Here is a 52,080-nt window from a genome sequence, read left to right as displayed (position 1 = left end):
TTTCCTGGAACTGCAGAACTTCCGTAATTGTGCATTCATGTCCTGTGATAAATCGTTTCATTACGATGCTTGGAAGGAGTCTCGTTTGGGTTTTAGAATTTGCGTGCGTGCGTGCGTGCAGTCACATTTGCATGCATGTACAGGTCAGAGAACAAGTCTTCAAAGCCAATCTCTTCAGCTGTAGGACTTGGGGATTAAACCCAAGTCTTCAGGCTTAAGCAGAAATGTTTCCACCCTCTGAGCCACCTCACTCAGTCAAGTTTGGAAACTTTTTCTTCAATGATTACAAAAAGGGCGGGAGAGATGGCTCAGCAGTTAAGAGCCCTGGATGCTCTTCTAGAGGACCTGGTTTCGGTTCCTTGAACCCACATGGTATAACATACAATCCTTTGTTAGCTCCAGTTCCAGGGAATCTGATGCCCTCTTCTGGCCTCTCCATTACTCCGTATACATATGGGGCATATGCATGCGTTCAGAGAAACACGTATACACATAAGACAAAAATAAAATACATCTTAAAGGTAAATAAAACCTTAATAAAATCTTTTTTTTTAATCTGTGGGAATTGACTCTGTACACCCATCTGAGTAACACTGACCAAGCTAATGGATCTTAGCATTAAAAGTGAATTCTGAAGCTTTGGGGGACTGTTCCTATTCTGTAGCGGCTCCCTGGCACAAATATCTGCCTGCCTGCTCTGAATCTGCGGTTGGGCACCGGATTCGGTTCTGCTTTGTCGGGCAGGCTCACTTCCCACAGAGCAGAGAGAATTCTGTGTCCAGGAGCAATTTTGGAGACAGTGGGAAAACTGTATCTCACCTAAGCCTGCAAGGCTTGCTCAATCAAACACCGAGAGAACAGAACAACAGCCTGCTGGGGATGCGGTCTCCGGAAAACTTCTGAACACACAAAGAGAGAAACCAACTAACCAAAGCCACGCCTGGAGGAGGAGGGGAGAGCAGAAGGTGCAGTTACCATCACAACAGGTTAACACTGGAAAAACTCATAAGAAATAACCAACAAACCAAGAAGTATAATTGATACAGGAGAAAAAAAAATTCCCAAGGAATTCTTTGGGAGTATGTGCATGGATGGGGCTGAGACATAGATTTAGTAAGAGTGAACTTCCTACCACTTATTATAAATGCATTCGAAAAAAGTAATAGAAAGGACATTGTTGGTATTCTAAGCTCCACCCCCACAGCTACCTGGGAACAGCCAGCTATGCTCCGCCCCGCAGTTGCCTGGCAACTGTGCCTGACTATAATGGGGGCTGCTTGCCCTCTCCTCTCCCTCTTGCTCTGCTCTTCCCTTCTCTGCTCTCTTGCCCTCTCCCCCTGTCCCTTCCCCTGACCCCCTTCCCTCCACATGCCCATGACCAGCCTTTCCTCTCCTCTTCTTCTCTCATTAAACCCCTCCACATGGAACCATGTTGTCTTGGTGTGCTCTGCCCGTGTGGGAGCCAAGATTTAAACTCTTAACAGACATACCATGATGGCGAATCATAAAGTAAGGGGGGTTATGGTTATGACTCATAAAATAGATGCTGTTGGGGCTGGAGAGATAGTTTAGCTCTCAAGAAGACATACTTCCAGAGGATCTGAGTTCAGTTCCCAGCAACCATACTGGGCAACTCACAACCACCTGTAACTCCAGCTCCAAGGGATCCAATGCCTTCTCCTGGCCTCCACAGAAAGTTCTACATCTGCTCAGGGTAGTACCCCCAAATATTTGGTTACATGGCGAAGGGTAGGGGGACCATGGCAATGGGATGGGACATGGAACGGTGATTGTCACACCCCATAGACTTCATTCATATCATAAGACCCTTCAGGGCCCATGAAGCAACCCTGATAATACTGGTTATTACTTAGGTAAATTCCGTCAGGAAATATGAAATTCTCCTTGGGGACGTGGGCGATGCCTTCGGTATCTTGTTCATTTGCACGAAGAGAACACAACCATGATTAATACCTCCCTGGTGGTATAAATTCCACTCTGGCTCCTGTTGCTGTGTCTTAATCTATATGCAATTGAGACCTTGTTTATGCGTCACTGGTATGACTTCATTAAGAGTGTAATTGAAATGGATACTGTAATTAGGAAGGAAGATATACTTGTAAACAGGATGATAAATCCATATTTTAATGGATTTCGAGCACTTCAACAGAGTTGGGTCCTCATTTTGCCAAAACAATGTTAATTATTGTTAGCTATAAGAAAATAAGCACTGAGTGATGATACTGAATACAGCAGAAAACAAAACCCTCGGACCGGAGTGAGTCCCCAGTCTCAAGGACGCAGGCTTCATTCATGTGTGGGATACTTAATCTCGGTTGTAGCCCTGCGGTAAAGCTATGCGTCATGCCGTCATCACTATGACACAGTTGAGGACTTGGGGCAGAGATACAATGGATGGCCTGCCCTGAGGCACGCCAGCCGTGAACAGAGGGACTTAAATGTTAACCCAAGACCTTGAGCCAGGGCTCCTCTTTAGTCAACCCATGTGTGTCTCTCGTGACAAATGAGGGGACAATATGAGTATCCACATTTGGTCAGATATTTCAGTGCTATGTAAGTGAAGACAGAAGCTCAGAAAGGGCTGGGCTCCTGAGAGTTCCAGTTCCCATTGCTCTACCCCCCTCCCTTGACTTTGTACCCAGACTGGCCTCCTATTCACATTTATTATCTGCATAGACAGGCCTACTGTGCACGCACTATCACACCTCCAGATGGGTGGTGTGGAAGTTGGTAGTTCCAAAAGGAAGGAGAACCCTTTACTTTGGCATCAAGCTTCCCATTGGTTTCAATCTTTATTGTTTCTTCTTTAAGGAAAAAAATGGATCTTGATTCCCATAATATTAGATTTCAAGAAAAGTTACACAAACATTGCTGACAATTCCCATAGACGGTTGGCCCAACAGTTCCTAATGGCAAACTCTCTCTAATAATACAGAAACAGAATTAGTGCTGGTGTAACACTGTCACCAAAACCTCAGAGCTGACATAGGCTCCTCCATGTTTCCCACCATGCTCACTGCACTGCTGTTCTGGGCCAGAACCTCCTCCAGGAGGCCCTCTGACTTTGGTGCCATGTTTCAGAGGTAAGGACAACTCAGTCTTTCCTTCCTTCTGGATCGGATTCAGCTTTGGGAAACACCATTTAGATGTGTTGTAGATGTCAGCATTTGGTTTTACTTAATGAGTAGACTGAGCTTATGGGGTGAAGAGCTCCCTAGCAGGCTGAAGCATGGTAAACACCTTGTCAACAGGTTTTGCCCTTTACCCTTCTCAGCCTTGCTAAGAACCGTTAGATTATATTCCTAAGGTTAGTCTCCAAACTCCAGTCGATTATTTGACCACTGATTCATTCCTGAGACAAAAATACCAAGGTCCAATAACCAAAATAATTATTTGGCTAACATGTCTAATCAGGATTTAGCACAGACTTACAGCGTGACTTTCTTGGTCTGCCAGCTTTCCAATAACGACACAGAGACTTTTTATTACTTAAGAATTCTTAAGGCCTTTGCTTACTCTTGTTCCTAACTAGCTCTTATAGCTTAATTAACCTATTTATATTAATCTGTGTTCTGCCATGTGGCTCGTTACCTCTCCTCAGTTTCATAAATCTGTTAAGACTTCCTCCGTGGCTAGCTGGCGAATCTCTCTCTTCCCTGTCTCTCTTCCCTGCCCCTCAGACTTTTTCCCAGGGTACCCATCTCTGCCTGAAAGTCCCGCCTATCCTTTCCTGCTTTGCTATAGGCTGTTGGGTCTTTAAGTAAGCCAATCAGAAGGAGATGGAGAAGATACTTACAAAACACTGAGGCAGTTGATGCTTCCCACTGACAAGCTTTGCACAGTGCACAAGAGACTAACCCAGCACAGACACCCCCTCTTTCCTCTTTAAAAACCCACTCCAACAAGACAGAAAAAGAAACAAACAACAAAAATGCTTGCTGCTTATTGCTTGCTTGAGAAATTGATGTCTTGGTGTGCTCACTCTGGCGGCTATCCCTTGACATTTTTTTTTCTTTGATAAATTACATAGGTGACGCTATCATTTCAACATGACTTGCCACTGAGGTGTTTAAATGGACTTCATGATTAAGACTGATTCTACCAGATCTTTCCACATTGGGCATCGCTTGAGCATGTATGACGTCAACCCCTCTACACAACAAGGCCACGCCTACACCTGTACAAGTAACTTTTATTCTCCTGTTGTAATTGTTGTCTGGGAGGCTTCCTGTCTCTATCTGCTAACCTAGGTCTAGTCGTGGAAGCTTCTAGCTGTGCTTCTAATCTAGGCCTGTTTTCAGCCTCTGAGACTTGCCGCTGAATAAGCTCACCCTTTCCTGTTCTTTTGGATCTCTACCTGACTGGTTCGGCTCAGCTGTTCTGACTCAAACTCCTCTCCCAGCTGACTTATTTGATCTAGCTTTCCTCTCAGCCTCTGAATTGCTAATTGCTGTGCTTTGCTTCAGACTAACTCTAGCAATCTTTTCTAATCTTCTGGCTCCTTCTCATTCTCTTGGTCATTCTGTCTTTACCTGTATCTAGCTTGTGAAGCGTCTCTCTTCAATCTCTCTCTGTAAAACTCTCCTGGTGAGACTGTCTCCTCCCTCTCTGTACGGCTCTACTCTCCCTCTCAACTCTACTGTACTGCTCTCTATGTATTACTGTACTGTACTGTACACTCTTTCTCCTGTACTGTCTGTATCTTCCCTTTCCTCTCTCCTCTTGTGAGGGTTGGACAACATACATATCCTATTCTGTCAGATCTCTGATTCATCACTTTTTCTGCCACTCAACTAGATGTCACTTTCAAACAAGGGTGCTTCCTTCTACAAACTAACTTTACCTTCATGGTTTAGGATTAAAGTGATTATTAAAGACACGTCTGTATTCCAGCCAGAGGGATTAAAGGTGTCTGTCTGCTAGGGGCTAAGCCACACCACAACTAGAAACATGTTCAAATATTCCATAACATACTCCAACAAGGCCACAAGTCCTAATAGTGCCACTCCCTATGGATCAAGCATTCAAACACATGAGTCTATGGGGGCCATTCCTCTTGAAACCATGACACTTGGGTGTAGGCTTGCTAAATATCAGATGGTAGAGTTTAAGTCACCAAACCATGTCTTATCAATGAACACTGGGCTAAGGACACACACTCACTGGCACCTGCTGAACTCATTCATACTTCCTATGTTCTCCTTTTGGTCTTCAGAGTGATTAACACCTTCTTATCGACCTTCTTCATGTATTCTAGGCAAGTGCTCTATTGAGTTACACCCTCAGTTTTCCAAAAGACTTTAATTTGAAATCTTGCTTGGTTCTTTTGAAAATAAAAGGACTCTTTAAGTTTGTCTTCCTTTAAACTAAAATTAAGAGAAATTTGGTGGGACTCAAAATTTCTTTACTATCACAATATTATTACTATCAAAAGTGTTATTACTGTTGAAAATAGTTTCAGTAGACAGAATTCCAGTGTTAACTTGCTGTCCTTTGCAGAGATAAGTTTCTGTGGTAATGACTAGTTTTAATGCACTGAACGGCCACTAGTGGATTTGTTAATGAACAATTGAAGGCAAGGTCTATCACAACATCCACATTCTTCACATTTTCAAATAAGAGAGAGTTGTAAGATCACAGGACCCCTCTCTGTGCCAGACTGGCCACCTCCCCACAAGACTCTCACCCCACAGTTGTCCTCTGCCTCTAATGTGTCAGGTTGAAGGAGGGAGGTAAGGTCATAGACAATGGGTACTAGGATCATACAGCCTCTTTACTGCCCATGAAGCACAGCTAGCCCACACAGGATCTCTATTCTTTGAAGTAGCTCCATCTTGTTCTAGAAAGTTTACGTGGGTGGACTTACTCAATGAAAGACTCAAATTGAGAATGTGAGGATGCTGTAACAGGTTTAGAGTACAAACGTCCAGCAGAGTCATTATAGCGAACAATTTACCTACCTATGTTTCTATAGCCCCTATCCCCAGAGCAAAACAGAAAGGAAGGAAGAAGGCAAGGCAAAGGAAAAGAAAAATATTTAGCATAATCCTCAACATTCTATCCATTTCTATATGCTGACTCAAAACACTGCTCTCTGGCGTGCTGACACCACTCATATACCAAATGGCATCTTGTCATGTATACTTTCCCTGTTATCAGATGTCCTGAAACAAAAGGTAGGCATGGCCAGAGGGGCAGCACAGGCATAAGTGACTGTCCCCTGGGAGGACCATACTTTGATCTATGGACATCCGTGTCTGAGGATCTAGAAATCCTAAGATGGGCAGAGTTGGCCAGTCCATCGTGTCCATCATGCTCTGAGAAAACAGCTGCCAGCATGTAGAGAAGAGGCGTCTGTACTTGTGGGGCTATGGGAATGCAGTGGTCCTTTTCCTGAAGGAGAGATAGGAAGACTGTGTGTGGATAGGGTTGCTCTACTACAATAGGGAGCTGTGGTGGAAGATGAGGCTTCTGATGGCCAGGGAGCAGAGATTTCATGGACTGTGTGTATCTTCACAGGATCCTTGAATACCTACTGTGGGAGGGAGAGGGGAGCTAAGATCATAGAAGTCCAAAAATGGCTGTGTATTCTAGAAACCAACTTGTCCTGCAAAAACAGAGACAAGATTTGGTTATTTTGGGGGGCTCACTGAGAAGGAAGGAGGTTTTAGGCATGTTTATCTTAGTGACATTGACTTTCACATCTTATTGTACTGTTTTGATGCTCCTAATTCCTAGCTCTAATATATAGCCAAGATGACTGGGAGGAGGGGGAAATAGGTCAAAAGGTTCATGGATTCATTATCTTAAGCTCTGCCACCCTAAAAGTTTCATCCCTTTTTTAAAAAGTTATATGTCCTATAGTAAGACTCTCTTAGCAGAGAGTTCCCATGAGTCACTCATGTCTGATGTGCAGCGAAAGTCTGAAGATGCTGTTGTTTACAACAGCAAGCATGACAAGCAGTTGAGAGTCAGGAGCACAGGAGAATGCCGCAGGAGTGAGATGACCATGGAAGGACACAGATGGAGACCACAGAACATAAACTGAGTTGGGAATATGGTTCACCCTGCTCTGGATAGAACTGGGTAGAATCTGGAACACCTATGTATTCCCCTTAATGTCCAGAGACCTGGGAAGGCTGGGATGGCTCAGGTATACCTGCATACCTCTATACCTCTATAACTACCAAGCTGGAGCATCCATTGAAAAGGTCTTACCTCTGTTCCTCTGAGCCCTGCCGAAAGTCAGCCAACTTTCCTTTCTTTGCTAATGGCCTATCCATCAGCAGGGAAAAGCTTGGAACCATTCCATTATTCCAGTTCCTTTTGTGTCTTTAGGGCACATCGGCAGGCAGCCATCGATTGTTGCATGCAGTTACTTCTTACCGCCCTCCTTCTCTATTTGGTTCTTTGAGGACATCTTAACTCTATCCATTAAGATCCTTTTCGGCCTCCACAGCTACCAACGGCTGGGCAAGTCTTTGTTTCATTGTACTGTGTACCACCAACCCTACTGGCTTCCTCTGCGTTTAAAAGATCATTGCAATTAAACTGGCTCAGCCCACACATCTAGGATAAAATAATTCTCGATTAGCTGGTTTACAAATTTAATTCCATGTTCAGCAATTGATAATAATCGTTCTCAGGTTTTTGAGCTATAATGTGTCATCTCTGGAGGCTTCATTCTGACAGAGTATAGAAACCCACTGAATATCACCTTTAGTGAGGAGGCATGAGCTACACAGTTTGCCTTCCCAAGGACACCAAGAGTCGGGTCCTCCAGACACTTGACCCATTCTATCTTTGGGACGGTATTTATGGGATGTCAGGCTCTGTACAAATGGAATCTCACCATGAACCACCTGGTCAGCGTGAAGGTTGGAGCAGTCTGCTTACTCCCACCTTTGGAGAGGTTAATCAACGCCAAAGGGAGCCTTTCCCAAGAGCTGATGGATGAAACAAAAGTGTACCCACCAGTGTCCCCTTGAGGATAAAGCGAAAGACAGCTACTCATAGTATTGGGTCTGATCCCTTCATCTGAAGTGTGTTCTTCATAAGTAACATGAACATGAGAGCTGTCGTCTGAAAAACCTCAGATACACCATGAGACTCTACTCACTTAGAATCCTGGGTTGGGGGGTCGGGAGGTCAGGGGTCAGGGGTCAGGGGGTAAGGGGTGGGGAGGAGAAGTCAGGGCTGTGTGTCTTTCAGGACTCATGATTTTTAATGTGCTCTGAAACTTTTAACTCGAACGATACATTTTTAGCTTTTAAATGTTGTACACAAACTTGGAGGCAAGTTATTTTAATTCTGAGTACCTTTAAAATTAAAATGGTTCCATCTAGGACAAAGACATTTTTCATAATTTGCAATTTTATTTATTTTCAGCCTCTTTTTCTTTTATCTCAATCGTGTCTCCTATTCATCTTTGTCTAATTGTCCCAGGCTACTACCAGGAATTGAGCATACTATTTATTTAGTTATGATCACTTACTGTACTTCTGGACAAAGAAGTGTTTCCTAAGTTAGTCTTTTTACTCTACAACCTCCATGTTTCCAGAAAGTTCCATAATCATCGTATACAACATTGAATATTCAATTTTAGTTTGTCTGCTATTTCCCACGATTGAATTTGGAGTGCACAGTCTTGCCAAGCAAAAGATAAATAAAATTATATCCTGCTGTTGATCCGTTCCCGGTGCACTTACCCCTCACAATTTTCATCTGTTTACCCATTTACTTAGTGATTGTATGTGGGGATTCTCATTCACTGTCTCCACCCCTCGAGTAGTTTACTCCTAAAGCAAACACAAGGAACTGGAAGGCATACACACGTGTGCACGCACGCATGCGCACACACACACATTCTTACAATGAACTTTGTGGCTCTTTTACCTCCACCTACTATGCAAAAACTCACCCCTTTCTGAACAATGAGCCTAGTAACCTTGCACCCCCACCTGCATTTGTCTGTGGCAATGTACACGGCCCTCGATGATTGGTGGTATACATTCTCATTCTTTAACGCAGATTTAATTTGGACTGCTCCTATTCAAACAGTACAGCGTGGGTGGAACAGCAGTCCAGCCTGAACTGGTTCAGGATCTATGCACAATAAGGCATCATTGTGCCTACCCAGTAAACTTTTTAGAAAGATTTTCCTATTTACCATCTAAAGTCTTTTGCACAGCTGGGCATGTAGGTGATTAAAAGTCGGTGCATTGTGGGAAGGATCATTCGCAACAGAAAATGATCATGTGGCACAGATTATCAATTAAAACAGAGAGCCACCTGCACTGTGTCCCTTAGCCTACCTCCTCCTCCTTTAGAATCCCATAACAGCCCACACAGTAACTGAATACCTTGAGCAGTCACCTGTGTGGTCCACTGTCAATCTTGACATTGCGTCTTCTCTAATCTCTGTGTGTTTCAAAGAAAATCGTCTTTCTAGCCTTTCAAATCTGTGTGATTTCTTCTTTTCAATTCTTTGGATGAGAAGCCAAGAACCTGGAAACACCTGACCTAGACCCCAACCACTTGTAACTTTTCTATGTACCTAGTATATTACTCTTAGTAGATAGTTCAATAAATAAATATATTCCTGTTTTAGTATTCTATTGCTGAGAAGAGACACCGTGACCATGTCATCTCTTATGAAAAACAAAACAAAACAAAACAAAACATTTGATTGGGTCTTGTTGGCAGTTTCAGAGGTATAGTCTTTCATCACCACCATCATCATCATCATCACCACCACCACCACCATGGCAGGGAGTGTGGTGGCATGCTGGCTGTCCTTGAGAAACTGGTTTAATCATAAACAGGAATGAATCTACTTTGTCTATACTATAAGATGGCTTGTAAGCCTAAGACAGAGGCAGGCTGGTTCTTCAGGTCCTCTAGTTACTTAGCGGGAGTTTTAACTTGATCAGCCGAAATGGGTCATGTGCTTCCTGTCCCACATTTCTAAAGAGACTTTTGAAAAATAATTGAGAGACTTCCCAACTAGGTTGAGAGAGAGGACGGAATGACGGCAGGGGAGACAAAGTGGGCTTGTGAAAGGCAGTGGGCCTCAAGTTGACTTAGGGTGACAGTGGCTGGTCTCACTGTCAGGATTGCCGCACCAAAAGAGGAGCTAGCAGGAGCGCTTCAGAGCAGCAAAGGAAGGGAACAGAAGAAGATTGAGGAGTTGTATCTGGCCTTGCAGTCAGATCTGGATGTATTTGGATTAAGATCCCTTTTAGCTAGCTTCTCCACAGCAGTGAAAACTTCCCTTTGCAGATGAATCAGGAACCTGTGTAACAAAGGAAGCAGCTTCAGGGTGAGAGACGTTGGGAGATGTTGGAGGAGGGTCTTGTGCACTGCGAATTCAGATGAGGAGGTCTCTGCCCAGGATCTAGTTACAGTCCAGACACAGACACTGTCATGAACATTGACGAATCTCCTATATCACTGTGCTCCTAGAAAGTATGCACCACACTTATCTCTGGTTGGTTAATGAAAGGCTGAACAGTCGATGACTGGGCAGGGGAGATAGAAAGGCTGAACTTCCACTCCCAGCAAGGGGTCTGAGGTGGCAGAATGGGAAGAAGATTTTGACAACTGTGTAGGTGAGGGTCACTAGGCAGGTAGAAGAAGAAGAAGGGAGTCTCCATGATATTGAATATGAAGAAGAATCGACAAGGGAGTTCTCCAAGAAGATACACATGGAGAAGAGCAAGCCAGGGTGAGACACAGAGGAAGTACCTCAAGTAACTTGGACCATATGGATAGGATATAGACAGTTTAGAGGGATGAATGTATTTCTGCTCAGTTGTTGTGCCTAAAGTATGTCGAAAAAAAGTCATTAGGTTTCTATTCTCCATTATTTGGAAGTTAGTTGGGTTAGAAAAAAAAATCTGCCGTTGAAATTTCTCCTTTGGAGAGAGCTTAGGTGAAACATTTTGTTTGGATATAGAGTAAGCTTCAGGAAGTAAACATTTAAAAGAAGTGGAACATTATAAACAGAAGGATGAGGAGTACCAGAAGGAAAGAAGGGATACAAGGGAGGAGCCAGAGTGGGAGGGTACCAGATGCTCCTACACAGGAGGAGTCGCATGGTTGACTTTTTTCTGGTCCCTATTTCTAGGCACCATCTCAAACAAGTTAGAATTTGTTGGCCTTGAAGCAGTGTGTTTGTGGAGGAGGGCACAAATGTCATCCTTAGCAGCAGTCGGGTTTAATCATTTTTAATTTCAGAGAACTGTAGAAGTCAAGGATTTTGATCTGGTCCTGAAGGATGTTGGCAAGACCAAGGGATTAATTGATGCAAAGAAGGCATCAGTCCATTTGTTTCAGTTCTCAGTCTCCAGAACAATGACCCGAGTGGCAAGAAGAGGAATGAGTTAGATGGCCTATCATCCATGACCTTTTTGAGAGGTCACCTAAACTGCTTTCATGGGTGTAGGACCATTGATCTCTCTGGAACTGCTTCAATCCCACCAAAGGTCAACAAGTAGAGTGTCAGAGTGTCAGTTACAATGTAGCAGAGGAGGGTCCACCCAACTGGCCATGACAGAACGTTAGCAGCTGGGGAAAATCCAGAATATAAGCAAGGAAGTAATAACTCTACGACTTTGGGGGGGCATTAAGAAAATTTACATTTAGATTAACATAAGTCAAGATAGCATGTGGTTAAATGCAATTGTACAACGGGGCTGAACTGTGTAGCAGAGCTTTGCTGAAGAGTGTGAAGGAGATGGTAACTTAGTCAGTTGTTTACATCAGACACCTGCAAGCTTTTGTAAAAGAAATCAGTTAAAGTCAGCATCCAAGGAATGAGTCTGAACAGAAAGTGTCTAAGTGGTAGTCCTTGCCTCCAAGTATGATGAACTTCCTATATTTGGTTCAGATATAAACAAAACCTGCTATTGTTTAATGACCAAAACAGTCTGTTCAGTAAAACAAAATTTTTGTTTAGAAACAATTTGGTATGTGTGATGGTTTGCGAATGCTTGGCCCAGGGAGTGGCACTATTAGAAGGTGTGGCCTTGTTGGAGGATGTGTGCCACTGTGGGGTGGGCTTGGAGACCCTCCTCCTAGCTGCCTGAGGATGCCCAGTCTATTCTTGGCTTCCTTCGGATGAAGATGAACTCTCAGCTCCTCCTGCTCCATGCCTGCCTGGATACTGCCATGTTCCCACCTTGATGATAACAGACTGAACCTCTGAACCTGTAAGCCAGCCCCAATTAAATGTTGTCCTTTATAAAACTTGCATTGGTCACGGTGTCTGTTCACAACAATAATACCCTAAGACAGTATTACAGTAAAATTCTAAATATTGGGACTATTACCTTAAAGGATCATAAATAGTATTTGAAAACATGACTTAATATATAGTTTTTTAACATAAAATTGTTACATCTAGAACCCATGATTATATGGTAAATATATTTTACACTGTCATATGTAAAGAGACAATTTAATTTAAAGTTGTACTCTCCAAAAAGAAATGATTTTCAATTTCCAATTAAAAAAGTATAGCCAGAGACAGTGACTGCCTTTCTCCCTCCCCCAAAAGTACATCTCTAGAATTTTCTAGAATGCCCTAAGTTACGACATGAGTCAGAGACTGCCATGTCAAGATGAAATGATTTATTTTACAAAGTTTACAATGAACAATCATAATGTTTTTCTAAAACTAACCCTATTAACAGAACCTTTAAAATCTCCTACGGTCTCAGCTCATACACTCAACCAACCAATAGAGTCCTGAAGTAGTCAGCCATGTCAAGTCTGTCACAAACAATTTACATGTAACGCGGGCTGAGTTGACAATGAAGGCTGAAGCCAATTCTTTACTCCTTCTCTGTGTCGACGGACAAATCTTTACTACACCTCATACTGACAGCAGTAAGCCTATGTCTTGACATCATTCTATGTAGAAATAGATTGGTTATTTAGAGGCATAATTTATCTTTCCAGTGTAATAGTTTTGACTATTTGGGGATTTCACAATGCACCCCAAACACACCCAGTTCTCAGCCCTCTCAGGTCTGCTCCCCCGACTCTTGTGACCTCCCAAAAAAGAAGAAAGAAAAACAAGACCTAAACCACCCCTCCCCCAACATGAAGTCCAGGGTGTTGCTTATATACTTCCGGAGCATGACCAAACTCCCAGCGGCCAGCCCCTTAAAAACAATGAGTCCTTCCCCAACCCCAGTCCTGCCAGAAGCCATCAGTTGTTGAGAGCTACACTTCAGCATCCTTAGCACCATTTTAAGAGTTCTTTTCAATGGTTTCCTGTATAGGCTGTTTCCCTCTCCGTCTTCCCCCAACCCCTCTCTTGCGATGGCAAGATAACCAAATGAAATGACCGTTAGCAAATATTAACTTTCGGCATTTCTTTTTTTTTTTAATGAATTAAAAGTTTAATTCTGAACCATCTTTATAACCGCATCTGGTGAAGCATTGTATCACGGCAGGTTACAACAACTTTGGGAAAAGGCAACTGGTCTACTGTCCAAAACAAGAAGGCTCAAGTAACACCTCTTACTGATTTACCCCACCGCACGTATCCCCAATAAAGTTCTTGTTCAAAAACATGAAATAGGTCCACCTGCTTATTTTAAGCATATTAAAAAGGAAACTAATCGGACCATTTCTATCTGTCTATTTATACAAAAGGCTACACAATGTTACACGTCTCCAGATTACAATTAGCATTGATTATGAATTAGTGTTCTACACCATTACTCAGTTCTTAGAAATCAGAAATTGCTGTAGCCGGTTCACTAGAACATAACACTACGAGACTTAAAAACTAACAGTTACTGCAAAAAATAAAAGCTACTTCAAAGCAAGCTAAGTCAGTACCATTACAAATATTAAAAAAAAAAAAGGAACAAGCAAGGCTAGGGTTTGATAACGCCATCTTGTGATCCACTCGTGTGCATTCTTCACTTCGTGAGTCACTCCCCAAATCCATTTGTATGGTTACTCCTCAACCAAAAAGGACCAGAACAAAAAGTTTACTTCGACTGTTCCCATAGGAAACTCAGCTTGGTTAGTGTGTCAGGCACTTTCTGAGATACCAGCCCACCCCTCGAGCCCTCTCAGCAACTCTACAGGCCAGTCACAATGCAAGTTCAGACACTACACCGTAGAGAAAGGCTGCTATTAATGTTGAAAACAGCAAATGCTACTCACCTGAGTATACCACTGCAAAAGCTGTGGCAGAAACATCAAAGTGAGAAACTTCCACACATGAACATCTCCTTCCAAGTATGTATCTGTTTTGTGGTAGATTTACAACAGGCCTAAAACCATTCCCACCCTACCAAGTCTTTCTGGAGTTCTGCAGGCAGAGTAAAGTATTCACCCATACTGGCTTTCATAAGCTTTCTTACCTAAAGGACGATTTACAGGTCCGTATCAAACCAGGCCAGCTGATTGCTATCACCTGGGGGCAGCTGGTCCATGAGGTCCTGGGCGTGTCCCAGGTCAGGCAGCCCATCAACCGGATAGTCAGCACCAGGGTGGTGGCCATCCATCTCATGCTTCATCATAGGGGCCATCCAACTTTCGGCATTTCTGAGAAAGCATCCACAAGCATCTCTCCTAGAAAACCCCCATTGCCTTTTTTTTTTTTTTTGACCCAGGTTCATTCAACATGGTGACCTCAGGCTTTATTTTAAAGTACTGGTTAAAACAAACAACTACCCCACTGCCAAAGATAATATTCTTAAGGTGTGTCCAGGTTGGAGCAAACCCCTATCGTCCAAGTCATCTTCTCCTCCTGAAGGATTTGAGGGCTTAACAGAATCACTCATTGTCTCCACGGCTACAAAACCAGCTGTCAAAGATACTGCTTGGATATTCTGAATAACTGTCTCAAACTGTGCATTTGATGACAGAAGATCTCTGGCAGCCTCCTTTAATTGGGGGGTCATGGGTAGTTAGGGTGTGGACCCTGGAATTAGTGTGTGCTAAGAGGAAGAACTGAGAACCAGGGTAAAGGGCATGGCCAATTGAACTAGCACACAAGTCCCATAGCCTAAGAGGTAGGCTCTGGTGCAAGGTCCTCCTGATCACACCATCCCCATATGTCAGAGAAGGAGACTCTGAGGGCTGAGTAAATGCTATTTGCTTCTGTTGTTTGTGATATTGCAGATGGGGGTATAGCCTCTGAGATACTCCATTAGGCAAGGGAATCCATCCCCTGTCATCAGAGACATGACCAGTAATTCGTCTTTCCTGTAGACAGGCAGTTTTGGTTTGGCCTATTTTGCCAGAGCTGGGTAAGCTTATACAGGCAGACCGGAAGACCTCTACAGAGGCAGAAACAACAGAATTTGGGCAGGACTTATTTCCCATGCATCCTGGTCCTAGGAGAAGGCTAGCTTGTGACTTCCTCTGGTAGGATTGTGCTCCACGCAAGGGTACGGCCGGGGCCTAGGGACACTCTGCTTTTCAAAGTATATTGTAAACGTAACCCATTTTACATAAGCATTCAATTTTTTACAGTCAGAGTTTAAAGTTTGCCTGATTTTGAATATTATGTCACCTTAAACAAATTTTAAGTTTACCTTAAACCTGCTTTGAGTTACTTGCTTTAGGCATAATTTTGGCAACATATACAGAAGGTTATATGATGGGAGATGAAAATTGGTCTCAGAAAGACAAATGTGGTATGTGCTCACTTATAGGTGGAGATTGGCTTAAAGATTTTTTTAAAAAAATCTACAATCTACAGACCCAGAGAGGCTCAAGTTGTGGACAAGGACATCACAGAATCAACCAAACAGGGCTCATAGGGGCTCACAGAAACTGAACTGAAAATCAGGGAGTTTGTATTGGTCTGGCCTCTGTGTACATTACGTCTGTGTAGCTTGGTGTTTTTGTGGGTCACCTAACAGTGAGAGTAGGGACTGTCTTTGACTCCTTTGCCTTCTTTTGGGATCATTTTCCTCCTACTGGGTTGCCTTGTCCAGACTGAATATGAGGTAATGTGTCTAGCTTTATTGCAACATGACATGCCATGTTTGGTTGATAGCCTTGGTAGGCCTTGCCTTTTCCTGAAGGGAAATGGAGGAGAAGTGGATATGGGGAGAGGGGAGGTGAGAGGGAGGGACTGGGAGGAGAGGAGGGAGAGGAAACTACAATCAGATGTAATATATGAGAGAATAAATAAATAAATAAATAAACAGGTCTCTCCAAGCTTGCCTCTGTAAATGAATTGAATTTGTACTTAACACGACTATAAACACAGACTATATTACATTGAAGAATTTAATAATTTATAATGTGATCATTAACTTGCATATCTTAATTATACTTAACAGTTTACAGCAAGTTAGTCCCTTTTATACAAGTAGAATTTTATAATTTTGACCCTGTTAAGTTTGATCCTTAAAAACATATTGAATTGAAGATTCTTTAGTGTCAAAATCTTAAAGCATCATCAATACAGTCCACAGAGAGACTGGGGACTTCATTTTCCTGATCATCTTATAGTGTGTTTTTACAGATAAATCTTAGCACGGGTAGCAAAGAACTAAATGATTAGCCATGTATCTTTAGGCCAGTTTCTGTTAGCCTGAATAGTTATAACCTTAGGAATTTATAAGCCTTTATCATCAAAATATATTACTCCTATTTTCCTAATCCAAAGTATAAAATCAAAGAAATCATCTTGGTTGTGGGGCAGCTGGCTGTTGAAAAGTACCCTGATTCTTGGTCTAGACAGGTGGAATCCCTGGGGATCCTAAAAGGGACAGCAGGCACATTCCCAGTCTCCCAGGATATCAAGGCCTCACTAACTGCAGCCCCCCAGACCCCTGTAGAGAGGTTTGTGACAGACCATAGGGCAATGCCCCAAGACCCTCCTCCACAGGTAAGGACATGACCACAGGTCACTTAAGCTCAAGACAGAGCAGTCTTAAAAACAGGACCACGTTCCCGAATATGTAGATGAGGTCTTCCCAACTCTTAGGCCAAACCAATAGGAAGTACCTGCTGTCAGTCACTGACCCATCCGAAAACTGTATTTAATAATCGTGGTCGGGGTTGGGGATTTAGCTCAGTGGTAGAGTGATTGCCTAGCAAGCACAAGGCCCTGGGTTCGGTTCTCAGCTCCGGAAAAAAAAAAAAAAAAGAATCGTGGTCAGTGTACAACTGGGAGGTGGCCATCTTCGGGCCCCCCAACACCTACCATGGGAGTGGCTACTTCAAGGCACGCCTCCAGTTCTGCATGGACTACCCACCCATATTCCCCACAAGCCTTCCGGTTCCTCACCAAGACGTGGCACCCAAACATCTATGAGTCAGGGGACGTGTGCATCTCCATCCTCCACCCCCAAGTTGACGACCCACAGAGTGGGGAGCTGCCCTCAGAGCGGTGGAACCCCACGCAGAATGTCAGGACCATCCTCCTGAGTGTGATCTCCCTGCGGAATGAGCCCAACAACTTCTTGCCTGCCGACGTGGACGCCTCGGAGACATACAGAAAATGGAAAGAGAGCAAGGGGAAGGACTGCGAGTACACGGACATCATCCGGAAGCAGGTTCTGGGGACCAAGGTGGACGCAGAGCGCGATGGCGTGAAGGTGCCCACCACGCTGGCTGAGGTCTGCGTGAAGACCAAGGCGCTGGTGCCAGACGAGGGTTCAGACCTCTTCTAAGACTATGAGGACAGCGAAGTGGAGGAGGCCGACAGCTGCTTTGGGGATGAAGAGGATGACTCTGGCACTGAGCAGTCCTGACCCACGTCCCTGAAATAAACTTACAAATTTTACCTCAGCAAAAAAAGACAGAAAGAGAGGGAGAGAGAGAGAGAGAGAGAGAGAGAGAGAGAGAGAGAGAGAGAGAGAGAGAGAGAGAGAGAAGAAAAAGAATCGTGGTCAGGATTAAAAGTGTGCAGGAATTCTTCTGAGAGTTTCTGTCATAAGAGCTGTAACACCTCTACTTTGGGAAGAGATCTGCTCTCCGGAAATCATAATCGAAATCACTTCCAGAAGCTCCCCTGCACCCCTTGCAGGCTAATCAGTCTCCTGCTGGCTCAGCCCAGTGGAGGAACTAAAGCAGCAGCAGTGCAAAGGAGCAGCACCAGCGGTGGGGGGTGGGTGAGGGGGATGGGGGGGGTGGGAGCAGTCTCCCCTCCCTGCCTGAGTTCTCTCCTCCCTCGTCTGAACCCACGCACCTAGCCAGCCCTGGCATGCAGAGCCCCACACCTGGTGTTGCCTGGTTTGTCTACTACAGAAGGGCTGATCGGCAGAGATCTCAACAGGACTCGCAGTTTTATGGGTGCCACCATGGTTGGTTTATACCACCTGGTCACATTAACCAAGATGACAGTAAAGCCAAATGTCATTCTCTATAGAACCTTATAAAAATGGAGGCCAACCACATGGTTGCTTTCATCCCGATGGAGTTTTCAGCCAAGATGGCAGCAAGCCACATACTCATTTACTCGAAAGATGAACCCAGATTTTTAAAAATTGATTTTTTCGATGAACTTACCAACCCTAAAATATAAAAGAGTCAAGGTTTACTTTTCCACAAAACCTTCAAAGATAGTGAATAAAACCAAGGAAAGGGGACATTCAGAGAGTTAAATTATCTGTGATTATACTTTGTCATTCATAACTCTGTTGAAACAGTTTATCTTTTAGCTCTTCTCAAGCACATAGTTTCTTTTCCTGGGCTGTTCTGTTTATCTTCTCTCTTCTGTGTCAGAGTCACATGGTCAGTCTGACCCAGGACAAAGACTGTGGATGAAACTTTTAAACAGACACACGTGGGTGTGAGCAGGCTCCCCAGATCCCAGGCTTCTCAGAAGAGCAGGACAGCATGAAACAAGCTTTCAAAATCATTCATACCCCAAAGACTATGAGAATGTCTGGAAAACTGGACCCTGTGATCTATATAACCACTTTCTTTGTGTGTGTGTGTGTGTGTGTGTGTGTGTGTGTGTGTGTGTGTGTGTAGGTGGGGCCAGACAACCTGAAATGCTTAACATGTATTTTGAGGATGGTAAAGATACAAGCAGGAACTTCCAGGCTTGGTGAGGCAGAAGGCAACAGAGTTCTATGCTATCTAAGAGTAAAGATACAATTTTGGAGACCCAGCAGAAATGGCAGACATGGGTAAGATTGCAAGTCAGAGGCTCAAAAATCAATAATAAATAAATGAATGAATGAAGGAAGGAAGGAAGGAAAGAAGGAAGGAAGGGAGAGAAAGTGAGCTAGGAGTTCAAGGAGGGGAAGGACCTTGTATAATGCTACCATTCTGTTTTATAGCCTTATCCAAATCATTTAGATGCTAAAATTGAAAGTTCTGAATGGAGTCCAGCTGTGGCCATTTGTCCAATGTGTATTGAGGCCAGATGTGCATTGAAAGGCATAGGGGAGTCATAGGTCTCAATTCTTCCAAGTTCCTTTTAGTTAATCCACAAACAGGCCTTTTGGCCCAGAAAATTTGGAACCCATAGTAGGTGTAGGATCAAGGCAAAATGAGGGGTCAGATCCACTCAGCTGGGGCATCCCTCAAGTTTCAGACTGAATAAACAGGCCAAGAAAGTGGGGGTTGGGGATCTCCAACTCCTATCATACCAGGTTCAAGAAGCCATGAGGTCAGTGCATGGTTCTCAGAACTTTCAGCTGTGAGCCAGTAGAGAATTCCAGGACCTCTCAACCTATCTTAGTAGTGTAAATCTCTTTGATCTTTGACTGAGTGAGTCTCAAGGCAGAGATTAAGCTCCAGGGAGGCCCGCAGACCTAACCAGGACACCTGTAAGTTAAGCCCAGAATTACATTGTCTCAGTAATCCAGGGACATTATTCTATGTTGCATGACTTTTTTGATCTAATGCAGTGTGTGTTGGGATCAGACTGTGTCAGAGTGAGACAGAAGAAAGTGGGGGAGAGTTGGAGATGGATAGAGTAAAGAAAGGCACTGCCAGGACTTCTTAGGACTCTGCTGGGCTTACACAGAGTGTAAATGTCCTCAGAGCCAGAGAGGCTCCATCTGTCAGACTTGTCACCACTCATAGAGGGAGAGAGTCTAGAAGCATCTGTACTCCCAAGACATGTCCCCAGCAGTAGACCAGAACTATAAGGACATCAAAAAGGTCCTAGAGAAAAGGCTTAGAGCTGTCTGCTTGGGGCAGGGCCCCAGATATCATCCTGGGTTTTGATACCATTATGCCAGATTTTTAAGGTAAGTTTAAAAGAAATGGGAAGCAGAAAAAAAGAGGCGCCTGACTTTCGATAAGGAGGACCATGCTTATCTACAGCAACGGGTCCTATTCTCAGTCACCTGAGTGGTTAAGAATGCCTATACCATTGTGGGTAGCTGAGAAAAGAGAAGGCTACACCTGAGTGTATTAACCCCTGAGTGGTTAAGAATGTCTATATCATTGTGGGTAGATGAGAATTCTCTCATGCCTAAAAGAGGGCTGTGGCCATTATAGTGGCAGAGAATGATTACACCACACATTCTTCCTTTGTCTCTCCCTTCCAGCCTCAAGGGAAGCTGGGAAGTATAATCTTTTAAAAGGAAATTGCACACCAAGTCCATCCTAGCTGTCCTGATTAGTTTTATGTCAACCTGACACAAGCTAGAGTCATCTGAAGGGAGGGAATCCCAATTAAGAAAATGTCTCCATAAGGCATTTTTTTATAAAAGACTTATTTATTTATATGAGTACACTGTCTTCAGACACATCAGAAGAGGGCATTGAATCCCATTACAGATAGTTGTGAGCCACCATGTGGTTGCTGGGAATTGAACTCAGGACCTCTGGAAGTGCAGTCAGTGCTCTTAACCGCTGAGCCATCGCTCCAGCCCCTCCCTAAGGCACTTTTTTAAAATTAATAATTGATGTGGAACGGCTCAGCCCATTGTGGGTGGTGCCACCTTTAGGCTGGTGGTCGTGGGTTCTATAGGAGAGCAGGCTGAGCAAGCCATGATGAGCAAGCCAGTAAGCAGCACCCCCCATGGCCTCTGCATCAACTCCTGCCTCCAGGGTCCTGCCCTGCTTGAGTTTTTGTCCTGACTTTCTCCAATGATGGACTATGATCTGGAATTAACCCTTCTCTCCTCAACCTGCTTTTTGGTTATGGTGTTTTGTCACAGCAACAGAAACCCTAAGGGAAGTTGGTACCAGGAAGTGGAGTGTTGCTGTGACAGACCTGACCATGTTGTTTTGCGGAGAACTCTGGAAGGACTTTAGAACTTCGTGCAAGAAAAACATTGAGAGTTCAAGGCTTGGTTAGCTAAGAATGTTGAAGGTAATGCAGAAGATGGAGCCCTAGTTTGTGTAGTTTCAGAGGGAAGTTTAAAGACTTATCAGGGTCATTCCTTATTTTGAAACAAGATACCAGAACTACTGAAGGGAAACTTCACTTTGAACGCTCAGTTCTGGTCAGCTGGAGCTGGCCAATTAGTGGTGATTAAGAAGAGACCAACATTGCTGAGGTTAAATCTTTTGGGAAGTGATTCCTTAGAGACATCACACAGAAGCTGTGTTCCAGAGGCAGATGAGGCTGTACTTCATGCTCGTAGCCAAACATAAGAGAGCCTAGGTGGTACTGGTTTTCCTTTTCTTTTTTTTTTTTTTTTTTTTTTTTTGGAGCTGGGGACCGAACCTAGGGCCTTGCGCTTGCTAGGCAAGCGCTCTACCACTGAGCTAAATCCCCAACCCAAGTGGTACTGGTTTTGAATAATTGGCAGGAGAGCCAATTGTGCTATGAAGAGGTCATTGGTGAAGGTGAAGCCCAGGTGGCAGCTGAAAGCCCAGGATTGAAGGGCTCATGCACAGAAGTTGAGCCCTAGCACAGTAAGGGTAGCTAGAGAGCCTAGGAGAGTCTATTGGTGAAAGTGCAACCCAGTTGCAGCAGCAGACCCCCACCAACCCTGCATTTTGAAGATGCCAGTACCATGAGATGACCACTAATGGCAACATTAGCAGTGGAGTGGGGCCAGCTGGAGCCTAGAAGACAAGCTGTGTGTGCTGCAAAGGGCATAGCCAGAGAAGTGACCCAAGCCTACTGTAAGAGCCTCTGAAAATTATGAATCCCAGACATTGGACTTTCAAGTTACTTACATTTTGTAGCTTGGTTTTGCTTCGTTCCGATTGTTACTGTGTACTGACTGGTTCTCCCCTCTTCAAATTAAAAAAAGAAAAAGTATTCAACTTACGTTTCACTTTATAGGAGCCCACAGTTGAGAGTGACTTTTTAAAAGAGATTTTTCATGTTTTAAAAGAGACTTTGGGTTTTTAAAGGGACCGAGTTTCAGAGGATTTTAATTAGTAAAGACTGGGACTTTTAAAGTTTGTAAGATGTTTTTATGTTGTGATGTTGATCTTAATGTGTGTTTTGAGGCATGAGCAAGAAAGGATGGTTGTGGCTTGACAGTGTTATGTCTGTCTGTCTATCAAGTTGACAAGGGTCAATTGTCCTGGCGAATTTTATGTCAACTTGACATAAGCGAGAGTCACCTAAGCGGGGATTCCCCAATTGAGAAAATTGTCTCCACAAGAGCCAACTGTAAGGCATTTTGTTAATTAGTACTTGATGCGAGAGGATCTAGTCTCTTGTGGGTAGTAACCTTGGGCTGGTCATCCTAGATTCTATAAGAAAGCAGGCTGAGCAAGCCAATAAGCAGCACTCCTCCATGGCATCTGCATCAACTTCTGCCTCCAGGTTCCTGCCCTGTTTGAGTTCCTGTCCTGACTCCTTTGATGAACAGTGTCCCGCGCTACCTCGCCAGCAAGAACACGCGGGGACACACGAATCCTTCTGTAGCCAAAATGTTTATTATTTCTTAAAGAGAGAGGGCGAGGGGCGCCGGCATGGCGCGGCTTATATACACCCTAGCGCAGCGCATCCACACCTGATTGGTCGCTTACCCATGATCTCATTAGGCACACCCCGGAGTGGGCAAAGACCTGGCACGAAGGCACTCTTGCACATGCTCACACAGTTAACTTCCTGAAAGGAAGTCAGCTGGCGCGGCAGAGGCTAGCGCCATCTTGTAATGGCGAAAGCTATCCCGGCTTTCCACGTGGGGCACAGTGGAAGCCAGCGTCGTCTTGTGGTGGCGAATGTTATTGCAGCCCTCTACAGAACAGTGATGTGGAAGTGTAAGCCAAATACACCCTTTCCTCCCCAACTCGCTTTTTGGTCATGGTATTTTATCACAGCAATAGAAAACCTAAGCCATTAGCACTGGATCAACATTTCATCCTCTTCTTCATGTCCACGATAAACTATTATGTAGTCCTCTCAAAACTGTCTCTTTCTATGAGGAAAAAAAAGGGGGGGGGAGTTCTTATCCCAAATTACAAATCAAAATTTCATGTCTTGGACATTGTATGACAGACACCATGAAAAGTGCTAGGATATGTGTTCTTCTCAGAGTTCTTGACACCCGTGTCAATGCCTCCTGTGCTGCTCAATGGTACTCTCGACTTTCCCATCCAGTGCTCTGGTGGAAAATGCAATTCACATGTGATTTTGCAGGAGGCAAGGCCACCATTATCTCGTTCTTCAGGGTTTATTGGATAGACAGTCCAAATTACATAAGGTTTATGGGTGAAGGCCTCTGACATTACAGGTCTCCAGAGTCTCTGTTGGTCTTCCTGAGAGGCTGACACTCCAAAGAGCCTGAGAGGAGGAAGGGGCACAGAGTCACTGCCGAACCAGCTGTTGCCTTGTCTGGAGGTGAGAGCCTTATGCCTAAAGGAATGGCTGCCATGCAGAGTCTTCAGGAGGAACAATAAGAATCCAGAATCTCAGGGAAGGGGAAGAGGCCCTGTGACTATTCTTATGCAAATCCCAAGCAGCTTGGGGACCTTTGCCTGAGGTTGCCCCAGTTTTCTCTTTGAAATGTAGATGTAGCAACTGGCTTAGAACTCCAGCTAGTTTCCTTTGAAGATTTATTTATTTATTATCCTGATGAGTGTTACATTTTTTTTCCTCTTTAAGAGAGATAAATATTTTTGTTTTCTGCTGTGAAGATAAACACCAAGATCAAAAGCAGGTTGGGGTAGGAGAGAGGGAGGGAGGGAGGGAGGGAGGGAGGGAGGGGTTTGTTTCACATTGCTTCCTGCAAGTTGAAATGAGGCCAAGAATTCAAGCAGTCCAGCTTACTGTTAGAAAGCTGCTTCCTGGCTTGCTCCCCATGGCTTGCTTAGTTTGCCTTGATACAAGGCCCACCTACCTAGGGATGGTGCTACCCACAGTAGGCTGCAACTCCCACATCAATTAGGAATAAGTAAATGCCCCAAAGATGTGTCCATGGGGCCAACTTGATAGAGACCACTCTTCAGTTCAAGACTGTCTTTTCATGTACACTACCATGATCAGCTGTCACGGTTGCTCTAAGGCGTTTCTCCTAGAGAATCCGTTTAAATAGCGAGGTAACCAAACAGTGCTAGAGATTACTTAATCGAAGTGGACCTGACTCACCTACTGCCCTCAGTTCAACATGATGAAGCCGAGAAGGGGGGCATGATGTATCACTATAGCTCACTCTATTGACTGCTCTAAAGTTTCCATACAAAAAATATACTCAGTGGTTTTGCCTCTCATCTGACGGAGATACAGAGCTGCTCTTAAAAATTCTGTTATTAGGGGTCCGTGAGGTTAAGACACTTAACCACCTAGCCTGATGACCTCAGTTTGATCCCACATACAGGAGAAAAGAGGGACCTACCCCTGCAAGTTGTCCTCTGACCTCCCCATGTTCATGATGGCATAAGGCTGCCTTCCCCACACGGTGTGATAAGCAAGACCCTCACTCTATAACGAAAAACCCAAGGGATTAGTAAAAGCCAAAGTTTTTACTATTTGATCCTGCAGAGCAGGATGCCTATGGGTGGGGGTGGGTGGGGGAAAGAAGGCCAAAGAAAGTCATTTATAAAGTCCCTGATCGTGAGAAATCCCTGCCTTCTTCCCGCCACAGGCTGATACTCCAGAGAGTTATAGTTTTCATGCTCTCCTAGTGTAGCCCTCTTCTCAAATTTCCCATCCGTTAGTTAAAGATACAAAGCCTTATGTAATGACTATTGTGGGACTTGAGACTACCTCCTTTTCTGAGCAGACAGACTTTCAACCTCAGAGCTCTGAGACAAGCAGGTACCAGCTGTCAGCTAAGGAAGAAAGTTCCCTAGCATCTCCCACTGTGTCTGTGATTCTTTGATGAGCTTTTTCTTCTAAACTGTTTTATTTTCTCTCTTAAACTATGGGAATATCATTTTTTCCCCCAGACATGATATGGCATTTCAACACCACAGCCACTGCATTGGTTGTTTTTAAGGAACACATTCTCCCATTGGTTAGCCGTGAGGCCTTGTAAGTTCTTCCAATTTTACCAATGATCAAGAGCACCTGTCAGAAGTAGACCCTGTCAGTCTAAATCAGTGATGGCTAAGCTAGCAGGGACTCTGTTCTGCAGAGAATGCTAATTCTCTTTATTTATCTCAGCTAGTGAGCGGGTAGAGCTTCAAGTATGAAGGATGGGTGGGCATCATGGCTGGAACTCTATCACACTCTCTTTAGTGGTCCTTCTCTTCTGTGCATCCACCCAATGCAATAGGAGGGTGATGTGTAGCCTCTGCTCACTTCCCTGGGTAGTGATAAAAGGCTCCTTTACTGGGAAAAATTGAATCAGCGGTGCAAGCAACTAAAGTCAGGTCAGAGGTGTCCAAATTTTCACTGCTGTCTTATTTATTATGCTGTTCCCATCCCCTGACCAGAGGGTGTGGAGAGGAAATTAGAATGAGAGGCTGGGGAGTGCCATGATTCATTGTATCATGAAGGAAAATCCTGCAGGAAGGATGAACTTCAGGCCGACAGACAGAATCTTTTGCTCAATGTGCATGTGTGTCTGCCAATGCCGAGGTTAGCAGAGTAACGATCCACATGTGGCAAGGAGGAAATCCAGTTTAATTGTTGGTTGTTGGTTCAAATTTCTAAAGTCTGACGCCAGGCAGTTTATTTGAGGCATGTTTAAGTACAGTGTGATTTGGGGATAAAGTTTTCTGGTGACCATTAACTCAATCCCAAGTGCACAATAAAGCTGGAGGCATGACTATAGGCTTAGATTCTTCAAGATCTACCTTAATAAAGGTTCTTAAATGTTTCAACCTCCCTTCTAGCCCACCACCCACCAGACCAGCGGTAGTGGAAAAGAAAAGTTAGCAAGAAAAAGGGTTTATGGACCTGTTTAGACATTGTTCTTTGGGGGCTATGCCAGTCTTCATTGTTATCTGTCTAGTCTACTTGGCAGCAAAACACCAACAACAGTCCAGTTCACTCAAAAATCGCCAGTCATGGATCAGCAATGGCAGTTCTATTCAGAAGAAAGCCAGAGGCTCTGTCCATTGGCCCAAGTCCACAGAAGTGGCAAGAAGCTGCTGGAATATCATGAGTTCTTTGGTGAGTTACTGTCTATGAAGTCACCACAAGCAAAACCCAGCAACTTGATGTAAGGTGAACCAATACACAAGAGTCACCAGCCTCAGCGAACCAATGCCTAACCCTCCCCCTCCCACTGTCGATGGTAACATATTTATATTCTTTCTGTATATCGTGCTTCCTCTCACATGTCTGCTTTAGGAAACCATTCTTTCATGTGTCTGCTTTAGCAAAACATTCTTTCATCTGTGTCTGCCCCAGCAAAACATCATTTGACGTAACTGAGTTCCCAAAGAAACCAGCAATTTCCACTTCACATGACTACACTGAAACTCTTTGCAAAATACATACGAGCTCTTACATAAAGGTGGGTTGTATAGATTGACTACTTGTGTTATCTTCAGGGCTTAGGGGAAGATCTGGTGTTGGTCTCAGTCATACAGATAGCTCAGAGGTCACTGGGCTATCAACCACCTCTGCTGTTTGTAAACTACCTGTGATATCCCATGTAAAGATGGGTCTATTGACTGAGAAACAATGCTCAAGAGAAAGTTCTAGAGAGAATGACTGAGATAAGCATAAGAATCTGCACAAGTCAGGTGTGCCCTGCTCCTACAGAGCGAATAGGTTGGTTATTAATGTCATCCATTCTCTGCCTTTTGGCTGGAAAACAGGTTATATATCCCCTCCCTTGAGGAGACAACACTGTGTCTTTAACACTCCTGATTTGCCTAGTACTTATCTGTGAGCACAAGGACCCTTGTGCCCTCTACAACTGTGTATTTCTGCCTATGGAAGAATCTGGCTTAAGGAGTGGGAAACAAGGGAGATTATGTCTCCAGTAGTTTTAGAAGCTACACCCAAAATGTCTCACCAACATTGACTGCCTAAGTTGTGAGCTGAACACAGATGACACTGATAGAGGGGCTAACGTGGGAAGGGGGAAGTCCATGAGGCTTCAAGCCAAGACAAAGAACTATAGGAGAGTAAGAAATGGTGAGTTGGAGAAACAGTCTTCCCCCTGGAGGAGCCCGCCAACTGGTTATTCAATAGCAATGGTCAGCCCTGAAAACATGCAAGGAGTAAACTGAGCAGATCGTACTTATATATTTAGAAACACAACACACCAATTAAGGAAAAGCCATGACTTTAAGAGAGCAAAGAGGGGTAAGAGGGAGAAAGAAGGGGCAAAATGATTATATTATAATCTCAAAAAAAGTAAAATAATTATAATAAAAAAAGAGCAGAGAGAAACGAATGTGCCCAAGCTGTCTGTCGAGGCTGCTTCTACTCAGCTACCTTTCTTCTTTCTCACACAGTTCAGACCTCAGCAACAGTAAATGGTCTTCTTTCCTTGATTAACAACCAAGACACCCCCTCACCACCATTACCACCCCTGCCCAAGACGTGCCTACAGGCAACCTGACTAAGGTAATCAATCCTCTAGTCGAGATTCCACTTCACCAGCGGTTCTGACTGTGTCAGATTAACAGTTAAACTAACTAATACGTCCACTTTTCTATAGTCTTGTTTCCACACTGGTCTTTAGATTTGGTTCAATTATCATCTTTAAGTCTGAGATAATGAAAACGTGTGAAATTACTTGGGTCACTTGTAGTGCCAGCTTAGTGAGGTCAGTTACCATCTAGGCTTGAGGTTTAAAGAGCCCTTTAGGTCCAGTTATGTTGTGTTGTCTTTATGATGGCTAAACATTAAGATTCTTAGGAAAGATTCTTCTTGCATTTGAATTTCACTGCGTTTTAAGAGATCGCTATTGTAGCATGAGAAGGCATGTACAATATTGTATGTATGCTGTTTTGGTGGCCCCTATGGAGAACTTCTGCTGATGACTCCAAGTTTATGCAGCTGTTTCTATGTGTCTTTTTGTCTATTAGTCTCTGCCTACAGTGGCTGCTCCAGGGAGGCAGAAAATCCGATGACTGTAGCAGTGGTCCCACAAGGGAGTCATCTGTTGGGGTTTCCTGGACTGGGAAGATAAGAAGCAGAATCTCTCTCTGCCTTCTGCAAATGGCTCTAAGAGGAGAGAGTCTTCATGGAGTTCTGTTTTGGGTTGGGTTTGGTTTTTCGGAGGGCATGCATGGTCCTTTGATGATCCATTGTAACTACTCTGACAGGAACAAAGATATTCTGCAGACATTTATACCCTTCCATTGGCTGTTAAAATAAGTATCCTCACTAGGTGGGTGTGGTGGCACATGCCTTCAATTCTAGCACTGGAGAGGAAGAGGCAAGTAAGTTCTGATTTCAAGGCCAGCCTGGTCTACTTATCGAGTTCCAGTTCAGCCAAAGCTATATAGTGAGACCATATCTCAAAACAAACAAAAATCTGAAATCTTATGTGGGGGAGAGCATGCCACCAGACTTCTCTAATTGTTTCTCTTTTCAATGTGTTTACACTGAATACATCCCTCTCTGTTGTTTGTTTCTTTCTTGTGTATGCTGAGGGAAAGTGACCAAGTCTAGTTTGTTAGGGCCACAGGGCCCAACTTTGACCCTAGACACTGTTGTGGTTTGCCCTGGAGTTATCTGTATTTTGATGCTAATTTCACTGCCCCAAGGACAGCTGCCTAGTCAGGACTCAGGTGACTTCACGAGAACCTTCTTCCCATTGAATTTGTAAAATACAGGTGAGGAGCAGGTACAGGATAGAAGGAGGCCTGTCATTGGACAAGAAGGAAGGATGGGCGGGAGAAAAGTTTGAAGGAAGAGGAGGAGACTGGAACGAAAAGGAGAAAGAGACAGGAGGGAGAGGGAGAGAAGCTATGGCGGGACAATACGGCAGGTGACGTTAAGATTCTGCTCTGTGTATTTACAGGTTGTTATTAATGTTCTTAAGGGATGGATGGTACTGGGCTTTATGTGTTTAGGTGGGCAATTATATCTTATCAATTGGGTCAAAGATGTGTTCTTTCATGTAATGATTTAAGTGTAATGGAGTGTGGGGCAGCTGGTCTGGGCTGCCACAGAGTTGGGATGTGTGTTTCTGGCATGGAAACCTGCCTTGGGAACTAGATACGTAGAGAGATTGCTGCCAGGCTCAGAGAGAGGCCTTCGGCAGTGTGATAGGGGATGGAGCAGAGCGGGTGAGACGCTTTGCTGAGAATTAAGACGTCCAGCAGATATCTTGGGGCACTGTGGTGCCAATCCTAGTGGGATAAATGATAACCATACTTTTTTTATTTTTTATCTTTTGCAACAACAAGACACTCAGTAACAGTCTTCTAGAAAACAACATTGGGGGCTGGGAAACCCATAAAAAGACTGGTGTAGTTATAAACATCTGGAATCCTGGTGCTCAGTGGCAGGGGTAGGGGGAGGGAGGATGGAGAAAAGGAGAAGAGAGAGAGAGAGAAGAAAAAGAGAGAATGTAAGAGACAGACAGAGAAAGAAAGATACACAGAGAGAAAGAGACAGAGACAGAGAGCCTTTCTCAAACTTGGTAGAAGGCAAGGACTACAACATGAGGTTGTCCTCTGACCTCTACATATGCTTTGAAACATATGTGTGACTCCCCCACCCTCTCCCAGTTACATAGAAGAATGAACCTCACTCCTGAATTGGAGGGCATTTCAGAAGCTCATCTGAGATGTATGTACATGGGTAGTCATCTGAAGAAAGGTAGAAAGACAAAACATTCTTGGGTTATGGGATGAGGAAGGGACCCCTTATTCATAGAGATAAAAAGCAAAAGTTTCAGTACACTTAACATTTATTGTAAAAGTTTCCAACGCAGAGTAATAATGCTTCCAGACATGTTAACATAGCAATGACCCAGTGCTGATCAAATCCCTTCCTGCAGGAGCCATTGCCACCTCTCCTCATAAGGCCCCAAAGACAAGTTAAACTATGAATCTACCAAGGCTCACCAGGGGAAACCAATGAGTACTTTATGTGTACAGAGCAATGAGCGAAGGATTATGGATAGGACAGAGGAGACCTTAAAGCAATCACAACAAAATATCTGTAGTATGGATAATAGCTTCTCCATGTTGCCTTCATCCCTAAGTATCTGTATCATCTAGCCCTCCCCCTAAGACATTGCTTATTTATAACTGACTAGGAGAAGTGGCTAGATATTCAGGTAATGGCCCATGACCTCCTACCCCTTGTTTTGCTCAGAGAAGATACTCAGTCAACAGGCCTGGTTGTAATGGTTTTTTGAGCCTGGGCCCTGCAAAACATCTGACGATGGCTGCAATGTTCCTCAGAGGATAGTCCTGTACAACTAGGCTTAGGTACCACAAAGGGTCTTAGGTATGGGCTCATTTTTCTCCCTCTCTAGGAATCTCAAGCAAAAGTTCTGTCTTTATGTGACTACTTTCTAATGTCATCCTGTAGACAGAAGGTGGAACCCACAGTAGGTCACAAGGGCGTGATCCATTCTCAGTCTCCAAGCCTGCCAGTGCCTGCCTATTTAACAATATCAAAGGGTTCTACCATCTGGAAATGTCTTCCATGAAACCCTCTTCCTCATCATCATAAATTGCAGTAGTCACTGTGGTATGGTTCAGCCTTATAGGAAAAACACAGGTTTTGCATCTTTTGAGCTTTCACAGATCATTCTCACAATATGTAAAAAATTGAGTCTTTTATCCCATAGAAAAATGAATTTAAGATTCATTTGTGTTATTGTAGGAACACATCAGTAGTTACTTGTTTTTTTGGACTATATTCTAATCTTGAGATAATTATAGATTACAATGCACTTGTAAGAAATATAATAGAAGGATTCTGTTAACACTTTACCCAATTTTCTTCAATAGTGACTCACAACTCCCCTGTATGGTGTAATAACTAGTGTATTGATAGGCTATTCAATTAATATCTGGTTGAATTCTACTTCACATGATTCTCCTCTTGCTCCTATATTGTTACATGGACTCCCTTATTTCCTCCTTTTATCTTTTATGCCGCATTACCAATACTTTGTGTTCCATTTTATGTTTTTCCTCATTTTATATGTTTATAGGCAATTTTGCGTTCAGTGACGATGCTGTAGGAACCAGAGTTAGGCTGCATGGTGACTCAGTGATATGGCCATTTGGGGTGATGAAGACACTGAATATTAGGGATGGGCTTCTCTGACAACAGTAGTCTCTTGTCTTTCCATGAGTTGTACATGACTCATCAGTAACAGGAAAGCATGTACTAGGCTCAGTGGTAGATAAATCCCCAAAGGCAGAACAGTTTTCTAATAGAATTATACCGAGAGAAAAAGCAATAACAGTGGTTAGCTTTTAAAATATCTTCTACAGAGTAGATGTAGGAATAGAGGGGCTTTCTACTTCTTTCTATATCACAAACGAACACGTATTGGCTTTATTATTTGGAAATGAAGGTCAATGCTCTCTGTATGCTCAGGACTTTCATTAGGATTTCTGACATTTCCCAAAACAACTTTCCTTTGACATTCTAAAAACGATGACATATAGAGTTCCAATACCTTTCTCTGTCAAGATGCTTCATGTAACTTTTGACTTCTGTAATATTTGCCATTTCTGGAAGAATTTCAGTGCAAACCTGAGGACCTTTAACTCAGGATACAAGAGCCTCTTGACTTGCCATCTCCTCTTTTGGACGTAAATAATTTGTACTGAATTGCCATTTACTGGGACTCAAAATTGCCCTTACATCTTCTCAGGTAATCATACTTCAGGAAAGCTTGAAAATAATTTGTGCTGCTGCGGTTGTTATTGTTGTTATTATTGTTTGTGGTTGCAGTAGTAGTGATGGTGTGTGTGTGTGTGTGTGTGTGTGTGTGTGTGTGTGTGTTCATGTGGGTGTATGTTTACACAGGCTTTGGGAAGATAAAGTTTGCTATAGCGAAGCCGAAAATCACCATCATGAACTCTTCAAAGTAGGTATATTTCTTTGCTATACTAGGATCTGTCCACCAGTTCTTACCTGGGGACAAGGGACTGACACATGTACTTCTTCTTATTACCTTGTGGACATCCATTTTTCCATCTTGCATTCTTGTTTATGATCAACACAATGTTCTCCATCCTGGGGCTCAGGATGGCAGTATTTTATATCTCTGCGATTCTGAGAAAGGGTTTAATGAGAGCCATCAAGTCTAATGGGGCTTTCTATTTGTCCATGAACACATCTGAGTGGAGATTTAACCTCTTCAGTGTTGATTTCTTAATTCTCTGGTTCATTTCCACAATGTAGACCACCAAACATTTTACTTCTAACCCAAGTGTTGTCACTAGCATCACCACCATAGCAAGGGCCAGGGACATCAATGGGCCCAGGAGGACTTGGTTCTCTTGAGAGCCTTGAGAAGCTTTCAGATTCTCTTCATCTCTATTACCTTGAAGTTCTTGTGGTGCAAAATGATTGTGACATCTACTTTCCTATCTATTCTATGGCACCCATGGAGTCTAACAAATCGTGTGTGAGATCTGTGAATCTTAGACTACTTGTTTGCTGGCGACCAGAAATACCTGGAGACCCCTTGAGTACCTGCATTGCCAGAGTATCTTTGATAACCCTTGATGCCATCAGAATCATATGCACCAGTTTCATGTTTGTCATTGCATGAGTCATACAGGCCAGGAGGACTTTGGGAGTCAGTAGGACCTGGAGTACCAGAATGATCAGCTGCAATTTTTCCCTTTATTACCATTCTCTATGACTCACTGAAAAGGTTGGATGACCAGAAAGCCATCTTCACCATGATCACCCTTACCATCATAGTCACATCTTATCCTGGTAATACATCTGGTCCAGGGGTTCCATCTATCCCAGATTAGCCAATTGTACCAGCCAGACTGGGAAGACTCAGGGGTCTAGGAGCACCATATTTTCTGTTGTGACTACTCATTTTCCATTTTCATCTCTGGTACCCAGAAGACCCAGGGTTTCCTAGGTACAGGCACACCTGGTCATCCTGTGAAACTTAATGCTCTAATAAGCCCTGTAATCCCAAGTTACCTTCTAAATACTACAGGGCTGTGGGTATCAAGTGCACCCTAGGTTGTCCAGTGTTATGTTTTGTTCTAGCTTCTTCAGGATTGCCAGGAAGAACAGAACCGGATTACCTTAGGAATTTGTGGCAGAACATCTTTTCTTGGAGCATCACTGCTACCTAGAGGACCTTGGGTTCCTAATAGTTTTCTGAGAATCAGGAGGTGCAGAAGGACCATTTCCATCTGGAAAGTCAGCAGCACTCTTGCCATCAAGACTGCTGTATTCACTTAGGGACCAGGAGGAACAGTTTCATGGGACCTCCAGGATCCTGCAACTCTATGGAACCTCCTTCTTAATCCTTACCAGGAGTACTTTTTCCTTTTATCAATAAGGCCTTCTATTCTACCTAGAAGCATCAGGGAGACCATCAGACGCTGGAGGCCCAAGTTTATCTGTTAACCATAGCTACCTTAAGACCCAGTATACCTAGAAGTACTGGTCTAATCTTATCATCTTTGTCTCCAGGTTGATCAGCTGGACTAGGAGGGTACAGTAGGACCATTAGGACCTCTTAGATCACCTTTCCTTAGATTATAATCAATATTGGCATCACTGTTTCTACTCTATTGCATTTTGGACCAGGACTTCCAAGGCCTCTTTTTCTAGGCATTCCTCCAACTAGGAAAACCAGAAGCTTCAGGGCTCAGAAGGGCTGTTTCCCTTTTGGGATCAGAATGACCAGCTCTACCTTGGCTCCATTCACTGGAACATCATAATCACCTTTCCTTTATACGCTCCAGGGACCAATCTCAGCCTGTGAATTTAATTCACTAGGTTTTCTGTTTTCTCCTGGAGGAACACTGGCACTAGGCTTGCCTTATAAACCTTATGGGCAAAGGATCTTCACTTTCTCTAATTTTTATATGGGATGATAAGGCCAAGGGGACGCTGAGATGCAGCTTTACTGTTCTTTCTAGAAGGACCCCTCCAGGGTGATCTCTATTTCTTGGATCACTATCTTCAAAGCCTTTCCCATTTGCATTTCTCTACCCTGTGGAGAGACCTGCTTCTTGGTAGAGACTTCCCAAGACTGATCAGTATCTGACACACGGTAGAATTTCCGAGGTGCTGTTGGCAAGCTTTGGAAAGACCCAACAGAACCAGGAAAAGTCAGAAGGAATGGCGTGTGCTTGTCAGGAGCTGGAGGACATGGTCCAGCCTGTTACATTTTACTTCAACTTCTTCAGGCTGGCTCTTCGATCCAGTTCTGGACAGGATCTAGGATGAACTGGGAACATGTGTGTCTCCTTTACATATCCATGAACTCCCATGACTTTGTGCAACAGATCATGTAGCAAATTGGTGTTCTACAGTGCAAATGCCTTGCCTTTGTTGGTCTAAGCCACGGAGTTCCAAACTTTTACAGTATGCCCAGCCCCACAGAGTTTAAACACTCACCTGTCTCTACTTTCTTGCTGTAGGACATGTCTCTCAATGTGGAGCGCTCTGTTTACTTGGTGTGCCTATCCCAAGGAACCATTCTTTTTTATTGCATTTGCCTCTGACATTGTTTTTGTAACTATCAGATAATCTTTGGAAAGTAACATTTAGGCAGACAGATAGATCAGACTTTCAGGCTCTAGGATTCTGAGCTATTATGTTACTATTATGTTTTTTGCAGAGCATTTTGTAAGACAGACCAAGGAAATATAAAGGATCCCATTGTTGGATTTTAAAAAAATGTTATCTCTATACTTTGTACAATTTGTATCTGCATTAGGCTTTTGATTTGTTGTTTAACACAGTTAAGAAATCCTCTTCATCTTTCAGAAAGTCATTCCCATAGGGCTTTTCCTAACCCCACTTGTACACTAGGTTATGATAAAGTTTCATGTGTGAATTCAGTAGTAATAATCAATGAACAACACTCACTAACTAATAAGATACAAAAAGATTAACAATACTTTATAACAAAAGTTTGGCTTAAGAGACAAGATTATGTGTGCAGCTGGAGAAATGGCTCAGTGGTTAAGAGCATTGGCTGCTCTTCCGTATAACCTGGGTTTTATTACCAGCATCCACAAGGAGTAGTTCACAGGTACTTGTACCTCCAGTTTCAGGGGAGATGATACCCTCTTCTGGACCTCATGGGCACTGGGCACACATGTGGCGCATATACATAAACACAGGGGGAACATCCATAGGCATAAAATAAAACTTTAAAAAGTAAAATGAGGGGTAAACATCATGGGAGAGTCAATCTAGTCGCTGAAAATGCTGATAAGGGGCAGCCTGAGATGGCAATATATACCAAGTAGATCCACTGTGTGAATGGGTAATTCATAACTTGGTCACACTGATGCAGGGCAACTTGAGATTTCCCCAACACTGCTCCAACTGCATACAATTTAGAACTCATGAGTTATTTTTTTTTTCATTTAACATTTTAAGATGAAGACTGTCTGCAGGTCCCAGAGGTGTTGGCAAGTGAAACTACAAATAAGTAAGAAATCTTGTGCATTAGCGAACACGCTTGTGGCTATATCTAAGCTGTATTTGGAAACATCTTTAGACATGATTCTTGGACATGGATATTACATTAGGTAGTACCATCTCTTCCTCCTTTCTTCTGTTTAAGGCGCACCTCTTCAGGAGTGCCGTGTTAATCACAATAGCTTTTGAGGCTATGACCGTAAACATCCCTGTCAGTTGACAGCTAACCCTTACCCCAGAGGAATTTTCTGAAACAAAATTCGTGGCTAAATCTCTTTGTGTTGGGGGCTTGCTGGTGGAGTTTCCAAACACCTGAGATGAACAAATTCACAGGGTAGAAGGTTCTTTGGCCTATGGTTGCAGGGTTTACAGTCCAAGGTCACTGAGCTGACTGTACTAGGTGCTAGAGAGCACAGCCATCATGGTAGGGACTGCACAAAAAAAGCAAATCACAGCAGCCAGGAAGTGAAAGAGAGAGAATGGGGTCGATGTCCAAATATCCTCCCTATGGACTTAAGCCACATCATCCGACTCCCTTCCACTAAGCTCAGCCTCTTTCACAAAAGTAAGTACAATGCTTGCAACTTATCTAATAAAATGCATCTTAGATAAATTAGCAATGGACACTCAGTTTAAATATTAGAGGCACGCAGAAGGAAGTATGGGGATATCAACTCTGGGATGACTTATGTGTTTCTTACAGGGTTTAAGCAGAAGCGAGCCTGTTCCCTTGGAGGCGAATATCTTGAGCAAATATCCTTGCATGGCTGTGGGTCTGCTCTTTGATATCATCTTTTATTTGCAGACGTATTGGGCACTGGCACTGTTTCTCAAGACTTTCTTCTCTGGTACTTCCTTAAGTACATAATTAATTGTGGACATTGGGATTTGCTTGTTACTCATTTTGCCCTTTCAATAACAAGGTCACCTTATCTCTGTCCCAATCACACAGGTCATTGGCCCCAAGTCTTAAAAAGTCCCACCAGCTTCCAATCATGATATCATCACGGGGACAAAGTCTTTAACAATGTGCTTTTGTGAGATAGTAATCTAAAGCCCAGCACTATTTAACAACGTTTTTGGCTCCTGTGATAATGAGTTTCAATTGTCAACTTGATAGAACCCAAATCACTTGGGAAGAAAGTCTGAATGAGAGATCGCTTACATTGAGTTGGACTGTGGATGTGTCTATGTGGGAGTTCTCTTAAATAACTAACGTGGGAAAACATAGCTTACTGTGGGTAGCACCATTCCCTAGGCAAGGGGTACTGAACTGTGTAAGAGTAGAGAGATTGAGCCAATTATAAGCAAGTGAGGGACCACATATGGCTCTGCTCACACTGGGTGGCACCATTCCCTAGGCAGGGGATCCTGAATTGTGTAAGAACAAGGAAATCAAGCTGAGTGCGAGCAAGCAAGCAAGCAAGCAAGCAGGCACACATTCATTAGTTGCCCTCTGTTCTTGACTAAGTATGTGATATTACCCGCTCTGTCAAGTACCTGCTTTGGCTTCCCTGCTGTTAATAGACTGTAGCCTGGAATTGGGAACTGAATAAACTTTCACATTGCTTTTTGTCAGGGTGTTTTGTCACAGCAGCAGAAAAGAAATGAGAACAGCTCTTTTTTCCTGCGGTTTGAGTTACAGCAAAGACTTCTACCAGAAGAAATTAGAGGCCTTCCTTTACCAAAGATTGTGGCCGTCCTTTATGCAATTTTGTTTTATGTCTTTACATATATGTTTGGAACTCATCTTGTGTGCAACATGAACCTAATTTTATCTTACTGAATTAGCTCAGGATTAGTATTGCAAAGGTAGGTTTTGCATATTTAATTAAGATCTTGTCTTTGCGTTACATTATGTTTCCATGTGCATTTACACCATGATTGTTCTATTCTGGTCTATTCCATTCCATTCTGTTCTGCTTCCCCATGTAGTCCCTTCTGTCCTAATACCTTTAACACACTGATGATACTTGAAAACATGTTTCTATGTGTCCTAATTATTTTCACATAGTTCAAGAGGAGAATCACTTTTTCTGTCTCCTAGAGCTGCTTAAGTTTGCTTCGGCTTACCACATCCAAACTACTAGTGGGCACCGAGTCTCTCGTACATCAGATACGTCTCCTGTTTCCATGTTATGTATCATTCTTATCTCACATATAAGTGTTTTGCCTGCATGTAGGTCTATATGCCAAGTGTGTCCAATGCCCATGGACACAGCTCCTCTTTAGCTGTCATGTCAATGATGGGAACTAAACTCACGTCATCTGAAAGAGCATTTAGTGCCCTTCACCACTGAGCCATCTCTCCAGTTCCAACTTCTCTCTATAAATGGCCATCGCGATTATTTGGCTCACCCCAAACTTACAGGATAACCTGTTGTTAGAGTAGATGGTAACGAACTTAGTTCTATCTGCAACGTTAGTTGTGCTTTGTCTTTTTATAACACACTCAAGTTTAAAGGATAAAGAAGCTGTCATGGCTGGTGGGCTCCTTCTGACATTTGTTATTCTGAGTTGATTCCGTGTATATTTTTGTATAAGAATCAGAGGGGCTGGAGAGGTTACTCAGTCGTTAGAAGTGCTTTTTGCTCTTCTCAGCACCCACATGCTTTTGACCATTACCACCTCTAGGTCCAGTTCTAGAGGATCCGACAGCCACTTCTGGCTTCTGTGGACACCAGGCACACAATTGTGCCCATACACGCAGGCACAACACCCATACACACAAATTACAAAAAGAACTGGTGACCTATACACTCTTTCTCTCTAAGGCCATAGGAAATCAGAGATCCTCTGGTCACTTCCCCTTTAAACCTTTTATGTACATGGCTGTCAACCTGTGGGTTGTGCTCTCTAGGGGTTCAAATGATCCTTTCCCAGGGCTCCCCAAGACCATCTGAAAACCCAGAAATCTATATTGTGATTCATAAAACTAGCACAATTACAGTTATGAAATAGCAACAAAAATAATTTTATGGTTTGGGGTTGGTACAACCTGAGGAACTGTATTAAAGGGGCACAGGATTAGGAAGATTGAGATATTATATATATAGTTATATATAGTGTTATATATAGTGTTATTGGAAATCTTACTCTATGCAAATGATACTTTCCTGCGAATCATCTGCTCTCGGAGGAAATGTAGAAGTCAGTAAGTTGACACTGACCAAAGATTTAAGTGGAGAAAAAATAGGTTAGGTTGAGGACTGTTGCGGGGAAAAAAACTTATACACTGCTGCCCCCTGCAGGATAAAACTAGTTTTACCACCAATGGTAATTTGGTCAGATTGCCAACTGCAACTCAAAGATTGCATGGTAAGGGCTCTTAATATCCGAGCCACCTCTCCAGCCCCCAAAGGATAGTTCAATATACGCATACGCCGTGGATCTATCAGATGATAGCAATCTGCATGCCCATCACCTGCAGTATTTGCAGTTCGTTTGTAGCGAGAACACAACAAATCCTCACAGTGATTTTTGAAATATTCTCCATTTGAATTTTGACAGGATCAAGCTTGCTCAAATTGGCCTTAGACTTACCGTATGGAGAAGAAGGATGCTTCCGCTTTACTGATCCTTTCGTAATCATCTAAGCACTGCGGTTGCGGGTGTGTTTCACCCTACAAGCCACAATTGTCTTGCTACATATGTTCTGGATGACCTGTGTGCCCCACCACTTACTGAGCACACATACCCTGCTGGGCACAAGTCCCAGCTCTCATCCCTTCCTTTAGTCTGCAACTTTGCACTCGCTGGACAATTTCTCTCCCTTTTCTGTACTGCCGTCCATCTAACAAAGGGGTTTCTTTGTTTAATTAACCGAACTAGTGCCTCTAAAATGCATTTTTAAAATTCTTTGAGGACTTTATACACGAGTAGATAATATTTCAGTCATGCTCACGCCATCTCCCCTCCCTTGGCCCCGCCAAATCCCCTCAATGTTACATCTCTTTAAAAAACAAATCTGGACGCAATTATTGCTGTGCATATAATGGATGTGGCGCTACCCATTAGTGCACACATACCCTTAAGAAAATAGATCCTTCTTCACCCAGCCAGCACCAAATGCCAATTGCTCCTCAGCTAGGGGTGGGGCCTCTTCAGCTCCTCCCTAACTCCTGCTGGCTTGAGTGGGTGCAGTTAAGCGTGGCCGCTCATTGGTCAGGAGGTAATGGCGCCATCTTGACTGGAAGACATTGCTTCACTCTCTGGCTACACATCCTCTGGTTCCTCTCTCTCTATCTCCATATTTCCACAATGTTTCTGGGCCTGGTGGATAGGAAGTGTACTGTGTAATTGTTCCATTTAGGGCACTACATAGGATGGATTCTTAAGACCACTTCCACCGAAACAGCTCTAGTTTTTTTTTTTTTTTTTTTTTTTTGTTTTTTGTTTTTTTTTTTTCTTAAGTTTTTCCTAAGTGTGGATATTCCTCAGGCCCTCTGGGGGGAGGGGGGATGGATGGTAAGTCATACACTCACAGTCCACGTTGTAAAGAGCTTCCTGCTTTGCGAGTATGGCAGGTCTGATTTTAGGGGTGATCTCTTACAAGGTGCGAACTGAAGATTAGTCTGGGGGCCAAGATTAGTCTGGGTGTCCCTCGGAGTGAGCCACCTTCTCTTTAAGGCGAGAGATGCTTGGACTTCTCTAGATTGACCACTAGATGGCAGGAAAAATCCGTGTACCTGCCTCGAAAGCTCCGGCCCGGCACCCCCCTCTTGCTTTGGGTATCTAAGTGCCTGGAGAATACAAAGGTCAAAGGACCACTGTGATGCCAGCCCAACTCCATCAGGCATCTGACCCCATCTCTCCCCATAGTCTTTACAGTTAATCTCAACTTCCTACTTATTAGAGCCCTTGGGGGCTGGGGGGGGGGGTGTCCCACTTTGAGAACGATTTCGTAAAAGCCCAACTGGCTGTTAGGTATCACATGCGTTTTACTATTTCATTCTTTCATATCTTTCATTATTATTTTATGTTTCCTTCCAGAATTTTCTGTAGATGTTATTTGACAGCCCAAAGTGACGGATCTCCTAATGGCCGGCATTAGAGTATGGAATAGCCTTGGAGAGGAGAGTTGGCCAGGCTTCAGAGTCCAGTCAGTGGGGGGCAGCCGGGTACTTCTGTCAGCAACAGCTGCTGTTGGCTGGGTACTTTCCAGGCAACGGGAATTGTGCTGAGCATTTTATATAGGCGAGTTTTTTTCCTAACTATTCCATAAGTGTGTGCTCCATGATAGGAACCAAATATATTTCAAGGAATTTCCTCAAGGTCATATTTTAGTAAAGTACACGGGTCTTCTCTCTCCATTTATGTCTACTACATAGAATTAATGGTACAGAGCTTGTTGTCAGTGATGTCTGGGCTTTGCAAATTCATATGAAAACATCTTGCTCTCTCTCGACCTGGGGAACACATCTCATTACTGGCCCACTGGGACGAGTCCATTAGGAAGCCGTGTGAGCTGTGCTTTCCTGAGTCACGGTGACTGTTAAGCTAATCCTTAGGGGTCTACTGTGATGATTGGGAGGCCACTGTGAGCAGAATATTTTGACCCCAGGGCTGACCTGCTAGCTCCAATTACAGTACCATCTTTAGCGTGATGGATGGAGTAGCGACATCACACCTCCCAGCCTGTCCGGTGAGACCAGCTCTTTAACCTCTGCCTCCTCCCCAGGGAAAGGCATAGTTCCATTCTCCCTCATCGTTCAGTGTGTCTCTCATGCTCAAGCTACCTGGGGACACAGTGAGCCTCGTCTCGTGCTGTGACACAGTCTGCTGCCTGGGAAAGAGACTGTCTCTCAGTGCTCTGTCTCTGGAGTGATTGCCACTCTTAGGCAAAAGGAGAAGAAGCCTGTTTGAGGTGTCTTTGAGGTGTGCCTCCTGACAGGCAGGGTGGAGAATGCCTGAGCCCCAGGAGGCTGGAATGGGGTGCTGCTGGGATGCATGAAGCCTTCCTTTGGCTCGTTAGCCTCCTCCCTGCTTCTCCACAGGTTTCCATTTCTCTTGTCTCTGCTCCCAGAGTTTCCTGCTTGTTAGCAAATGTTCTGGCCACCAACAGTTCCACCAATTCCTCTGTCCTTTGTTCTGCCTCAGGAGAGAGAGCCGACCCAGCCGATGTTGGCACACCATTCAGCATTACGCAAGGACCTAAATATTTCTTTTGTCTCAGGATGCAGTTGACTTTAGAAGCTTATGGTTTTGTTTTCCCATTGCAAGGGGACTATCCTTGCTCACTTTTAGATAAGGCTGTGTCAGCTCTCTGACTATAACCTGTCCATTTAAAGGACCTTTAAAGTCAGCTGTAATTCACAGTTCCAGAACTGGGAGAAAGAAAAAAAAATCTGTGTCTTTGGAGATAGAAGAATCTTTTATTGGTTTAATTTTTTTTCTGTTTTCTTTTTAACATCTTTTGTCTCCTTCCCTCCCTCCAACCTCACAGAGCACTGCTTTTGCAGGTCTCGTGTGCCTCTTTGACAGCAGAGACTGCTTTCATTGTCTTTAATGAACACTATTTCCAGCAGCCCAGATTTGAGAATTTTAGCGTTTTGATTTGTAGGCGCGATCAAGAGCCTACGTTCTTGAAGTCGGTCTGAACACCGGTAACCGTCGCACTAGGCACCAGGGACTCTGTATAATTTCCCTAAGGGTGCCATTGACAAGTGTTGTGGCTTCAGCTCTGGGGCTTTCCTTTCCTGTCCCCTCTGCATGCCCACTGCATGTACTGAGAGTGGTCTATGCCTTGTGTCCACTTGTTTAGGGACCAGGCAATCTAGACCAAGCAACTAGAATCAGAACCAAGCTCCCAGAGGGCTCCCCAGTTATCTCTGCTACTTCCTCTTCTTCCTGTTCTCCTGCCCTAACCAGTGCGCCTGGGGAGCTTAAGGCTAGGGATTGGGAAGAGCTGTGGTCTGTCTCAGTGTAAAGCATCTGTGTCTTGATCAAGAGGGAGGACCAATAATCTGTTTTGTTTCCTGTCTGTTTATGCTTCTATAGGAAGTGGGCTCAAAGGGTGAGAAATATAATTTGACAGAGGGAAGGAGAAAAGAAGGAGAGAAGGAAGGAAAGATTAGCCGAAGTTTGGGCATATGGTCGTGAACGTGTCCTGTGGACCCAGAGGAGTCTAGGAAAAACTCGTCTTGCGCATCCATTTTCTGGTCTTGTTTTTTATAACTGTCAGCATAACATAACAAAAATCAATTTCAGGTGGGGTGTGAGTCAAATATGAGAAGTAAAACAATAGTGACTCCAGAGTGACTCCAGAATAATGGAGGAGATTATCTTTAAGACTTTGCAGGTGACAACTGGCTCTCTAACGGGAAACGCCCACATGCTCATATCCACCAAGTCAGCACTTGCCCCGAGTGCACGGCTCAATTTTTCGCACACACAGTCCAGTGAGGTGAGAGCAATTCGCTATTCCTGACCCTCAGAAAATCAAGATCCCTGTCTGATTGACTTTGTGAAGAATGTGGGTGTATGCTGAGGAGGGCTATTTCTGTATAACATATAAATTATGATATAAATACACATATCTTTTTCCTGTGACCAGGCTGAAGGTCTTGAAGCTTGAAGCTACAAGTTAACTGCAATGATATCTATAGTTAAAAATCAAACATTTATTAAAATTATCTTATATATTAATTAAAATTATTTATTTTAGTGTGTGTGTGCGTGCGTGTGTGTGTGTGTGTGTGTGTGTGTGTGTGTGTGTACAGATGTGTGCATCCCACAACAGTGTGTGTGGAGGTCAGAGAACAACTTGTGGCAGTTCTCTCCTTCTACTACATGGGTTCCCGGAACCAAACTCAAGTCATCTCATCTGGAGCCAAGACAAGTTCTTTGACCCACTGAGCCTTCAAGCCAGCAACAAATCAAGCTTCTTTTAAAACAAAATGTTAGGTATATTTAAATGAAGGTTTAAAAGTCTAATCATTTGCTGATGGATAAGCTCAATCCTTACACGAGTCCTGTGAGGCCTATAGAGTTACTCCCGTTCTTCTAACCCTGGTAAAACTGACCGATGGAGAGTTGCAGCATGACACTGAAGATGGTAAGCTCATGACTGGAGGAGCCACGGCCGCTCTCCACATCCAGGAAGACATGTTCACCTTCTGTCTGTGTAAGAAAAAGAGATAGTTGGTCCTAGATGGTCTAGCAGCTATTAATAGTATATCCTGCCCACCACATCCCTATAGGACCAACCTAGCTTCCCTCACCAGAATCCTGGGGATTCCATATTCCTTCCTTTCAGCTGCCTTTCAAGGGGTTATTTTCTAAGTAAGTGGAGAGACAACAGGGCTGGATTCCCTGGGCCTTGGGACTTTGGCTAGTCTGCTTTCTGTGCACTGTGTTATTGGCTACAGAACAATGGGCTCAGTGCCCCCAGACAGGTGAGGAGTGGAACTTCTAGAAACAGGTGGAGATATTTGGTTGTATTAGAGTCATAGCACTAGAAGGGCTGGCAAACAGTGCCAGGACTTATACATACATACATACATACATACATACATACATACATACATATATACATACATACACACACACATACATCATACGTGTGTGTGTGTGTGTGTGTATTTGCTACTTTAGGCAATGCTTTGCTTTATTAACTTCCATTCTACCTTGTCCCCAAATAGCCAGGATCAGAGATGACGAGGATGCTAATGGTAAAGACCATTTGCCCTTCTCTTGAGTACAGAACATCAAGTATTTTGCCTTTCCTTATATTCCATGGGATTATACAAACGCAACACATACCTTTGCTTTAGGCACCCCCTCCCCCATAAGAATCACTGCTGTGATTAAAAAATAACAAAACAAAACACCACAACCAAAAGCAATTTCTAGAAGGAAGGACTTCTTTTGGGTGACAGTTGCAGGGGGATAAGAGTCCATGATGGGGGAGGGGAGTCCGTTATGGTGGGAATCTGGATCATCAAGCAGCGGGCGTGATGGCTGGAGCAGGAAGCCAAGAGCTTAGATTTTTAATTATATCATGAAGGAGAGAGCAAACTGGAAGTCAGGTGAGGCTTTTAATCTGCCTGTTCTCTCAGTGACATATGTAATTCTCAATCAAGGCTGGTCCACCAAGAGCTGCCTGAGAATACGGAGGTGGGGGGGGCATTTCTCATTCAAAGAGCCTCTCCCTCTCTCCATCCCTCCCTCCATTTCCCTGCTCTGCTGTACCACCAATTTTCTCATGCCAATTTATGAGATGGTTCCGGGTCCCCTCTGATTGACAGGTAATTCTATGAGCACTCTGGATTGATAACTTGGTTCTTAAACAAATGATGATCTGTTCAGTGCAATGGTAACTGAGGTTTTGGAAAATTCCGAAGGAATACAGTTGTTGCCCTGCCTCTCTGTTCAGGGGAGGCAGAAAGAAGTCTGAACTGGGGTCCACTTTCCTTTCTGTGTTCTCCTTGACCAGACAGGAAGGGGGAGGCAGCAGAGTGTGGGAGGAAATCTGTAGTTCCTGGTTCTCCTTACTGGGTGCACAGGCACCTCCATTGCACTCCTGGGAGTTAGGAACCGGGTGGGGTGTGTGTGTGTGTGTGTGTGTGTGTGTGTGTGTGTGTGTGTGTGTGTGTGTGTAGAGGGGGTGGAGGTTCCTGGGTCTATCCTTCCACTTAGGGCATCTACACACAGGACAGGAAGGGGAAGGTGAAGCCTGGGACAAGTGGACCCCAGTCTGATTGGGAGTGATTGTTGAGGAGCAGAAGGGGAGAAGGCCTTTCTCAGGAGTTTTAGGTGTGGCTCTTTAAGACTAAGGCCTTCCCTGTGGGGATTCTTAATAAAGCCGCTCTCTGAGACCAATCCTTCCTTGTTCATACTGGTTTATTTGATGGTGGATGCGAACCGGGTAGGGCAAACCACGTATTAAATACCCTTTGCAGGAGAGATTACCTAGGAAGGGAAGCACATTGGCTTATCGGGGTTATCTAGACACCTTGTTAGCAGGAAGAAAAACTCCAAGTGTTTATGCTCCATGGTTGATTACCATGTTCCTCAGTAGAGAGTTATGGTTTATGTGTTCCAGAGCTGATAGAGACGGGGAGGGAATGGCTCTACTCCTGCTCTTCTCGATTCTGAGATTCCCAGGGTTGGAGATTATTCAACCTTACCCTTTCTTATGCCTGTCTGATAACAAGGTTCCACATGCCCTACATACAGTGACATTTCCCCCTGTCTCTCATAGGACTCCCCGCCCCCCACAACCCCAATTGTAAGAAGTAATAATGTTTCTATAATTTTTGTTGTTGTTGTTTTAGTTTGTTTGGCTATCATGTACAATCCCCTCCCCTCGTATTTCCATCACTATTGGCTGAAAGCCCTCAAAGATGTCTGAACAACATAGTGGATATAACTGGACAACAAACCGAATATAATTCCAGTAGGGTAGGAGAAGGAGGCAGGGAAGTCTGACTGTGTTCTATGCATCCTGGGGCTGAATGTGATGGAAAGAGAGAACTGACTTTTGCAAGCTGTCCTTTGACACCCACATGTAGGCCATGGTGTGTGCATGCTCACCCCCACCACACAAAGTAAGTAAATACATGTCTGGAATGATAAGAAGATGATATTTATAGGAAACAGACACTGGGTCTTCCCATTCTTGAAGGAAAACTTCTCATCAGGATCTATTCATGTGGGCTCCAAGGAGGGTCAGAAGGTAGAGATGCTTGTCATCAAACCCAATGTCCTCAGTTCTATCCTCAAGTACCACAGTGTAGAAAAAAAGAGTCAACTCCCAGGTGTTCTTTGACCGCCTTGCATGCACACACATACACATTCACATTCACACACACATACACACCCAAATAAAAAATGCAACTAATAAATTAAAAAAAATTCACGTTTTACACAGACATTTCAGGAAACATTAGACAGCACGTTCTGTAGCATCCCATCTGACCAAATTAGATTGAAAGATTACTGTTGGACTGAGTTGGAAGTGATGCTGATGTAGACAGACCCATGATTTTGTCAGTTACATAAAAGTACAGCACATGCCATTACATACAGTGCATGAAACCTGATACGGATACATGTTTATGTATTTGTCACTCTGTATTTGGGCATGTGCATGCCATGGCACACATGTGTGCACTGGAGGGTAGCTTGCAAAAGTCAGTTCTCTCCTTTCATCAGGGAGATCCTAGGATAGAGCACAGGTTGTCAGACTTGACACTACCTTATCAGTACATTGGAATATATTCTTTTAAAATTAAGTATTATAAAGTATATTGTATAGACTGAACATCAGCTTCATATATCTCCTGTTTATCATGTCTTTATTTTCTCATATACACAAACACCCTGTGTAGGCACACATACGTGTGCACACACAAATGCACACATATTCATATCCTGTGTGTGTAGTAAACTATATGATACAGATTTGTATAAATTCCTTCTCTAGTGTTTACAAGATGATATGAGGTAGGCCTTTGGGGTTAAATCAACCTCAGGTTTTGCTGTAGTTCCTCAGGTTCTCCATTCCTCCCAAAGAACTTAAAACATTTATCACCTCATATTACTTTCTCAAATGTCTGTTGGGCTCACCTAATTTCTCTACTGTGGGTCTGTGATTAGAATAATTGCACAGATGGGACTCTGGGTCCTCCTTTAAGCTCCGGTAATCAGCAGGACTCACATCCTCTTTAGCTTTCCACATGGCCCCTCCATCTTTAGGGAAGCAAGAGTGTGCCTGCTTCTCATGTTGAGAAATTCTCTGACTTCCGACTCTGCTCCCACTGGCTCTTGTATGATGATAAATGGGCGAGTTGGTGTGATCTCAGGTGCTTGAAATACTTACCTAAGTCAACCAAGATGGTGTCCCTAATTTCAGGCAAGTTAATTTGTGATTTAAGCACATCTTTGGAGTTTGTCTTGTCGAAGCTTCGGGGGATTAGGGAAGGACATCTTCAGGATTCACCTTAGATATTCTGCTAGGTATACACATAGATGCTCAAGCATGGGAGCCAATACCTGGTCTTGTAGAGCCTGCACAATCAGAAGAGAGCCTCAACTATGGCGTCTCTGAACTAGTGCTAGTGCTGTCTTAATGGACTGCACAGAGTTAGCCCCCATCCCATCAACCTCTTCCCCATCTCCCTGCAACTGCTCAGATTTTTGGGACCCAGCTTTATTTGTGTATCATTTGACCTATCAATACAGCCCTTCACTAGCAATTAAACTTTAAATCATCATTCTCATTGCTACTTGAGAGATTTCTCTTATCTCAAATGTCAAAGAGTGAGATGCAAACTGGTCCTGCTCAGCTTCTCAAGCCTATTTTTCAGGCTGTGGCAAGCTGCCTTGCCCTTACTTGGGATCCTCATCCCCTGTGCTTATCAGTTGAGGTTCTGAGGTACCAAGATACTAGGGAACATCACAGGTAAGGGCAAGGGTACTAACAGGACAGGTTAGGGAATGCCTTCTGAAGCCAGAGCTCCAGGGTACAAGCCCTGACTTTTTTCTTGGTAACTTCAGTCTTTTTATTCAAACTCAGATTTGATATCTGTGAAATGAGTCCATAAGGTCACTGTGACATAAAATGAGAACGTTTCTGTGAAGGGCTTACCACAGTTTGCCACATAGAAATTTACATTAGATGTCAATGAAAATGTCCTAACCCATTCCCAAGAAGAGCAACAGTGCTTCCAGAAACCTAGAAGCTACAGCCAACTGGAATGTGCTATGGCCCCTCCTGTAATCAAGAATGATACGGGGGGGGGGGGGGGGGGCTGGGGATTTAGCTCAGTGGTAGAGCGCTTACCTAGGAAGCGCAAGGCCCTGGGTTCGGTCCCCAGCTCCGGAAAAAAAAGAACCAAAAAAAAAAAAAAAAAAAAAAAAAGAATGATACAGGGAATGGGGGTGGTAGTGCTGGACAGAGGACTCAAGAGGACTCAGTAGTTAAGAGGATGTACTGCTGCCCTTTCAGAGCACCTGAGGTCAGTCCCCAGCACCCATGTTAAGGGGCTGACAACTGCCAGTAACGTGGGCTCCTACGGGATCCTGATACCTCTGGCCTCTGGGATGTGGGTGTGGGTACATGTTGCATGCACACACCTGCACACAGCTACACATAATTAAGTATAAAATACATCTTTAAAAAAAAAATGACACAAAGGATGCATTAGAGCACTGAGTGGTTTCTGTGGGAAGTGATTGCCATCTTATATCCTCTATCAGACACGAACCTCAGAGAGAAAGATGCTGGGTCAGCGGGTAGAAGCAGGAACGCCTGACTTTGGAGATTAATTTAAAAAATCATTCATGGCTGTCATGAGAATCGCTGTGTATCATAATGGAGGTAAATCCATCTGTGAATTATTATGAAATAACAACGGAATCTCATATCTCACGTTTTTAAGTCATTTCAGGTGTTTTATTATAAGCCTGCTCTTGTGGGAGGTTCACCCTGGATAGAAAGTCAGAGGGCAATTGACAAAGCCGTATTGCTGCTCAGATATTTATTGTATCAGCAGGTCTTTCCAGCTTTAGTTTGGGCTAAGCTCTAGGGGAGAAGCCAGCAGATGGAGCCTAGAGGCAAAGTATGCTCACATGCTGCCTATTGGGAAGGATCTTGCAGAATGCCTGAAGGGGACAGGCCTGGATATGGAAACTTGCAAGGCAAGACCAAAGTAAAGAGTGCCACGCCCATGTGTCTGTGAAAAGAAGGGACAATGGCTGCCTACCAGTTCCTCCTGTCTGATGCTCTGCAGCTGGAGATGAGAATGAACTGTGGGCCTGCCTCTCTGTGTTGGTTAGTCTTATCTTTTTTTTTTTTTTTTTTAATTCTTATTTTACACGGTATTGGAGAAGAAGGCAGGGTAAGTAAAGACAGAAACAGTAGGCACAGTGAGACCAGATGACCCCCACAGAAATTAACCAAGGCTCAGAATTAGACAAGTATGAGCTTTGAAACATTGGCTTGTCATTTCTTTGTTGGGCAATCTTAGCCAGATGATCCCGTTATTTCGGTTTTCAGTATTCTCTTTTGTAGAGTTGTGATGATATTTTGGGGGTGTATTTGGGGCAGTATTTGGCCTACTGAGACAGGTAAGTGATTATGACCGCGTCTGTGTCTCTGGCCATTGTTGATTCTCATGACATATGTTTTTCTATCATGGTCCCTTTGTCATGGTCCATTCTATTCTATCACTCTATAATAAACACCATTCATCTTTTATGATAAAAACAAAAACAAAAAAAACAACCAATCACTACCACCACCAAGAAAACCCCAAAACACAGCACTAGAGAGACAGCTCTGCTGGAAAAGTGTTTGCTTTGCAAGAGTGAGGACTTGAGATCAATTATCAGAGCCCATGGGAAAAATGCCACACTGGGAAGCACTTACAATCCTAACACTGGGGCGATGGAGACAGAGGATCCCTGGGGTTCCAAGACCAGCTCTTCTAGTCTAATCTCATTGATCTTGTTGATAATGGGTGAGGGTGGGCAGTGTTTCTGAGGATGACATTTGAGGCCATTCTTTGCTTTACACACACACACACACACACACACACACACACACACACTGATACGCACTTGCATACATGAATACACATATACACAAATTAAAAAATGAAATAAATGAAATAATCAGTCAAACCACCTTGCCCTGAAACCGGTACCTAAAACTCAGCGTGTGCAGTAAACATTGTTGTACACTTAAGTCATCCACCTGCACACGGCAAAGGTGTTGGGTTCACTCCAAGTCCGCTTCCTCTTGGCACCCACCCATTAGTTCAGCTAGCACTGAATGATCACAGTTTACAGAGGAACAGCATGCTTCTTGATACCTCAGTTAGCAAATGCCACAGATTGAAAAATCCTAGATGGAGTCGCATGTAGACCCTATCTTTGTTCTATTATAAAAATGCCCGAGAGGCCAAACTGAGTAATCACTAGAACCAATGAGAGACAATGACCAGGTCTGTACCATCCAAATAAGGGGACAGTTATAGGTCCATTGGAAAGATATCAAGCCATTCTTTACCTGAGTCAACCGGGAAATTCAGGCAAAACCTTCAGTATTCTACCCAGGTGACAAAGCTAATTCAAGTTGCATATACAACTCACAGGGAGGTAGATAGATGCTTCTTTGGGCATACAATTTAAGGAGTGCCTTAAAGATGACTAGGGGTGTGTGCCTCCAGGCACAGATCAAAACTTGGTTTCCTGAGTGACAGATTGAGTGAAGAACTCTCTGTAGTACTGTTTCAAAGGTAAAAATCTGGAGATAGAATCCAGGCTTCCCATCCCATTTACCTCTTACTTCCCAGAGCACCATCCCAGGGCAACCGAGGACCCCAGAGGCTATGTGGGACACAGCTCCCGGCTCTCCACCAGACAAAACCATGGCTGTGCTCCAACTGCTTTATCTCCTTATCCTACTCACACTGACATGGGATTTGCAAGCCAGGGACAAAGGTCCCTTTCACTACTTTGAAAAATCAGAATAATTATAGTAAGAGCCCTGTGTGCAAAAGCAAAGAATGATGTGGCCAGCAGAGGTGCCAAAAAGAAGTTATTTCAAGGCTATTGGGTAGCTCCTTAGATCAAAGGAAGAATTTAAAATCAATACCGAGGGCAGTGCAGGGGCTCCGGCAGCAAGGGCAGTCGGCCATCTCCTTAGGACATTGATGTAAGCATGGCTGCCTTCCACGTCCACTCCTGTGGTGTATTATTTTTCCTTGAGTGCTGGGACATGGGTTTGAGTTGTCCCAAGAGTCGAGGGTGGAAATGGGAGCGTGTGAGTTACTCTGATTGACAGGATCAAGGGGATTGATGAGTTTAGGAAAGGAGAGTCAGTGCATTGCTGCTTAAAGGACACTAGACATATTCTGGGCAGGCCCAGCCTTTCTCTGAAGTAACCTCACACTGGCAGGTGATGATTTTACTTGGAGTAAAGCGTTCCCAGTCAATCAGCTTCTAATGAGGACTGAGGTGGAAGGCAGCTAATTATCCCGGGGACTCGCTGCTGCAGGAGCTCCGCATGGCAGGTTGTCGTGGCCGATATAATCTTATCAGAAAAGAAAAAGACAATGTAAAAGCAAGAAGAAGAAAGAAAAGGATAAATTAGAAACACAAGAAGGAATAAAGCAAACCTAGGTACAGCCACCTCTACCTGAGGAGAACGGAGTGGCAGTACGACATCCACCCTTCCCCCTATTCTTCCTATTCTGTGTTACCCCACTTCCTACTCTATT

General features: G+C 43.8%; 1 pseudogene; it reads left to right on the top strand.

Moving 5' to 3' along the window:
• The first annotated feature begins 6,922 nt into the window (after positions 1–6,922).
• Positions 6,923–17,762, top strand: Cdc34-ps1 (cell division cycle 34, ubiquitin conjugating enzyme, pseudogene 1; annotated as a pseudogene).
• The last annotated feature ends 34,318 nt before the right edge of the window (positions 17,763–52,080 follow it).

Source organism: Rattus norvegicus, chromosome 19 (assembly GCF_021556685.1).
Source record: "Rattus norvegicus strain SHRSP/BbbUtx chromosome 19, alternate assembly SHRSP_T2T, whole genome shotgun sequence".
NCBI classification, from domain to species: Eukaryota; Metazoa; Chordata; class Mammalia; order Rodentia; family Muridae; genus Rattus; species Rattus norvegicus.
Note: the sequence above shows the minus strand (reverse complement) of the source record. Positions and strands in the feature narration are given on the sequence as shown.